The sequence below is a fragment of the Nicotiana tabacum genome, chromosome 10 (assembly GCF_000715075.1).
Source record: "Nicotiana tabacum cultivar K326 chromosome 10, ASM71507v2, whole genome shotgun sequence".
Lineage (NCBI taxonomy): Eukaryota > Viridiplantae > Streptophyta > Magnoliopsida > Solanales > Solanaceae > Nicotiana > Nicotiana tabacum.
In genome coordinates, this window is record NC_134089.1 from 89284554 (window position 1) to 89356642 (window position 72089).

At 38.0% G+C, this 72089-nt stretch overlaps 3 protein-coding genes across 3 annotated transcripts; 1 reads left to right on the forward strand and 2 right to left on the reverse strand.

The window, feature by feature from the left end:
* The first annotated feature begins 18072 nt into the window (after positions 1 to 18072).
* On the forward strand, positions 18073 to 28831 carry LOC107803670 (cellulose synthase-like protein E1). Its single transcript, XM_016627439.2, has 12 exons — positions 18073 to 18633; positions 19151 to 19463; positions 20996 to 21136; positions 21335 to 21466; positions 21562 to 21771; positions 21886 to 22110; positions 22232 to 22579; positions 23185 to 23688; positions 26361 to 26570; positions 27358 to 27544; positions 27630 to 27737; positions 28450 to 28831. The coding sequence occupies exons 1-12, from the start codon at positions 18362 to 18364 to the stop codon at positions 28581 to 28583; spliced, it is 2784 nt and encodes a 927-aa protein (XP_016482925.2). The 5' UTR covers positions 18073 to 18361; the 3' UTR covers positions 28584 to 28831.
* A 676-nt stretch (positions 28832 to 29507) lies between these two features.
* LOC107803671 (protein NOI4-like) lies at positions 29508 to 34377 on the reverse strand. The gene is made up of 3 exons (XM_016627440.2): positions 34186 to 34377; positions 32317 to 32499; positions 29508 to 29846 (listed from the first exon to the last, which is right to left on the reverse strand). Exons 1-3 carry the CDS (start codon positions 34189 to 34191, stop codon positions 29802 to 29804), a joined length of 234 nt encoding a protein of 77 aa, XP_016482926.1. The 5' UTR covers positions 34192 to 34377; the 3' UTR covers positions 29508 to 29801.
* Positions 34378 to 39636: 5259 nt separating this feature from the next.
* LOC107803669 (E3 ubiquitin-protein ligase UPL1) lies at positions 39637 to 56719 on the reverse strand. The gene is given in 17 exon segments (XM_016627438.2): positions 39637 to 40134; positions 40890 to 41062; positions 41184 to 41290; positions 41816 to 41955; positions 42042 to 42267; positions 42376 to 42456; positions 42545 to 42691; positions 42799 to 43927; positions 44103 to 44392; positions 44496 to 44779; positions 44859 to 45060; positions 45232 to 45549; positions 45628 to 52356; positions 52358 to 53572; positions 54934 to 55140; positions 55241 to 55336; positions 56552 to 56719. Coding segments are annotated over 16 exon segments (11307 nt in total). The 5' UTR covers positions 56585 to 56719; the 3' UTR covers positions 39637 to 40134; positions 40890 to 40959.
* Positions 56720 to 72089: the final 15370 nt, after the last annotated feature.

A 72089-nucleotide genomic window follows, 5' to 3' on the forward strand; every position in this document is an offset into this window, starting at 1 on the left:
GTTGCTTATTTGTTAAAACTCTAATCACTAACAAGTTTGGTTGTTGTTCCAGAATTCAAGCAGTTAGTTCACCTAAGCATACTGGCAACCCACCCATACCAAACCAGATCCAAAGGAGAAATAATCATGTCTATCCTAGATGTAGACACCAGTGTCATCGAAGGAAAAGAGTTGGACATTAATGCCATGAAAGAAGAGATGTACAAATTGAAACAACAAAAAACCGAAATGTATCAGGCCTGGGCTAAAGGACAACCGCCATCTGCTTACCCGGCTAACCCTACCTTCACTCCACCAACGGCTCAAACTCAGGATCATCATGCTGCCGATCTATCCCCAAGCTTTCCCATTTACCAACACTACCAGGGCACCACTTCTCATACACCACAATCTTCACCCCCTAAACCAATTCCATACCTTTCTCCACCAGTAACTCCTGTCTTCGTAGCACCTCCACCAGCTACACTCCACAAATCTCCTAGCGAGCCTATGTTCCAGGCCCAGGACAACCAATACTACCCCTTGGAGCCCACTTTCAAAGCTCCAGAAACCCATTCCTATACTCCTCGCTTTGACCTCCCGATAGAAGCTGATAAACCAGTCAAAAATACCGAATAGGAGGAGATGTTTAGGAGAGTTAAAAGCTTAGAACAATCATTCAGAGATATGCGGGGGTTGGGAGGGCAAGTAAGCGTGGCCTACAAGGACCTATGTCTGTTGCCGAATGTGCAATTACCGGCAGGTTTCAAGATGCCCAAGTTCGATCTATACAACGGGCACGGTGATCCAGTAGCCCACTTGAGGGATTTTTGCAGCAAGATGAGGGGAGCGGGAGGAAAAGATGAATTGTTAATGGCTTACTTCAGTCAGAGTTTGAGTGGATCAGCATTGGAATGGTATACCCGCCAAGACCATGGAAGATGGTACACATGGGATGATCTGGCGCAAGCATTTGCTTGTCACTTCCAATACAATCTTGAGATCATTCCAGATCGACTGTCCTTGACTAAACTGTAGAAGAAGCACAGTGAAAGCTTCAGAGAATATGGTTTCCGATGGAGGGAGCAAGCAGTAAGAGTAGATCCCCCAATGAAGGAAAGTGAGATGGTCGATTACTTTCTACAGGCTTTGGAACCTACTTACTATGGCCATTTGGTCTCAGCCATGGGAAAGTCATTCAATGAAGTGGTAAAGATGGGGGGTATGGTATAAGAGGGCCTCAAGTCGAATAAAATCATGAGATATTCGGCTATCAAAGCGACTACTCAGGCTATTCAGGGCGGCATAGGAGGGATTGGGAAGAAGAAGAGAGAGGAAGCAGCAATGGTTAATTCAGGAACTTGGTCCGGATCCAGAGGTTCACCTTACCACTACAATCGACCTCGACCCCACCAATAAACTTATCACCACAATCCACCTCAACACTACTATCCCCCACCAGAACCTCATTTTTCCATCCACCATGCACAAACATACAACCAACCTCCTGTCCACACGCAATGGCGTGCTCCTATTCCACAAAATACTTACCCACATCCACGAGCCTACCAAAACACTCCCGGACCAAGTTTCCGGCCTAGTCAAGCATTCAAGGGTGAAAGGTTGGAGAAAAAGAAAACCTTTACTCCATTGGGAGAATCATACACTTGTCTGTTCCACAGGCTAAAACAGCTGGACATGTTGAGGCCGATACAGTCCAAACTGCCAAATCCTCCTCCAAAAAACCTTGATTATACTATCAGCTGTGAATATTGTTCTGGTACTCCAGGTCATGACACAGAGAAGTGTTGGCACTTAAAAAGTGCGATACAGGAACTCATTGATACCAATAGAATTGAAGTTCAAGCTCCCGAGGTACCCAATATCAATAGGAATCCAATGCCAGCCCATCAGGAAGCAAATATGATTGAAATAGTGCATGAGAAGGGGGAATCCAAGAAGCCATCACAGACTATCATGATGATTCAGTCCAGTGGAGTCAAGACAATTGAACAATCAGCAGGTGAGGAGTCTATGCTCAAGTCGAGCAAAAAGAGTGTTGGGCCATCTGTAGCAATTGAGAAGGGATATTCAAGAAAGGTTGCAACGAAGCAGGAAGGGGTGAAGGTGGTTGTACCCGGAGCGGCCAACAAACCCGTCATAATTGTGGAAGGTGCCCGCGAAGATCGGGTTATTATCAAGTCAGTAACCCAGTTACCAATAATCAACAGCAAGGCTATTCCATGGAATTAAGAAACGGGTAATAGTGATGTACAAAGGGAAGGAAGTCAAAGAAGAAATATGTAAAGTACAGGGTTTGACTCGCTCGGGAAGGTGTTTTACTCCCGAGGAGTTAAGAAGAGCTAAAGATAATCCAGCGCTAGTAAAGAAAGTTGTAACTGAAGAAGAAGCAGAAGAATTCTTGAGGAAGATGAAGCTACAGGACTACTCTATCGTGGAACAATTAAGAAAGACGCCTGCTCAAATTTCCATATTATCATTATTGATCCATTCGGATGAGCACCGTCAAGCTTTAATGAAGATCTTGAATGAGGTGCACGTTCCTGGTAGATCTCCGTGAATCACTTGGAAAAAATAGCCAACAAAATCTTTGAAATAAACAGAGTCACGTTTTCCAATGATGAATTTCCTGTAGAAGGTACTGAGCACAACAAAGCTCTTTACCTCACAGTAAAATGTGAGAACTCTATGGTGACCCGGGTATTGGTTGACAATGGGTCAAGCGCAAACATTTGTCCTCTCTCCACTCTAAGCAAGTTGAAAATAGAAGATGAGAGGATCCATAAGAACAGTATTTGCATGCGGGGATTTGACGACGGAGGTAAAGATTCAGTTGGGGACATAGTGTTGGAGCTGACGATAGGGCTAGTTGAGTTTACAATGGAGTTTCAGGTGATGGATATAGATGTTTCCTATAATTTATTGTTGGGTCGACCATGGATCCACGCCGCTAAAGCAGTCCCATCAACACTACACCAGGTAGTCAAATTTGAATGGGATAGACAAGAAATAGTTGTGCATGGGGAAGACAGTTTATGCGCTCGCAACAATGCCATTGTACCGGTCATTGAAGTGGAAGATGGCCAGGGACCATGGGTCTACCGGGTTTCTGACACGATGTTGGTAGAGAAAGTTCCGGAGGGGAAATACATTCCAAATCCAAAGATAACCATCGCATCAGTCATGGTAGCCTATGAGATGTTGAAGAATGGTTTTGTACTCGGTAAAGGTTTGGGCTCATCTTTGCAAGGGATCATACATCCGATGTCCCTTCCTGAAAACTTGGGAACATTTGGTCTGGGATTCAAGCCCACTGCCACAGACACAAGAAAGGCCAAAAAGCTAAAACAGAAGGCATGGGTCCTTCCAAAGCCAGTCCCATGTCTTTCCAAATCATTTGTCAAGTCCGGTACCAGAAGTCGCCCAGTAACGGCAATTCCCAGTTCTGTGATTGATCCTGACAAGGAGTTAATTGAAAGATTTGAGAAGTTGTTCGACAGTGTAAACATGCTGGAAATTGGAGAGGGTTCTAGCAACGCGAAAGTGCAATTTTTCTGGCCAAAAACAAAGCTTAACAATTGGAAGGCTACTCCTCTCCCCCACTTAGAAGGAGTCTTGGTAGTTTATTTTGAGTTTCCTTCAGTTTGTCTGGGTTATTCCAGGGTTGTAATCCAGATTTTTTTTATCTTTCAGTCTGTTTGAAGTGTGCAAACCTTGTTATCTTTCATCATTCAATGAAATGCAGTTTCCCTTTCTTTATCATTCCTGATAATTTTTCTTTTGTTTTTCTTTTCTTTTCTATACAGTTCTTTTTACGCTGGTTCTAATGACATGGCATGCATGAGGAATCCTCAGCCCAGTCTTAAAAATCAATCTGATTCTGAAATAATAGTTCAAGAAGTAGATTGTGACTACGAATCAGAATACGATGAAAATGAAGCCTTCAAAGATATTAGTAAGGAGTTAATTCACTTCGAAGAAAAACCCAAACCTAACCTGAATGAAACAGAAGCCGTCAATTTAGGGGACACAGATAATATCTGAGAGACTAAAATAAGTGTTCATTTCGAGCCAAAGATCCGGGAAGAGTTAATCAAAGCACTCATCGAATACAAAGATATTTTTGTATGGTCATATGACGACATGCCAGGTTTGAGCACTGATTTAGTGGTCCACAAATTGCCCATTAATCCAGCGTTTCCTCCCATCAAACAAAAGTTGAGGAAATTCAAAACTGATATGAGTGTGAAGATTAAAGAAGAAATCACCAAGCAGTTGGATGCAAAGGTTATTCGGGTCACTCGATATCCTGTTTGGTTGGCTAATGTTGTGCATGTGCCAAATAAGGACGGCAAGATCAGAGTATGCGCCGATTACCACAATCTCAACAAAGCAAGTCCGAAGGATAACTTCCCATTACCCAATATCCACATTTTGATCGATAATTGTGCCAAGCGTGAGATTGGATCTTTTGTGGATTGCTATGCAATGTATCATCAGATTCTAATGGATGAAGAAGATGCAGAAAAGACGGCATTCATCACACCATGGGGGACTTACTACTACCGGGTAATGCCAATTGGTTTGAAGAACGTCGGGGCAACTTACATGAGGGCGATGACTACTGTGTTTCATGATATTATACACAAAGAGATTGAGGTATACGTAGATGATGTGATCATAAAATCAAAGCATTATGCCGACCACATTGGGGATTTGAGGAAATTCTTCCAGAGGCTTCGTAGATACAATCTCAAGCTTAACCCTGCCAAGTGTGCATTTGGTGTTCCATCCGGAAAGCTGTTGGGGTTCATAGTCAGCTGGCGAGGCATCGAGTTGGACCCATCAAAGATCAAAGCCATCCAAGAATTGCCACCCCCGAGGAACAAGACTAAAGTGATGAGTCTGTTAGGGAGGTTGAACTACATCAGCAGGTTTATTGCTCAGCTCACGACAACTTGTGAGCCGATTTTCAAGTTGCTGAAGAAGGATGTTGCGGTCAAGTGGACTGATGAGTGTCAAGAAGCATTTGATAAGATAAAAGGATACTTGTCAAACCCACCCGTGCTGGTTCCGCCAGAACCAGGGAGACCTTTGATTCTTTACTTGACAGTCTTGGAAAATTCATTTGGATGTGTACTGGGGCAGCATGACATCACCAGCAGAAAGGAACAGGCCATCTACTATCTTAGCAAGAAGTTCACGGCTTATGAGGTTAAGTACACTCACTGGACATGTTGCGCCCTAACTTGGGTAGCACAGGAATTGAAACATTATTTGTCGTCCTACACTACTTACCTCATTTCGCGCTTGGATCCGTTGAAGTATATCTTTCAAAAGCCTATGCCGATAGGAAGACTTGCAAAGTGGCAGATTTTGCTCATGGAATTTGACATCATCCATGTGACTCAGACTACGATGAAAGCCCAAGCATTGGCCGATCATTTGGTTGAGAACCCGGTCGATAATGAGTACGAGCCATTGAAAACTTACTTTCTCGATGAAGAGATGATGCATATCGATGAACTGGAGCAAATTGAAAAACCAGGCTGGAAACTTTTCTTTGATGGGGCTGCTAACATGAAAGGAGTCAGAATAGGAGTTGTGCTTATTTCTAAAATAGGGCGTCACTATCCTATTACGGCTCAGCTTCGATTTTATTGCACCAACAATATGGCTGAGTATGAGGCATGTATTTTGGGTCTAAGGCTAGATACAGACATGGATATCCAGGAAGTCTTGGTCTTGGGAGACTCGGATCTTCTGGTACATCAAATTCAAGGAGAATGGGAAACGCGAGATTTGAAGCTCATACCGTACCGACAATGTTTGCATGATCTTTGTCAACGGTTTGATCAGTGGAGTTCCGGCATATTCCAAGGGTTCATAATGAGGTCGCCGATGCTTTGGCTACCCTGGCGTCGATGTTGCACCATCCGGACAAAGCTTATGTCGATCCTCTGCATATTCAAGTCCGAGACCAGCATGCTTATTGTAACATGATTGAAGAAGAACTTAATGGTGAACCATGGTTCCATGATATCAAGGAGTACATCAGAATGGGGATATATCCAGTGCAAGACACGGGGGATCAAAAAAGAACAATTCGACGGTTGGCAAGTGGATTCTTCTTAAGTGGAGGAGTTTTGTATAAAAGAACACCAGACCTTGGATTATTAAGATGCATAGATGCTAGACAAGCTACGGCTGTCATGTCTGAATTACATTCGGGAGTCTGCGGACCATATATGAGCGGATATGTGTTGGCGAAGAAAATTCTCCGAGCAGATTATTATTGGCTCACCGTGGAGCTAGATTGTATCAGTTTTGTGCGCAAATGTCATCAGTGCCAAGTACATGGAGATTTGATTCATTTTCCACCTTCGGAATTGCACACAATGTTAGAACCATGGCCTTTTGTTGCTTGGGGCATGGATGTCATTGGACCAATTGAGCCAGCAGCATCCAATGGGCACAGATTCATTCTGGTAGCCATTGATTATTTTACCAAGTGGGTTGAGGCCAAAACTCTCAAATCGGTGACCAAGAAAGCAGTGGTCGATTTTGTTCACTCAAATATCATCTATCGATTTAGAATCCCAAAGGTGATCATCACGGATAATGGTGCTAATCTTAATAGTAATTTGATGGAAAAGGTATGTCAACAGTTTAAGATTACACATTGCAATTCTACCCCATATCATCCCAAGGCGAATGGAGCAGTCGAGGCAGCCAACAAAAACATAAAGAAGATACTTCAGAAAATGGTAGAAGGTTCGAGGCAATGGCACGAAAAATTACCATTTGCGTTGTTGGGTTATCGCACTACTATCCGTGCTTCGGTAGATGCAATTCCTTATTTGTTGGTATATGGCACTGAAGTAGTAATACCTGCAAAAGTTGAAATCCCTTCCCTTCGGATTGTTGCTGGGGCTGAGATTGATGATGATGAGTGGGTCAAAATCCATTTGGAGCAGTTGAACTTGATTGATGAAAAAAGATTGGCAGCAATGTGTCATGGCCAGTTATATCAAAAGAGAATGGCAAGAGCATACAACAAGAAGGTGCGTCCTCGGAAGTTTGAAGTAGGTCAGCAAGTGTTGAAGCGTATTCTTCCACATCAGGCTGAAGCAAAAGGCAAGTTCGCCCCGAATTGGCAAGGGTCATTCATTGTGACCAGAGTATTGTCCAATGGTGCTTTATGTTTAACAAATTTCGAAGAAAAATGCATAGACATGGCTATAAATTCTGATGCAGTCAAGAGATATTATGTATGATTTCTTTGTTATAATTGTTGATTGTTTGCACTTGGCATTGTTTCGAAAAATGAAATGACGAAGGCAATTTGTTCTGCTATCTAAACACTCTACCCTTTGTTCCCCCCTTTTTGAGCCTTATTTATTTCTTTCATACCCCTCTTTTGGAATCAATAACGGAAAAAAAAGTGAAAAGAGAAAGTACAAGAAAACAAAGAAATTCATGTGTGAACTACGTTTGACCTGATTCCTATTAAGGATACGTAGGCAGCCTCACGGCTCGGTCATAGTAAAATAAAAGTCAAAAGATCTACAAGCAAGAAACTAGGGCAGAAGTTGTGATTGTAATAAGAAATGTGATTCCAAAAGTTGTAATTCTAACCCATTTTGAAGTTGTTTTGTGCCCATTTTATACCCTTTTCTTTCCAAACATATTCCAAGAACCCACATTGTTGTCCAAAGAAAGACCTCCCGATCAGTCTTCGAGAGATGCCAAGTCAAGCAATGAAAAGAGAATTCATATCAGGGGCAACACTTCGGTTTAAGTAAGAGAAATCAAAAAATGAGAGAGTCGTATTGGTGAAACCCCTCATGGGCACCATGAGGCGACGAAAGCCGAGAGAAAATAAAAATGAGAGAGTCTTATTGGTGAAAACCATCACGGGCATCATAAGGCGACAAGGAATTGAGGAACAAACAAATGAGAGAGGTTTGTCGGTGAAAACCCTTCAGGGCATTGCAAGTCGAACAAGGTTCGTAAGTTGGCGAAAAGTAAAATTGGGTAGTGGAAATCTTGGAGAACAAAGTAAAACAATTGGAAAGGAGATTGGTTAAATATACTGGGCTGATTAATCCAAAATGTATACCATGATTATTGGTGCCAGTGAATCCACTCAGATAAGTTTCTTTTCTTATCTCCAACAGTCATCCAAATTTGGATTTTCCTCTTTATTCTTAATTCTCAAAATCGTTGCATTTCATTACTGTTAATTTTACTCCTCTAAAGCTCTTCCAAGGTTATCCTTGTTTCAAAAAATAAGAAGGAATGTCAGAGTGTACTACCAGATTCAAAATTGCACAAAGCAAAATGCGGCTAGAACATGCCGGAGATAATATGATAAAAAGTGGGACATAGGGTGTAAGCAAAGGTTATATCGGTGGAATGGTTCAGTAATGTCGTGGGAGATGTACGGGTTCAGGCAGAAAGGTCAGGAGGGGAGAATAACAGTTGGGGGATCCTGCAGTCAAGGATCAGTCAGAAGGTCAAAACAATCTTTTCGACCAGTTCAAGGTAGTCGGACGAAGCAAAGCATGGCAAAGAGAAAACTACCCCTAGCAAGAATTCCACAACTAACTGTCACGTTTTAAACTGACAAGATTTTCTTTGATTTGAAACAGGGGCAAATATGGCATCTGTTTCAGGAAGCACCCTGTAAGGAAAACAAGTACCATGCAGGTTTGATCGCAGAATTCTCAGGACCCTCCTGGAAAATGGGACCTAGGTTAAAATCCAAAACAAACATAAGTAGTGAATACCGGACAAATGTGCACCAAAAGGAATAAGTTGTCTTCAAAGTTCGCATAAGAGTTTTCAGGACCCACCTGAATAATGAGACGTAACTTTAAGCATTCCATTAGATAAGTAAATGTTGTTATAATAGAGTACAATTTAGCGTTGAAATTGTCATTCGTACTTTAAATTGAAATTTCAGGACCCTCCTGGATAATGGGAAGTAGTTTAAGACCTTCTTAGATAATAAGATTAAGCGGAAGCCATACCTTTAAAAGATATAGCTTAGATTTAAAATTGTCATTTAGTTAAGAGTTGTCAGGACCCCCTGGATAATGGGACCTAGCTTTCAAATTCTTAGTAATATTTGGTAATATGGTTTAGTTTAACACTCACAGATGCGCCCAGCTACCAAACTGAGGCAGAAAAATTTCTTTTGTTTTGTCTATTTTATTGAAGTCAGGTGCCCATCTGAAGAACAAGGAGAACAACACGGATGTTAAAGATAAGAGTGTGACCAAGTACTAGTAATAAGGCGTCCACCTGAAGAACAAGGAACAACAATTGAAGTATTAGCAATCAGGCGTCCACCTGGAGAACAAGGAACAACAGTTGAAGTATCAGCAATCAGGCGTCCACCTGGAGAACAAGGAAGAACAGTTGAAGTATCAGCAATCAGGCGTCCACCTGGAGAACAAGGAAGAACAATTGAACTATCAGCAATCAGGCGTCCACCTGGAGAACAAGGAACAACAGTTGAAGTATCAGTAATCAGGCGTCCACCTGGAGAACAAGGAACAACAGTTTAAGTTTCAACAATCAGGTGCCCACCTGGAGAGCAAGGGAGTACAGTTCAAGTTTCAGCTTTCAAGTTCTTACTGATATTTGGTAACATAATTTAGTTTATACTCACATATGTGTCCAGCTACCAAACTGGGGCAGAAAATTTTCTTTGTTTTGTCTATTTTGTTGAAATCAGGAGCCCACCTGGAGAACAAGTAAATACATTTCAAGTTCAGCAATCAGGATCCCACCTGGAGAACAAGGGAATACATTTCGAGTTTCAGCAATCAGGAGCCCACCTGGAGAACAAGGGAATAAAATTCAAATTTCAAGTAGTCAGGAGCCCGCCTGGAGAACAAAGAGAAGAAGCAATTCAAGTTCGAGTAATCAGGAGCTCGCCTGTAGAACAGAGGATAGGCAACAATTGGTCAAAGGAAGACGTTTAAAGGTTCAGCGATGAGGTGCCCGCCTGGAGGAAAGAGAAAGCATCTCAAAAAATACAATTCAAGTCAGCAGCAAAGGAACTTCCGTTAGAAAACATGAGTCAATGAGGCAACAAGAATCACAAATTCAAGCTTGAGAAGTATAGAGTAGATATTTGTAATGCATAGATCATATTTAAGTCTAGCTTCTTTATTTTTGTCATGGTGTAATAAGGAGGTCAGTAAGCGGTAGTAGCAGCAACAACAACAGTAAAATCACAGCTTCATGGTAGTCCCAGCTACCGAAAACTTCCCGAACTACATTGACCTAATTCCTTTATAGCCAAGGATATGTAGGAAACCTTTGAAGCAAAGGTTCGGTCAAATCTTGCAAAAAATGGTTCCCACGGAGTATTCAAACGGGAAAAAATCGCTCGTATCCGCTCACTTTATCTTTGCACGAAAACTCTTCATGTTTCTGGGCAAAGAGGGGCAGCTGTGAGCACGTGATTTTTGCCTCACACGAATTACTCCAAAAGAATTCCCAAAATTTGGTCTTTTCTTTAATTATGTGTTATTCTAGGAATTACTATATGATTTTCCTGATTGTTTGCATATTTTTTGTGTGCATATTTAATTTATTAATGCATTAAAAAATACAAAAAATATAGCATCTGCACTTAGGATTTGATTTTACATTTTTTGGTTAGTTTAGTAAAATGTTGTTTTACAAAAATAAAAAAATTCACAAAAAATAACGTATTTTTGCATTTTAGTGTTTAATGTCAAATTTTGCAATTTTCTTTTAATTTGGTATTAATTATTCATGTTAATTATAATTTAGAGTGAACTAGTATTTTTAAGATTAATTTTGGTTTTATAACTTAATTTAGGATTTTAATTTTTGAAAAAATAAAACAAGAAAAGAAGGAATTAATTTTAAAAGTAAAGAAATGAAAAATCAAAGTTTAGGTTGTTCTTTAAACCCAAATCTCTAGGCCCAAAAAACACGCCCCATACCCGGTCCAAACTTTCAGGTCTCTAAGACAGGCGAAACGACGTAGTATAGGGACAGAACTACGTCGTTTCGATTTCAACAGATCTCAACCGTCCATTCATCTACATCCAACGACCAGAACTTCACCCCATCGCCCGTATCCGACCCTGACCCGCCCCTGAACCGGTCTTTCCACATGAAACCAAAACGACCCGTTTCCCATTTACGATTTAATCAGAGCCGTTGGATTCCAATCATCCAACGGCCCTAATTAAATCAAACATTTAATATATCAAACCCCCCAAACCCGACCCTTCCCATTTCATCCCCGCCATCTCTTATCAAAGAGACCAAATGTAACGCCACCATGAACCGCCACCTTCCGCCCACCGAAAATCGTCTCACGGCAGTTCTGGTGGCCCAAATCACCCCATCTTTACACCATAGAATCCCCTCACTCCCCTCTTTCCGAATCCACAAACCTTATCCCTCAAATATCCGTGGAATCCCTTGAATTTCAGATCAAAGATCGGACCCGAACCCTAGTTTACCCAATCGACCCCAAACTGACACCCCATAACCTCCACAACCCTCTCATGCCCAATATATCATTAGTTGCCCTCGAATGTATCCAAAACTCCTCAAATATCGAATCTGAGTTTGAGCCTTAGAACCCTAAAATTCTTACCAGTGCATGAAGGATCATTTGGCTGGATTTCTGGGCTTATTCAAGCTTGTTTCATCACAAAATAATAACGCTCATTTGTTCTGCACCAAGAACAAATGTTTGGTATTATTTTGGGTTGATTCAGAGAGCCAAATCCAAGTTCGAGCCTGTCCGATGAGTTCTTTCCTAGTTTTTGTTTATTTTCATTAGTATTATTCTATTGTTCATCTTTCCCCATCTCTTTTTCTTTTCTCTGGTCGATTTCAATTGAAAACACGACCAATCTTTTGGTATAAACTATCTTCTGTTCGTTGTTTTGTTTTTCAGAATGTTTGGTGAATTTGTTCTCGATTTCATAAGTTCGTGTGGTCAGTTTGTTTAGAATTTGGAAATCATATCTCGTTTAATAATTTAGTCAGTTAAATTAAGGATTAGCTTGAGTTTGGTTAAATGTGTATAATAATCGACTGATTAATGTAAGTTTAATTCAAGTGTTTACCTAATTAAAGAAGTTTCTAGTGGATAATAGGGTTAGGATTGCACTAATTGAGTGTATACTTGAGTAGACAATTGAGTGGATGATTAAAGAAATAAAAAGCTGAAATTGATAATGGGAATGGAACTAATTGATTAATTTAAAGAAAACAAGTTAGTGGGGATAATTAAAATAAGAGAAGGGCACTCGTAATGGGGATTGCATTTAATTGAATGCCCATAAAAAGGCTGAAAAATACAAACCTAAAAGGGCAGAACATTCTGAGAGAGAGAGAGAGATAGGCACTGAGTTCATATACACAGCAGTCTGGTACTCTGAAACACATAGAAGAGAGATTCTAAAAATACTGAGAATGGAGAAGAACATTCTGGGATTCTGAATACTGTACTGTTTTTTACTGTTCCTTTGAAACTTCTTCTTCTCTTTATGATTTCTGAAGTTTTCAAGCCCTGAAACATTTTCTAATTCAAATGTGGGTTGAAAGGGTTTGATTTTGTTTGGTTTAAGAGTTTGGCCTGAAGTTCTGGTTGATCTTTGTTATTATTACACATTATTTTCTGGAATTGAGCTGGTTTTTAGCTGGGAAATGTTGCTCTTTCCTGCTGTTTTCTGATGTCTTTGCTTGACTGTAGCTACTGCTTCTTCACATTTGTTTCTTCTGTCAATTTTCAGGTATTTCCTCATACCATTGTTAGCAAATAAGGGGCTACAAGTTAGAACCAGACTGAATCTGTGTATAGAGTTGAGAATTTAAGCTGGAATTTGAACATAAGCATTGGTTAATGTTGAACTTCTATTAGCTCATGCTGTGTTTATGTCCTTAATTTCCCCTGTTCTGAAATAATTCAGTATTTTTCTTTCAAATATGTTTAGTCTGTTTACTCATGCTCAATAATTTAAGGTCGTTTGGTCATTTGGAATGAACTATTGGATTCTTGGCCCTGTAATTGTAAATGGAAGCTCATGTATGAATGGACTGTTAAACATGCTGCAGATTGCTTGAGGGTGCCATTTGGTTTTCTGTAGCTCGAAATTGGGGGCTGTTATGATGAAGTATTGTTTATTCTGCAATTTGGATTTGCATTGTTATACTTAATTAGAAGTACCATTTAAATGGTCTGTATGAGTTTGAATTCCTGGTGTTGTTTACGTGTGAAAGTTAGCTCAGAAATTAAAGTGCAAGTAAGATCTGTTCCGATGTTAAAGATGAGAGTCATGCTAAAATATGTGAAAATCGATTTTTGAAATTGTTAATTGGATAATTGGTTGAATCAGAAATTATGTAAGTGGCTGGTATATGATAGTTAGGGAACTGACCATTTTAAAAATAGAAACAAAAGTTTCTTTTTGTTAAATTAATCTAAACGATTCCAGTGTGGTATCAGTTGATGAATATTCTGAGTTGGCATTAATGTGAAACCTAACTTCTATGTGAGTTGATATGGACTCACAAGGATTCGATCCTGAGTCTCTGTTTTTCCGCTGAAATGTTCACGAATTGAGCCTACTATCGAGGACTGGCACAAATCATTTTTAAAATCACTAGTTCATTTGTTACTGCAAGTTCTTGGGCTCAGGTTCTAAAAGAAACGGACCCTTTGTTTATTTATTTCGTTTTTTAGGATTAAGCTTTAACACAAAATACCCTTTTGAATTTCATTAAACCTTTCTTTATTTAAGTTAGACTGTCACAAAAAAGATTGGAGGTGCACCGTATTAGACAATAAAATAGTTTATGTCCCTCTTAAATCTAATACCCTTTAAAACTAGACTTGAGGTGTGCCATACCAAAAAAATGACAATTGCATGACCCTCGCTTAACTATTTCTTTTAAAATTCTTAGAACTCGAGGCGCGCCATTTAGCGAATTTTCCATGGCCCTCGCAAAGTTAAAAATGCGTAGTTACTTTAGGCACGTTATTTCAATAATTAATTTCTTTAAACTAGGGTGTGCATTTCATGTGACCCAAATCCAAATCTCAACAACATTGGATAAAATGTGTCAGGCACCGCGGGTGCATTTATGTGACGTGGTTCAAGACCTGGCTATATTAGTAGGACTTGGACTTACATGTGCATAGGCCTTTTCCCCATGTTCGATTGGGGAAGAACAAAACCGTGAGGGCGAAGCCCAAAGCGGACAATATATGCACAGTGTAGGCCGGGTCGTGACAGTTGGTATCAGAGCCGACTCTCATGAAGTACGATGGGTGGGTACCCACAACGAGGTCGTTGTGTTCCTGTTGGTGGGGTGAGTACAGTACAGGTGCTGTAGCACTCATGTAGCTCGCAGGAATCCCACATCGGAAAAGAGAGGGGGAGTCCTAGGCTATATTAGTAGGACTTGGACCTACATGTGCATAGGCTTTTTCCCCATGTTCGATTGGGGGAGAACAAAACCGTCAGGGCGAAGCCCAAAGCGGACAATATATGCACAGTATGGGCCGGGTCGTGACAGCTCAGGTTCTAAAAGAAACGGACCCTTTGTTTATTTATTCCGTTTTCTAGGATTAAGCTTTAACACAAAACACCCTTTTGAATTCCATTAGGCCTTTCTTTATTTAAGTTAGACTATCACAAAGTAGATTGGAGGTACGCCGTATTAGACAATAAAATAGTTTATGGCCCTCTTAAATCTAATACCTTTTAAAATTAGACTTGAGGCGTATCATACCAAAAAAAATGACAATTGCATGACCCTCACTTAACTATTTCTTTTAAAATTCTTAGAACTCGAGGCGCGCCATTTAGCGAATTTTCCATGGCCCTCGCAAAGTTAAAAACGCGTAGTTACTTTAGGCGCGTTATTTTAATAATTAATTTCTTTAAACTCGGATGTACATTTCATGTGATCCAAATCCAAATCTCAACAACGTTGGATAAAATGTGTCGGGGACCGCGGGTGCATTTATGTGACGTGGTTCAAGACGTATTTTAAATGACATTGCAATCTTCCTTAAAAATGATCAAAAGCGGTTATAAAGTTAAAATTGCACATAGGTTCGAAATGTTTTAAAATCAGAGGGTTAAACCGAATATAACAGTTGAGCGATCGTGCTAGAACCACGGAACTCGGGAATGCCTAACACCTTCTCCCGGATTAACAGAATTCCTTACCCGAATTTCTGTATTTGCGGACTATAATACAGAGTCAATCTTTTCCTCGATTCGGAATTCGAACCGGTGACTTGGGACACCATAAAATATCCCAAGTGGCGACTCTGAATTTAATAAATAAATAATCTCGTTTCGATTGTCCTTTAATTGGAAAAATTCTTTTACTACCCTTTTCGGGGGTGTAGTGTAAAAAGGAGGTGTGACACATAGTTACAAAATTACCAGAAATAAGACAAACTAATGAACAGAGAAAAAATCGTAAAAGTTAAAATACAACAAATATTTAAAACCTAATGGTACGGAAATCAAAATTAAACCTAAAGAACCATTAATAACAACGAAAATTCAAACACATTATCGTAAAAAACAAAATTCACCCATAATTTTGAAGAAAATTGGACCTAACCCAGACAAGATTCGAAGAAAAGTGCTCTCTCAGAAAGCAAAATCCGTACAACTGCTGTAAAAACAAAGAGAAAGGCGATAAAAAGTAACTAAACAGTATGTTAAAAGGGTCAAGGGCAATTATGTCATTTACCAATATATTTTAACTTAAAATGACTAGAAATCGATTACATTTAGATCGCTGGCTATTTTTCGATAGCCAGCCGTAAAACTGGCTACGCCATACAATTTTATCTATATTTGCGTGTTCAATTTGTTGGGCCCGTGGCACGGGCCAACGCCTATCTAGTACTACCTATAAAAACGGAAGAAATTTAAAAATAGCCAGTTGTAAAACCGGTCATTTAAAAATAGCTCAGTTTCAAAACTAATCGAAATTTAGCCACTTTTCATGTAAAGATAAATCTGAGCGAAAACACTGTTCAAAACCCGAAAAATACACCCGTATATTATACTGGAGTTCCAGCATAAGTATGCTTGAACTCCAGCATATTATACGGGAGTTCCAGGATAACTATGCTGGAACTCCAGCATAATATGTTGGAGTTCCAGCATAAGTACACTAGAACTCCAGCATAATATACTGGAGTTCCAGCAAGTATAAATGTCCAGTATAATATACTGGAGTTTGGAGCACTGGTGCTCCAGTCTCCCGTATATTATACAGGAGTCAGCAAAGTATACCGGTCCAGCATAATATGCTGGAGTCATACACAAATGCACCGAACTCCCGTATATTATGCGGGACCGATCTCTGTTGCAGCAAAATAGTGACTATTTTTCATTGACTTCGTAAATGGTGACTATTTTTGAATGACCAGTCCAAAAACTGATTATACCGTGCTATTTTAACTATAAAAACAAAGTCATTAATAAGCCACATCATGACCTGAAACTAGGACACACCGACACATATTGAAATGGAATAAGCATTGCCTATTCGGTCTCTTCACTGCAAAAATAAAAAATGTATCTTTTCCTCCTCAAAGTAATAAGTCACGTGCCAAGATTTCAAATCATCACAGCACATGAACTCATGATCTTCTCACCTTTTTATATGATGTATTATACAATTGTGCATTCACCCAAATGACCTCCGGTCAATTGGTTTTATGATTCTTTACAAATTTAACTTTTATTTTATAATTATTTTTTTTATATGTGAAAAATTTATTTTTACACTTAAAAATTTTGTCTTTTATACATAAGAGATCTAAAAAGGTTATTTTTTTAATTTTAAAATTGTTAAGGAGCATAATGTACAAATAGCACCTTGTGTATCCTTCATATAATGAATAATTATATTATATTTTATATTTTTAATATCCAAGAGGCTTCCCATTTTTTCATCTTCTGCTTCCTGTCGTAGCAGCAACAATATTGGTTTGCATGTGTCAAGCTAACGTGATCACATAACTTGTTTACTTCACGATATTTACAGATTTTAAAGCTGAATCTCCTCAACTCTCTCCAATCCAAACTACCGCAACCAGAAACGGATCCAGGATTTGAGGCTTATGTTTTCCTACCGCAATTTCAGATTAATATGCAATAATAACTGGGTTCGCAGTCAGATATTGATAACCAATATTTAGTGAATTTCTTAATATAAATACAAAATCTACGCAAGAGTTACTGAATTTCCGGAAACCCGTAATCTATGCACTAGGTACGCCCCTTCTGAAATTATTTGAATCATCAATTGTCAAGAACGTTGACAATTGAAAGAGTGTCGAGTGAAAGAGTAATTGTCCCATCAAAGGGCTTTATAAGGTATTGAGTTACTTTACAAAATGCAGCTTCACATGCCCTTTTCTGGAAATAGACGTTCAACTTATATGACATGTATATGACATGTTTTTCTTATTAAAAGTTCGTCTAAAAATAAATATATTCAGATATTTAAAAAATAATTTAACTTCAAATTATTTATTTTACTTTAATGAGAATTTTCTCTTCTGTTGAGCCGAGAGTCTCCCGGAAACAGTTTTTTTATAATTTTCGGGGTAGGGGCAAGGTCTGTGTACACTCTACTCTCCTCAGACCTTACTAGTGAGATTTTACTAGATATATTGTTGTTATTTTAATAAAAAGTTTTTATAACCACACAAATATTATAAGATATTTAATTTAATATTTTTTAGAGATCACAAATTTCAAATGTTATACAGCCAATAATATTATGATATGTTTAAGAATAAATTGAAAAAAATTCTATTTTTTAATTCCTTTTTTAGTCAAACTACGTGATGTAAATTTAAATCGAAGGAGTACTACTTTGGTAAATTTGACGCACTTGTTAGTCCACCACCACCAACGTGGGGTCACATGGAGGCCCCAACCAGATAAGTAGTATATTATATCTTAAAAAATAATAATTTTTAATTTCAAGTTGCCACATTTCTTGAAAGATTTTTTAGCAAACTATTGGCTAACATCGACAGAGCTCCTACTCCCCTCCTCCTTTCATGATTTATTATCTTTTTAGGATATAATAATAATAATAATAATAAACAAATGTTTCATCTTCAGCTGCCATAGTTGAATTCCTGTAGTAAATCGTCACTACAAACGCAATAGTTCTCTTTGTCTTTGTTAGAGACAAAATTACATATATATACACAAGTAAGAAACACAAGCACACGGAGAAACTAGTAGCAGTATATATAGAGAAGAAGAGAATCATAAAAATATCTAGAGAAAGGTATATGGGAAAGGCAAAATATGAGGCTTTGTTCGAGACCAAGAAGGCAAAGGGCAGGATACTATATAGGCTATTTGCCACTTCTCTGCTTTGTGGGATCATCTTGATTTGGAGTTACAGATTATATAACATACCAAAACCAGGCGAAAATGGCAGATTGGGTTGGATTGGAATGTTTGGTGCTGAACTATGGTTCGGTTTTTACTGGCTCCTCACTCAATCTCTTCGTTGGAACAGAACTCATCGTCACACATTTAGAGACAGGCTCTTACAAAGGTACGGATCATTTTTGTACCAGTCCAGTACGCTAGTAATATTGTCCGCCTTGAGACTAGCTCCTCACGGATTTAAAACACGTCACTAAGGTCAGCATCTCTATCGTGTTTTATTGATGTGGATTCGCCTAGTGTGTCACATACACCAGCTAAGATTTGCCACCACCGTTCAAGATTGCACGCGGAGTGGCTCTTATACCAGCTAGAATCTAAGACTTGTCTATTTATATACCCAGCATCTAACCCGTATTTTGTCGATGTGCATTAGCCTAGGGTGACACAATTTTATGCAAATGTTTTAACCATTGGAAAGCACACACTTTTATTGACCACTTAATTATAATATGGGCTACACATGTAGAACTTTGTTTCGATGAAGAGTGACAATGAGATTTGAGCTCAGTGCCTGCTTTGACAATATGTTAAATTATGTAATCTATATCATCTAAAAATTTAAATTGTTACATAAAGCATGATTTTATTTAGTTAGTTAATTACTACTATTGTCCATGAAACAGGTATGAGAATGAGTTGCCAAGAGTAGATGTATTTGTGTGCACAGCTGATCCTGCAATAGAGCCACCAATTATGGTGATCAATACAGTTTTATCAGTCATGTCATACAATTATCCACCACAAAAACTAAGTGTTTATCTCTCAGATGATGCTGGCTCTGTGATTACCTTTTATGCTTTGCTAGAGGCTTCTCGCTTCTCAAAACATTGGCTTCCCTATTGTAAGAAATTCAATGTTGAGCCAAGATCACCAGCTGCCTATTTTACGTCTTTGTCCATGTCAGATCAATCTGATGCAGATTTTTCCGAAATAAAGGTGTACTCAAACATTTCTATTCAACTTGACATTGTTTTCTTTTTTAGTCTATTACAAAAATATTGACATTTTTTTATATCCGGAAACTCTTAGGACCCGTTTGGCCATAGATTTTGCCGAGTGATTCTATGGTGTGCCTCATACAACCGACATTAGTTGTGTGAGGACTCTTTTTATCTCCACACAATTGTGGACACATATCTTACACATTTGGATCCACAAAATTCTGGGACCACAAAGTTGTGAGACAAAAAAGAGGCTTCAGTGTGTTGTGTGAGGCACAAAATAAAATTTTTGCCAATATTTGGGATTTTTTGGCAAATACATGTTTGGCCATAGATTTTATTTACATTTTGAAAAATTCTCAAAACCCAAGAGCTGGTTTTGGCCCAAACTATTACTATTACATTTTTTAAATTGCCCCAAACTTATTATTTTATAAAAGAGCCCACCATTTATTATTTTGTAACAATGCTGCTTCGTCTTCTCGGTCATCTGATAATGTATTATGTAGTTCATTATAAAAATGATAATTTTGTACCAAATTTATTTATGTTCAGGACTATGGTTTGCGATAATATAATAAATGTTATTGATAAATGTACTGTTGGGTATTTGAGATATTTTTTAGAACTTGTGGATATAAGTCATGTTTCATGTTATATATATTTTGAAAACTTATGTCCAAACACATTTTCATCTTCAAACCAAACTTCACCCGAATCAGATTTTTCAAAATAAATTTGGGAATCTATAGCTAAACGCTAGCTTAGACTTTAAACTTCTCATTTTATCCTCGATAATATGGTCTTGTAGCCATAGATATGACATCAAATGTTTAAAACCACAAGTTCTAAAGGTACTTTTGGTATGTGTCAAAAGTATTTCTTTCTTAAATTCCGTGCTTAGTCGAACACTACCATAAAACAGCTGGAGTAGTTTTTATCCTATTTTTAGCTGGAATAGCAGTTCAGGCTTTGCCTGTTCTGCATTATCCTGGAGATGAAAGTGTTTTAAACTTTAAAGCATTGTTTTGTTTCATTGGAAGTTATTGAACCAAATGATGAAGTTGTTAAACTTTCAATTATTAAAGTAACATATGCAACAACGTAGGTGAATGATTCTCCCAACCACCTTAGGGGATCTGTATAATTGTTTTTTTTTTCTTTCTTTTGCTCGTTTTATTCCTTTACCTACTACTTGATGATGAATTGCATCTGAAAAGTTGAGAATTTAGTGCCCTCTCTGTAAGAAGCATTATATCTAGTTTCATCAATTAAATAACTGGCCATCATGTGCAAAATTACTATAGGAGTGACATTTTGTTAATTTCATGCTTCTGATTTTGTATGTAGTAAGCACCATTGATTATTTTTAATAATCTGTCTCAGTTATTACTTAGGAGAAAGTTGTTCTAATCGTCAAAAAAGTCCAAGCATATATCTTACTACTAGCCAGTTAGTAGGTGAAATGATTAAAATGCTGTGGAATATATACAGTTTGATAGCCAGTTTTTGTTCTTAATGCTTCAGAGATTATATGACGACATGGCAAACAGAATTGAAGGTGTATGCAGAGCTGGAGTAATCCCAGATAAAGCAATATTAGAGCATACAGGATTTTCCAAATGGGATTCGTATTCATCCAAGGGAAACCATGCTTCCATCTTGCAGGTAGGAAAGGAAAGGAGCAAATTATCAAAATTAGTGTTGCAAGCCAAGACTTGTTCTCGGTTCTTTTCATCCGAGCTGATTTATCATCTTAGCTGATGCTAGGCTACATGTTAACAAGCTGAACTATCACCTACTGGCTTGAATTCATGTAGCTTTAGTTATCTGGTTTTATTTATTTCTCTTTCGTTCTCGAACCAGGTATTAAGTGACAGCAGAGATGAAGAGACAAAGGACGTTGACGGAGTAATACTGCCAACGTTGGTCTACTTGGCTCGGGAGAAGCGTCCCCAGCACTTCCATAATTTCAAAGCTGGGGCGATGAATGCATTGGTATGTTTAATACCAATTTCTCCTCACATAAGTGAGCAAGATGTTTTTATTTCTTCATGAAATCTTGGAGAATAATTTCGTACTAAAACTTTCAGATCAGGGTGTCCTCAGAGATCAGCAATGGGCCAATAATTCTAAATGTAGATTGTGATATGTACTCAAACAACTCAAACTCAATTCAAGATACTCTTTGCTTCTTTATGGATGAAGAAAAAAGTCATGAAATTGCATTTGTGCAGTTTCCACAATCTTTCGAAAATACCACTAAAAATGAACTTTATGGTTCTCTAAGAGTAATCGATGGGGTCAGTACATCTCACATTTTTGTTCATCTCCTGAATCATTCAATGTGTGTTGAAAATACTCATGCTAGTGTCGTTAAATGAATTTTTCTTCTCCATTATTTACATCAAATTAAGGTGGAATTCCATGGTATGGATGGTAATGGAGGCCCTTTGTATACTGGAACTGGCTGCTTTCATAGGAGAGACACCCTTTGTGGTAGAGAGTTTAGCAAGGATGCTCGGATTGATTTGAAGAGTGCACGCCCTGGAAAAATGGAAGAAAATGTGCACGAGTTGGAAGAAAGACTAGAAATTTTAGCAAGTTGCACGTATGAGGAAAATACTCAATGGGGAAACGAGGTATGAAGTTGAAGACATGATTACGCAAATAATAGTATGCTATCTCTAAAAGCTTAAAATTTAGGTTAGATGGTCACACACTTCAACAACTGACTCATTGTGAACTTTATTAACATGGCAGATTGGTTTGAAGTACGGGTGCCCCGTTGAAGATGTATTGACCGGGTTGACAATTCAGTGCAAAGGTTGGAAATCTGTTTATTATAAACCAGAAAGGAAGGGATTTTTAGGGGTTACTGCAACTACTTTGGATCAGACATTAGTGCAACACAAGAGATGGTCCGAGGGCGATCTAATGATTCTGTTTTCAAAGTACAGCCCAGTTTGGTATGGACTTGGAAAGCTCAATCCTGGCCTTTTGCTGGGGTATCTCACTTACTGCCTCTGGTCTCCTAATTGCGTGGCGACACTCTACTACTCCATCGTCCCTTCCCTTTATCTACTCAAAGGAATTTCCTTGTTTCCACAGGTATTTGTGTCCCTTAATCATCACATTTTTCTGACAATATCATACATAATCTTTCATGTCAGTCTTGTGTAATATCTCACTGCACCAGTAGTGGTTATGAGCCACATTCAGCGTAGAGTTTCTGGTCTTTCTCCCTATAATGCATTTTAAATTGGAGGGAAAATGGAAAAAAGACATTGAATCCTATTGGTTTAGCTAAGACGATTCTGGAAATTAGAAACTTATTCTGTTTCTCCTTGGTGTGAATCCATATTACTTTAGAGCTAATGTAGAGTCATCAGTAGTTCCAGTCTTGGATTTCTCTACAAGTTGAGTGAATAAGAATATCAGAATTCCACTTTAAAAACCTTACTTCAAATGTGTCGAAATTGAAGTAATCTCATTAGAGGTAATGATACTGTTAACAAAATACACATACAATAGCTGATCTCATTCTATTAAAATTCACTATCTGTTATGGTTTGATACAAACAAATAAGGAACAAAATGCGAATTTTTAGTAATAACTGGCACAAAGGGGTTATAACTGGCACTAAAAGCACATGGTAAGCAAAAGTACTGGCCTTCAAAAGAAATTGACAAATTCTCCTTCTGACCTTATGAAGGTTTCCAGCAAATGGTTTTTGCCATTTGCTTATGTGATAATCGCGGAACTAATATGCAGTTCTGCTGAATTTCTGTGGAGTGGTGGAACGATTTTGGGATGGTGGAATGAACTAAGAATGTGGCTTTATAAGAGAACAAGCTCTTACATCTTTGCCTTTCTTGATGTCATGTTGAAGTTATTTGGTTCTTCTAATTCAACATTCATTGTCACTCCAAAAGTTTCTGATGAGGATGTTTTGTTGAGATACAAGCAAGAAAAAATGGAATTTGGAAATGCTTCACCTATGCTTACCATTTTGTCAACACTGGCAATGCTCAATCTGTTTTGCCTTGTGGGGTTAGTGAAAGAACTGATCATAACCAGAGAAGTGGGATTGAAATATGCATTTGATACTATGGCTTTGCAAATTTTGTTGTGTGGGTTTCTGGTTTTGATTAACTTGCCTTTGTACAATGGTCTCTTCTTTAGGCAAGACAAGGGCAAGATTCCTAGCTCCACTGTAGTTCAGTCAGTTATTTTTGCACTTTCATGTGTTGCATATGTGTATTATTAGTACAGTACCTTTTGGATCTTGATAGCAACAATGTTCTCTAATTATGGAATCATGAGATGAAATGTTCCTGTTTTATTTAGCAGAAAAGAAGGAAATAGAAATGAGAGAAGAAACAAAACAAAAAACAAAAGGATTGGATATTTTGTCATTTATATGTCAGGCAAGATGTTTTTTGTTCTTTTATTCTTTTTGTAACATCTGAATATAACGAAGCAATGTAGTCAAAGCTATGTTGCTCGAACTCTCCGAAAATATTCACGGAATATGTGTCTTGGAAGGTCGACACGCTCACGATAACATTTTCGAAAGAGTCCGTGTAACATAGAGTCAATGATTTCTTATTTCGAAAAAAAAGGAGGAATTCAGTGGAGCATAATTTTTTGAATAGTGCTCAAAATAAAGGATGTAGTAATGCATGTAATGAGAAAAGATAGAATAAGATTTTTTTGTTAGGAAAATTGTCCTCAAATACCAAAAGAAAAAAGGAAGGAGAACTGAATAATTTGACTAGATGATTAGATACAAGTCTTTCTATTGAAAAAAGGGATTAATTTGATATGCCACATCTTACTGCTACATTAGATACTAATACTTAAATTTAACAGCTTGATATTAGTCTGTAAAGTGTATCATGTACTCCAAAAATAATTGCCGTCTATGACTAAAAATACTAGAGTAGTAATACTAGAATTATATTAGGGATAATGCATAAAATTCTTCCCTGGACTATTTTGGGGTCCTATTACCCCTTTTTTCCCTGAACTATTTTAAATGTAATAAACATCACCCTTATTGCTGACTTGGCATAGAGAGTGTGCACACTCTCTTAAGGGCAAGTGGAAGTTACAAAATAATTTTAAAATTGATTAACAAGTACAAGTATCATCTTTTGATTGGACATTACATAGTTAATTACATCTAATTAATTAGTCTCTTTTGTCTTCTAAACCTCTTTTCGCACAGACAAGGGGGACATCGTTTCAACGGCAAAATGTCAGAGCGAAAATCCAATACAACACAAAATCAACTCAGAAATCAAAAACAGATATGTTTAATAACAGAAACAGAGCTACAACTAGAGGGAGCAACGATCATGATTCAGTAAGAACCTACGAACAGTCAAAACGGTAAACAACAACGGAGTTTCGCCGGAGCAAGGGTCTTCGTCGGAGTTTCGTTCTCCGACCAGATCTGACAATATCAAACAAGTATTATATAAAACCCATCAAATGAGGCTTTTGCCTTTTGGCTGGATATGGTAATGAAAATCTATAAATTGGAAAATAAGTAAGAAGGAGAAAACGGTAAAAAAAGTTTTTAAGTAAGAAATACACATTTTAGGTGTATGTATTTTCACCACTTTGCACGCATTTGGTTGTAGCTTTTTAATAGGTAAATAATTTTAATTTAAAATAGTTCGAAGGGATAATAGGACCCCTGAAAAAAAGGTGTGTAGTCGGTAATATGATCATAGGTCGAGGAGGATTTATGCATTATCCCATTATATTACGTAAAAGATTAGATTTACTAAATTTCCTTATAGGAGCACTTGTTTTCACTAGACTTAAACGAGTTTACATGATCAATTTTGAGTTATTAGTTTTTTGACATAAACTAGATAATAGAGTATCAAAGATATCAATTTTAATCCTTACAAAAAAGTAAAGAAAGAATTGTAATTCGTTTCTTCTAATTGTTTGGATGGTTGCTATGTATCATTTCGTAATGTATCATATAGTATTGTATTGTATTGTATTTATATCATTTTAATATATACAATGTTTGGTTAGATTGTATTGTTTGTCGTCGTTTCACGATGTCATGCACCAATAATATGAAGAATAAATTTGCAATATTATAAAGAAAAAGTAAGGTACGAGGTAATATTATTATATAAAAGGTAGGATAAAAGGATAAATAGGATTATTTAATAATAATAAAAGGCAAGATGAGAGAAAAAATGACGCGACCACACCAAATCGGTCGTTCCATAAAGTGACACTTTTAACGGCGGATTTAAACGATACGATACAATAAAATTTAAGTAACAATCAAAATAAATATTATATTTAAAGTAACAATACGAAACAATACAACATATAACAACTATCCAAACAAGCTGTAAAGGGTTATTAGAAAGATTAAAGAAACATTATATTTGAACTTGTAATATTATAGTTTATATTGTGAAGTTTTTTTTTATAAACTAGTAATTTATTAAAACTCCTATTTTGTTGCATCAAGTCAATTCGATTGTGGCACTTATCATCAGAAGAAGAGTGTGAAGTGTGAACTCATTCTCAACCCGTTAAGACTTCCCAATTTCCAAATTCCAACTAATTATGGGATTTTCAAAAGAAAATAAATAAATACGGGTCTTCGGATACGATTACCCGAATACAACAAGTACGGGATTAGTTGATCGAAGTTTTAAGACACGGAAAGTCGTGTATACCTTAACTTCGTCAAAGACAAAACATAGTTTTCAACTCTTTCACCACTTCGCTGTCCAAATTCCTAATTCTTTCCAAGAAACGGTAAACCCTAATTCCCAAAATTCTTTTTTGATATTTATTAATTTGGATTGTTTTTGTGAAATTAAATTTGATAGTTGATCGCAGATGAGAATTGGGTCATCAGAAGTTTGGATCTTGATTGCGCTATTGGTGGTGGCATGGAGTTCCAGAGGGGCTTTAGGGATTAGATTTGTGATAGACAGAGAAGAATGTTTTTCCCATAAGGTTGAAATGGGGGAAACTGTTCATTTTTCATTTGTTGTTATCAAATCAGAGGGTTCTTGGCATTACAGTGAAGAGGGTGTTGATCTTGTGGTATATATTACTCAATTCTCTCTTTTTTTGTGTTTTTTTTCTCTCTCTTCGTTAGTCTGTATACTTATGTAATTTTATGTTTACGTTCTTCTTTTTTGTGATTTTTCGTTGATTGTAATTAAAAAAAAATTAGCCTGTGTTTTAGGTATAAAAGGGGTTATAGACTTATAGTAGTCATCAGATTAATTATTCTATGATTCTGAACTGTTAATAATGCAATTGTGGTTTGAAATTCTAGCTTTGTTGTTTTGCTTTATCAAATTTGTGTTGACTTTGATTTTAAGCTTCATTAGAAGCTTGAATTGTCCGTGAGAAACTGGCATTGTCTTTTCTTTGCTTTTATTTTCCTCTCTTGTTGTGTTATTTGCAGCTTCAATCCTTTTCTCATGCACAAACACTGGACACCATCACTTGTAATTTGGTTTTGGTGGTGGTTAGGAGGAAGGGGAGTCGCTTTTTTTTTTTTTTACCTTTTTTTCTTGTGGGGTGGGGGGGTCTGAGTCGCAACTATGAGAATTAGAATTCCAAGGGTTCATATTCAAGAAAGTTTGAATCTTGGAGCTGTAAATTCATGAACCTTTTTTTAATCCACGTAAGGATTACTTCAGTCAGCTTTTCTTGTCAATTCGTTTTAGTTTTTTACTTTTTCGTGATGGGTTCTTCGTGTTATCTAGAGGAGAGGCTTACATAGCCATGTTTTAAATTCTCTTGTAGAGAAAAAGTCTTCTTTTATCATCCATTATCTGATGGATTATTCAATTGATGTCACTATGTTGGTGGAAATTAGGTGAAGGGGCCTTCTGGGGAACAGATTCATGATTTTCGTGACAAAATTAGTGAGAAGACTGAGTTTGTGGCCCACCACGAAGGAGTTTATCGTTTCTGTTTCACCAACAAATCACCCTATCATGAAACGATAGACTTTGACCTACATGCGGCCCACTTCGTATACCATGATGAGCATGCAAAAGACGGTTAGCGTGTTACTTTGCGTCATCTTACTTTGTCGTTCTGGAGTACTTTGCACTAGAGATCTTACCTTTTAGTATGACGCTGCAGAGCATTTCAAGCCATTGTTTGAGCACATTGGGAAACTAGAGGAAGCTTTATACAACATTCAATTTGAGCAGCATTGGCTAGAGGCCCAGACAGACCGGCAAGCAATAGGTATAAATAAAGCTTTTGCATATTTCTTATATGATTCTCCTACAATTCAGTAAATACCAATTTTATCGATCACTTACTGTTTTTTCTAGTTGAAAAGAATCGTCTTTTCCCTTCAGCATATATTCCTGTTAGATAATTCTCCTCTCCCATCTTCCTCACTTTATTTTCACAGTGTTAGTTTTTAGATCCAGGGAAATCACAGTTATCGTTTCAGTTTGGATTTTCTATCTAATTTTCAGTTTTTTGTTGATCAATTTTACAAGCTTGAGGATGTGTACCTCCTTCATCTTGAATGTGTGAATGGTCATGACTATTAGCACATGATCACTTAAGCTCAAAATCTTGGTATTAATGGTAAAGAAGTGCGAGGTTGCTCTTTCATTTTGCTAAACTACCTCCCGCATTATGAATTAATGTAGGTGTGATTTGCTCATGTTGTAACATTTGAACCAATTAGGCATTTCTGAGATCATGCTCTTTGGTTTAAGGACCTATACATCCACGACTTAGTAGTTCGGATATTCACATGCATAAGTGTCACTTTTCTGTTAACTAATGAAAAGAGAACATCATTTCTTTCGGTATATTATGTGTTTCTCTTGGAACCTCAAGTTTAATGTAATGACATATGCAATTCTGTCAGAATCATGATAGTCTTACATAATCCAAAGCTGTTCTTCTAACACGGTGATATATCTCCTATTTTATGCAGTGAACGAGGGAATGAGCAAAAGAGCAGTCTACAAAGCTTTGTTCGAGTCCTCTGCTCTCATTTGTGTTAGCATCCTGCAAGTTTTCCTCCTAAAGCATCTTTTTGAAAGAAAGCTGGGTCAGTCCAGAGTTTAGCTTTCGAGAGAGCAGAGGATATTTCAACTGCAGAATCCTTCAATTTTAAATGTATTGGCTTTCTGGTTCCGTTTCACAAGACAGGTGGTGTAAAAACTAGAATGAACAATTTTCTCCAGAAATTAAGTTATTACAAGTCCTTTTTTTTCGAATTTAGTTGGGCAGTTGGTGTTGACGACTCAATAACTTTAAATGAAAGAACAAAGCATAAAAAGATTATTTATCCTGACTTTGGAGATTTTTCCAAATGCTGTCAAATTATCTTTTTTTTTATTGCATGTCACATCGTTACATTGAGCACGCTTGATCCTGAATTTACATTCCTGCTGCAATTTGCCGATCAGCTTTATGGGTCTCAGTACATCATTTATTTCCGTTGTTTCGTGAATATTATGTCGTCCTATGCACAAATTGTAGTATTCTGAAATAAGACATACGCGATCGTTTACCTGTGCTAGTTCAAATGCGCACAAACTAGTCCAGATATCACCGTTATAAAAATAATATTCAGGGAAATTTGTATTAACATACGAATGTAGTGCTTGTAGCGTAGCGAAGAAAGAAGGGAAAATTAAGAGCAAGTGGGTTGTAGAATTGGACATGAAAAGATTATCGAGTTAAATGGATATACCTATTTATTTATTACAGAGCAAATTTGACCAAGGATCATCAACTTTTATGCAAATTACGCCATCCCAAATAGATCCCTAAATTTTATCAAATAAATAAACAATCAAACTCCCTTAGACATCGTCGAATTCTTGTTTGAGCAAGCATTTTCAAGGACCAAAACTGCTATTTTCCCTTGACTAAAAGCAAACAGGCATCATAATTTAGAATGCAGCTCCTCGTGTCCAAACAAACCTCCATGATTTTCTAAGCATTTTCAACTTATCAGGCAAAAACAGAAGGAAAAAAAAAAAGAAAACCAAAATAATCTGATGAAATTAACAGAAAAAATTACGGTTGAAAGTTGCTTTACAAACCACACGTATATGAAAGCAAGCAGACTGCTCGTCTGTCAATGGTACAATAAAAGATACAACATTATAGATACATCAAACATTTTGTCTTTCACATTTTTGTCCCCACAATAACCACAAGTTTACAAGACAAAAGGGACTTAAGCGGCATCTCAGTCTCCAGCAGCAAGCCAAAAGAAGTTGCGGGGTTCATTATGAATATGCATCCTATATTCAACTTTTACAGATAACCTTGTCAAGATTCTGCGTGGGGGCTCTGCATACAGCAAAACCATTTTTTCTGCAAAACAACATATTGGTGAAATTCTAAGAAACAAGAATGCTTCAAGGATCAATGAGACAAGTAGCATTTATAAGATATTCAGATGGGTCACTGGACCAGTTTGTCCAACATTAACATCAGAAAGCAGTCACCGATTTGTACTACGTACATCTAGTCACATTAGCAAAGACACAAGAATCTAGCTTGCCAATTCCAAGACTAAGCTTGACAATAGAGGACAGCTCTCCCAAACATAGCCAAGCAGGTCAACTACTCTTACTCATTTAAGAAAAACACAAAAGAAAAGAAAATGCAGCTGATCAACTACTCAAATAATCTGTGCAGTATTTTCTTTTTCCCCATAACAAGTATGAAAAGAAAAACCATTCCAACAATAAAATAATTACCCTTTTTTGAGAAGCAATAACATAATTACCCTTGCTCTCACCTTCCTTCAATATTAAGTAACTACTTCATAGCAGTGGCACAACCAGAATTTCACGAAGGCGAGTCAAAATATAAAGAATTAAACACATGAAAAAGCCAAGGCGATTCAACATATAGTATATACATAAATAAATAAAAAATTACCTAACTACACAGTGTATTCACGGTGATTGGACTAAGGTGGCTCTACCACTGCTTCATAGCAACTATAAAAGTTCACTTAGATGAGAGCGTAGAAATCAAAAGGCTGAATATCACTCTTTTTTCGATTACCCTAGTACCAGAGCAAACTTGCGAGCATCTCACCTAGTTCATCGGGTAGTATGCTACAGACCACAAGCATAGGTGCCTGGTAAACCTATCCACCAAGGCTAAAGCAAATGGGCTCACAATAAGTTTTGTAACTCAAATTCAGAACCAGGATCTCTAGGTTGTTAATTCTTGTCTCAACCTCTCAACTTTCCCATTGGGGACAACTCAACCATCCCCGGTAAGAAAGCTAGGTCATTGTATCCAATGTTCTAAAACTAGAGGCATAGGCAGGGTCTAAGCCCCTTAACTTTTTTATTTTGATATTGTGAAAAATACATTAAGAATTTTATAAAATTCAAAACTAAAGAATACACAAAAGCAAATAAACATCTCATCATAACAATAAATGTTAAAAAGTCTTATATGTAAAAAGAAATATACTACGACATCAAATTCTAAACAATAGAGCAAACAGATTACTAATAAAAGTTATAGTCAAACATTCAAAAGAAAATCTAAGCTAATGTTTTAGTATATACAAGAAGAACAATCAAAGTCGTAAAGAGTCCACTTGACATTCTGGGCGGACAACCCATGAGTATGGTATGCACGGGATGAAAGCCCCATCTATCAAAGTATTAGCCCTATAAGACTTTTGCTCTTCATGATTGCCTTGGTGTGTTTAAAGCCTACAATGCAGCCAGTGAATCCTAGAAGATCCTAATTTTGCCTTTAAATATTGCCTCACAACCTTTTTCCCACTTTATCGATGGCTAGAAGGGAACTGATTATAGCAAAGCAAGTAATGAGCTCCCTAATCATGGTTTTAAACCTATGCTTACAAGGAAAGTTCCACTTAGAGTTAAGTTTGACCTGACAATTGGCTGAGAGTAAGTAATCATGGGTTTGTACATACTAGTTTCTCTAATCTTTTTGATCAAGTACTAGTTTCCCTAATTATGTGTGCTCTGGTTCCAATACACTTTTCCCTTTTACCCAAAAGAAAAAAGAGAGACATAACTCCAGGAACCCTTCCAATATAACCAGAACATATGATCTGACCACAGTCAAGCAAGAACTACAGATGCTCACAACTGGAGGGAAGTTCTCAATCCTACTTCTAAGAACTGCAAAAGGATTTTTGAATTTATTAGGTCACCTTAGATTAAAGAGAAGGCAATAATAAGTGAAATAATTAATTGTATGGTATGACGAATCAATAAGATTTGCACCACCTTAGCTTATCTTTACTCTTTCTCCGGTCATCAAAATTGAAGGGGACCCACATGGCTGGGTGTTAACCAACAGAAACCCAATTTTCTGTGTATCAAGAGATGAGCTGTGGATCTTCAACTAATTAAGCTCAACCTTTTGCATTGATCAATCAAATTATTCTTAAGAGATAATTATACCATGTGACGGAAATTTTATTTGATAAAACTTGCATGTACAATTCACTAAATCACAACCACAATACTCTAAACATATGAGACAACTGAAGATAGCCAGAGATGGCTTAGTTGGTGGAGATAATATATCAATTAGGCCAACTTAAGTCCTTCAACTGTTTGAGAGGGCCGTAGAGTGGGATGGGATTTCACCTATTTGTAGTTGAATTATCCTCTGAATGGAAAAAACTCTCTGTAAAGATGCAGATTCACACAGCTAATGTATTTCACGTTAAATGTGTAAAGAAAAGCAAGACGCAGAATTATTTAACATTTAAACCAACGGAAGAGTAAATAGGTAATAGAATCTACACATTTCCAAAACTATTGAAATAACGTACAGTTTGAGGCTTTAATGGTTCTTCTCCTTGCTTTGTGTTACCATCAGCCTTTGAAGGTGACTCTGGCTTGCCACCAGTTTTTTTCTCATCCCTGGCCTTGTTGAAAATCACAGTAAATCCCTCTGCTGACGCTGGGTCATTGACATCCCATTCACCAAACTTAGGCAGTGGTCGACCCTTCTCCTGCTCGTAGGTAGATTGAAAGCCAAACAGGAAAAATAAATAATTGGACAAAAAAGAAAAATACTCATGAACAATATATGAACAAAAAAAATTGCAGAGAAAGCAGCTAAAATATCAGTATGCCACATAATTTTGTTAAAACCATAGTGCTGAAAATCTATGACTCCATTCCGCAATCACCAAAGGACACGAGAAGAACGCGAAAACTCTCCAAAAGTATAATAGCTACAACATGACAATTTGAACTTAGATGCATTAGGAAGCATGCACAATGTAATTCCTGAAGGACAATTCTGGAGTTCCTTTGACCTCACTAAAGGCTCATAATTGTGCGAACTAGAAAAGGAAGTGGTCGAGGTCCCAAAAGCTTGTGAATTTAAAAAACACCTGCTTGAAATCCATGCCCAAGTATGCGGAAGTCAAAATTATCAGGTTTTCCAACATTTAACAAACTACATTATGCATCTACCAAATGTCAATTACGTTCTCCTTATATGAACTAGACTTCATATAAAAGCCGATTTCAGTAATTGTACCCTGATATTGCTGGCATGTTTTCTCTAGAATGTTCTTAAACCAATATGAACGAAATCCTCAATACCAATAAAAGGGCTTCGATATCTCCAGGAAGGTCATAGGCCCTAATGGTCACAACAAAACCAACATAGCAACCACTACCTTTCTAGCAACCACTCAACTTAACTCCAACGGGACCCTCAATTAATGCATGCCCATAGCAGATCTAAGAATTAAAAGGAGAACAAAGCAGAAATTTATTATGAAATCCACACAAGAGGCATTGCAAGCATTAAATTTAAGCTATTCAGAATTTTTGAGGGAAAAAAAAAACAAGCAAATCAACTTAACAAAATCAAACACTGAATATTGAATGCAAAAACTTACTACTATTGTTGGAAGTAGTATATCTAATTAATGCATCCAAAAGATTCTACATGTGAATATCTCTATATGGTCTTAGCAATTGTAGACAGGAACTCCCACTTGGAACACCATTATGCTTAGGCATAGGATTTGGATGAGCAACTGAGCTTTGTAATTTGCAAAAAGCAGAGTGCCCCTTAAAAAAGTTAGAGTGGCACAATTCATTTGGGGGGTCAATTATAGAGGTGTCAGTACCAGCTTGTGCACACCTCGACTACTCCACGGGGTACTGCTACCTATGGATACCGGGTAACTCTGGTCACCAACGCCTAGGCAGATGGCTGTTTCTTTGCGTCTACTGGCTCATGACACTACATTCCAGTTGTATAGTCTATTGGCCCTTGAGCTGTCCCCCAAGAACCCGGGGGGGGCCCAAGAACCGGGGGGATTTTAACTTGGCTTAAGCATCGAAAGTCATACGAGAATTAAAAATTAATTTCGAGCTCAGCAGAGTATCAAAATGCAACAAAACCATACACTATAAAGGATCTGCTTGGAAGTCAAATTTTTGATCCAAAAAAAAAAATCAAGTGTAAATTTAGAACAGATAAAGCGATCAATGAAAACCCAGGTAACATAAAACCCCAATAAAATCAAAACAAACATAACTAAAAGCCTTGTACAGGTATAGATAAATAATCAATACATATAACATCATATAACGTACTGTAATATGAAATTAAGTGAAAATAAACCAGTAACCGAAAGGATTTAAATATCGAATTAGGGCATATATATACATACCGACATGAATCCCAAAAACAATAAGAAGATTTCTTCACTGGAACGGAGCGAGAGAGAGAAGAAATTTTTGTGAGAAAAAGTATGAAAATGTTAAAATTGTGCAATTTGGTATTAGGTGTATTGAGGTGTATTTTGGGAATGGAAGATATATATGGAAATTGGTACATACTATTATTATATTCGCTCATGTTCTTTTCACACTCATAATTACTACAAATAATTATTATTTTAGAAAGTCTAGAAAGTATTAATTAATTTTTTTTATAAATATAATAAAAGCAAGAGTACGTAACAAATTTAGATTAAAGAACAAATAAAAACGATTCAGTTAAATTATCTTTTTGATTAATATTTCTTTAAAAACATGCAAAAGAAAACATGACAAGTAAAAGGGATCGGAGAAAAAATGAATTCAAGTATTGATTTTTAAGCCCTTGATGTAAAATATATTTTTATAATTAAGCCGTTGGAAGTAATTGTATGTAATTATATCTAATAGTGTTGATTAGATGAAACTATTATTACATGGTTTTTTAAAAAATTATTATACTGTAAATATATATAAATTAGTTATATTATATTATTATGAGAATAAAAGAGAAATTAGGGAATGGAATGTGTGGGTCGCTTACTTTTTGTGGACCAACCCATGTGAATTTGAAAACACTAATTTGCATCCCAAACTGCGTCAACTTTGCATTAAAAATGTAAGACCGTCACTATATATGGAGGGGTTTCCGAGCTGAGGACATGAGTTCACGTGACTCTTCCTAAATCATATATAAAAATATTATATTTCTTTAAAATTATTTAAATATATATATGTGAACTCATACTCAAAGACTATTATGATGCAATTGTTATTGGATACACCTCTACAAGTGAAATTATCAGTTCAAATCCACTCGGAACGGTCTTGTTTTCAGCATGACGTCTAAATATATATGTGCAAATTACTAAAATTTCAAAAAGAATATAATTTTGAACCTACAATTTTAAAAGTATGGTGGATCATGGTAAGAAACTAAAATTAAACCAGTCAAATATAAATTAAGATCCACATCTTCACAATATTGCACTCATCCTCTTGAAGTTCTTTCTCTTACTTCTTACTATAGTCTCCATTTTTTCTTTCTAGTGTGTACTAATAGATAAATTTGCTTGTACGAAATTTGACAACTGAATCATAAAATAATTTAACTTTAGTGAATCTTCTGAACACTATTTTGTTGAGATGTGTCCATCCAGACTAGTTTGGTTGGCTTAAATGTTTTGGAAAATATTTTCCTCATGAACTCATTTTTCTCCAATTTTTTTCTCCAATTGGAGGAAAATGTTTTCCTTATCAAGAGAAGGGAAAACATTTTCCAAAACTCCTTCTCAACCTTCCACAACCTCACCAACCCACCCCACCCCTTCTCTCAAAAAAGGTTTTTTTTTTCTAAATTTCAGTTTCCGTTACCACCCACCCTACTAAATTTCAGTTTTTTCGTTTTTCTGCACCACCCAACCCAACCTCCCCCCCTCCCCCCGGTCAAAATTTTACAAGTTCCAAAATTATGAGTTCGGAGGTTTATGTGTTTGAAATTTTACGGGTTTAGAAATTATAAAGTTTACGAGTTCGAAATTTCGCGGTTTTGAAAGTTTAACAGTTCGAAAGTTTATGAAATTTGTGGGTTCGGAAGGTTGTTGATTTGAAAGTTTATGGCTTCACGTTTATTATATCTAAATTATTTATGAATACTCTTGAGAAATCATTTTCCTTAATTTGCATACCAAACACTGAAAAATGAATAAGATTACTACTTGTTTTTCAAGAAAATATTTTCCACGGAAAACATTTTCCTTTATACCAAACACACCCTAAGTGGATCCAACTTATTCATATAGCTTATCTCATGAATTAAATTGTAGCTCCCCGTTTTAACATGGTCAAGAATATGATGTCGATGAAACAAATTTGACCCATGCAGCAGTAATTATTACTTGAGATCTTATTACTTTGTCTTACTTTTGTGCTTACAAGATTTAATCGCATAAGCAAAAAAGGATTAAGGAAATCATGGTTTTTTATTTATTAATCGGAAAAGGGTCATATATACGAGTGAACTATGTGAATTAGGGCAAATATGCCCGTAGTTAATAGTTTGGCACAGATATGCCCAATTCGTCCAATACTTGCTCATTCGTGCCCTTAATTTATCAGAACCACTATTTTGTCTTTCTTAAATAATTAATAACCGGATCCAACCAAAATCTGCTGACCCCATCCGTTAGGACCCGACCCACCCTTATTTCAAAGATATTTTTTGATATATTAATTTTGTTTGATTGAGAAATTGTGTGATAGTCATATTTATTTATTTGAGTAATTAGATAATTAATTTTTTTTTGGTATACATCATTTCGAGAAGTAATCCTACTAAAAGTAGTAATTGATATTTATTATTATTTTAATAATATAATATTCAAATTAGTTTGTACTTTCTTCAATCATTTTACCATCTATTTATTTTTCGCATTTTTCACAGTGCTGCTTGTTATAAATTAATTAATAAAAATGGAAAAGAAACACATTGTTTTAATAGCGGTGCTTGTTATGAAATAATTAATTAATAAAAATAGAAAAGAAGCACCACTATTTTAACAATTTATTATTATTTCATAATAAATTTGTAATGCGGAAAATAATTCAATAAACTAATAATCAATCATATAATGATCACTTATCTAAATAACAAAAACAGATTCATCACGTTAAGTTATAGTAACATGGAGTTATTTGTATTTGTATTGGTGAAAAATACAAATAGATTGTGAGAAAAACAAAAATAGATAATAAAATGATTGAAGAAAGCACAAATTAGTTCGAATATTATATTATTAAAATAATAAATAAATATCAATTATTAGTAGGATTACTTCCCGAAATGATGTATAACAAAAAAAAAATCGATTATCAAATTACTCAAATAAATAAATATGATTATCAAACAATTTCTCAATTAAAAAAAATAATATATCAAAAAATATCTTTGAAATAAGGGTGAGTCGGGTCCTAATAGATCGGATCAGCAGATTTTGGTTGGGTCAGGTTATTAATTATTTAAGAAAGACAAAATAGTGGCTACATTAAACTAAGGGCATGAATGAGCAAGTATTGGACGGATTAGGCATATTTATGCCAAACTATTAACAACGAGCATATATATCCTAATTCGCATAGTTCACCAGCATATATATCACTTTTCCGTTTATTAATTTGGGGTGTTGAATGAGTTTGCTTTCTCCAATATTCCCATTATATCCATTACTCAATTATTAGTCCTCACTTATTTTGTCGGGTTATGAAAGCCAAGATTTGACTTTTACGTTAATTATACTTTTATTTGATTGGTAGAGCAAAACACTTACACATAATTAAACTATGGATCATAAATCAGCAGAATCAAAACTGCAATCACCAACCCCACTGCTATAATTTGCCTGCTTAATATATTCGATTTCCAACAACTGTATTAGTTCATAACATTACTCAACTAACAAATCATTTTTTGATTTAATAATTGGTAATATCATAAGCAACTCTCACCACACAAAATGCCCTTTTGTTTCTATCAATTTACCCATACTTAAAATCTGTTTTTTTACCGACGCGTATAGCTTAGAAATGAAACTCTTCCACAGAAGCGCGGATCCAAAATTTTTATTAAGGGAAGTTAAAATATAAAGTAATAAATTTACGTTCAAGTCAAAAAGATTCAATATATATATATGTATATATATATATATATATATATATATATATATATAGTGGAACATTTCGGGCGAAGGAGATTTGGTTAAACCTCCTTGCACCCCTAGCTCCGCCCATGTCTCTTCCCATTCATCTTATGTTATGGAAAAAAGTTTTAAAAAAAAAATAAGAGAAATCGCTCGTATTAATCACAAACCATAGTGTTAGAGTAAAATTAGAGGCGGCTCAAGAACATTGGGGGGCTAAGGTCTATTAAGAGCCTTGAACATAAAAAAAATATTAAATAACCTAATTCATGCTTTATAGTTGCCAACTTGCCATAGTAGAATTCTGATAAATAACAAAGGAATATTACTACTATAAGGTAGAAATAGAAAAAAAAAATAGTAGAAATTGATAACTTGATATTAGAATAAATTTTATTTTTAGAAAGAAAATTACCATAAAATGAACCTATTATTAATTTTGAAAATGGGGCCTTAAAATTTTGGAGGCCTAACGCCATTGCTTTACTAGCTTTACCCTTGAGCCGGCACTAAGTAAAATGATATGGAAATCCTTGACTTTTTCCCAACAAGTCGACCAAGTTTATTATTATCTCTTTAAGTTGTTATGTTATGTCTGCTACGTGAAGAAAAATAAATCGTTTTTCTGAATTATAAGATGAACTTCTCAGACAGGCTACTCCAGCTGCAGAAATACATCACTCCTTAGCTAGTATGTCCATATATGTGGAAGTTGTTGAGGATTCCTACACCTAAGGTGCTGGTGAACCATACAGTTTTAGATAAGAAAAAGAAATAAACAAGGTTTACGTTACCCGTCGTATCTTGTTGGGCGAAACTGATAATTAGATAAGTAGGCGAAAGTGATGAAATTGCTTTAACTGTCGCCTCTCTGTCAGAGCAAAATTAGATAGATTATTGGATCAAAAATTAACATCGGATTTCGCGCTGTGTGTTTTCTCCTGCTCTTTCATTTGCTTTCAAACTGAATCCTTTGTCACACAAGCAATCATTTAAGATATTAAAAACGTAAGTCAAATAAACCTCTGACGTCTTCCATTACGTACATGGAAACGCAGGACTACCAGATTCCCCCTGCCCTGCCCTGCCCTGCCTTAGTATGTATAATATAAGAGATACAACTCGACTCAAAAGTTGTTAGCAAATTGCAAATATCCACTCAAATCGCCTTTTAATTTATACTGTTTTGATGATAAAAATGCCAACCCAGTGCCACCATCCAATACCACTCGGAGCCATTTATGATCACTCCTTAATAACTATTTTGATCAGAATATGTTAACAAAATGCCGACCACCGAGAGCATTATTTATGAGGTCTTCTAATTTTACAACATAATATCACACCACCTCAGTTCACATTGATACAACGGGCGGATCTTAATTGCCGATACAGTTAATGTCGGAACATAAGGTACTCCAAGTTGCATTAGCTAATTGAAATGTACTTGCGACCTTGTACACCGCACCCCCCCCCCCCCCATCAACCCCCCCCCCCCCCCCAAAAAAAAAAAACCGTTGATTGGGGTACCTAACATTATTAGTTCAGGCTAATGGAAAGGTTCATGTAGTAAGTCCCCAGATTTCATGAACTCGCACATGATTCAAAACAGATGTTAAGGAAGGAATTCTAGTCAAATAGGAGAAATAAATAGTGGTAGGACAAAAATTTGAATGGCGACCAAGTTCTCCATTTTCAAAATAAATTATCAGATCAAGTATAGCATTATAAGCTGATTAAAGTGTTGATCTGATGCCAACCGGTAACCATAGGTAATTAATCAAATTCTAAAGCATGAATGAATTAGCACCTACCCCAGACCCAAAATAAATGTAGACCTCCCACACCGAGTCCCCTTCCAAACAGAAAATGGAAAATGAAATATGTTACTTATCTACACAGGGACCGAACTTTGTTGGAGTGACTTCTGAATCTGTTGGAATGGAAGGAACAACAAAATCGGAGCTCCTCGCCACTGTGCAAGAAGATTACCACTCGTAATGCATAACCCCCTACCTGAAGATACTAAACTGCCATGTACATGACCGAAGCATAGCAATTACCCAGTCATCCTTCCATCATCCTTAAGATAGGCTGTATATAGACTCAAATCTGTAAGCAACACACTCCCAATCTGTGTTGTTCAGTTGATGTCGATCAGCCAGTCTGCAACGGGAAAAAGAGATCACAATACAGGTAAGCCATATCCAAGTTCATTTCTGAATTTATCAACTGACCAGTAAATCAACTAAAGCACGAAACCTCTTTAAGTTTTAAACTTGACCGCTTGAACCATCCAGTTTTTGTAAATTAGGCATGATGCATGATGATGGTTCTCCAGAATTAAATGTTTGATTTTAACTTGAGTGGAGCAGCTCTAGGACAGGAAGTGCAACTAGAACACCCCAAACTAGGGAATTAGAAAAATGAGAAAACAGATATTCAAGGCAGACAAGCACCGAAAGTTTCAGTGGTAAAAGTGCAAATATTTGAGCATGACACAAACCAAAATCACCTATATATTTTTGTCCATCAATTTGTTAACAATCTATGGAAACTTTTACAGCATTCCTGAAACATTGAAGACATGCTTACCATAGGACATTCAGAGGAAACTGCAGACAAGAGCACAAAAGTGCAAAACATGTGTACCATCAAATAGTAAGCTTTAAGCAACTCAGCAAATTTAGACAGAACTATGCTATCCTAGAACCTTTCCAGCAACCTCATCTGAAGGAAACAAATTTCGACAGATCAAAGAACACAATTCTCATAACTAGAAAAAGCCGTGAATAAGTGAGCAATTTCAGTTGTCATCTTAGCAGTTCCGATTTTACCCTACACAAGCAAAGACAAACAGGCCCCCCAAGACAAGGCCAAAGAAGAGAAGAAAAAGAAAAAAAATAGTCGGGAATACTTACATTTACATGGAAATCACAGGATGATCAAATATAAGCAATTTTCGGGGAAGCTGCAAAAGGGAAGCTTGTCTCAACCAAAACCAAATCCTTCACTAGCCTCATGGATAGCCAAAAGCAAACGTTCTTGAAGCTGTTCCTTGGAAGTATACTCCGGTAGGTCAAGTTGGTTGAAGCTGGAGGGAAAAAAGAAAAGTGACGGTAAGAGCCAGTATTGCTAGCTGAACTATCACCCGGATGCATCTACTTGATTATGAATGAACTACTAATAAGAACATAATAAGTAAAAGCACCAACCAGGTATGTGCAGATGGAAGCCGCTCAGGAGCTCCATAAGCCTTGTGAATCTGAAATCTCTGAGGGCCAGAAATCCCTTGCAATGCCTTGAAACCTTCCAAAGGAACCTAAGGCCAACAGCATCACAATTAATCTCAAAGAAGAAATTCACAGACATTTGCAGGGAATGCACTCCTTAAAACATTCAAAAGGGCATGCAGAATTCCAAACCACCATACAAGGGGGGAAAGTTTTTTTGTGTGAGTGGGGGGGGGGGGGGGGAAGGAAGAATAAGGAGCAGACACAGGTAGGAAAGAGATACAGAATCAAAATTACCAGAATTCAGGAGCACGTGTAACAGAATTCATAAGCACCTGAATATTGGTTTGAAAAAAAATGGGGCTTTTCTCAAGAAAGACTGACTTTTGCTACAAGATTAGCCCGTACTAGGGATGGCTAGGAGAGAAGGAAGTAGAATGCGTGTCCATGGGGTTCTGTGGGATTGGATCCACACATCAGTAGAAACAAATTGTATCACACTATCACCTCTTAGCAGATTCTATATGTGACGGAAAGAAACCTCGGCTAATAAAGAAGTGGACATCAAGAAGCAAGAGGTACCAATAATGAATATGATAATGGTATCCACTAACCTTGGATGTACCAGTCACAAATTGCAGAAATCTTGCCATGTCTTCCTTGCTAAAACCTTTAACTACCTCCCAAAACCACTGAACAACAGTAGATGCTGCTGTATATCCAGTATATTCAGAGTTGGCCTTCAGATCTTCCACTGCATACAGAATCGTGATAAGAAGCTTCATAGGAAACAAATGTAGTGTATACACAAAGTAATGGTGGAGAAGCATGTCAACTTACTATCAATTTCTGGAAGACCACTTATCAAAAGTTCAAGCTCTTTATCATTGAAAATGGAGATAAGTTCGCGCGGTACCAATTCATTGAAACCTTCAAGGAATGCATTTATTTGAGGGCGAATAGCATTTGTCAGAATATGGTCAGCAACGAGATCAACATACTCGTGCTTTGTCTCTTCTGTGACCCTTATATTTCTTCCTCCAGGTTTAAGTTCATAATCAGTAACCTTACTCATGCAAAAAATAAAAAAATACTTTAGATATTACCTCAACAGAGTAATCTGACTTGCACATTTAAACTTTTAAGGGAGAACCAAAACTTTCTGCATTAGTACCTCTGTTTTCTCATAAAGAATGAGTTTTTCCTCATCTGCATCCATGCTAAAAGTCAAATCTGGTATATCACTCACATCATTCTGGTAAAGGAAACCCAGATACCGTCAGAAGTTTCTGGATGAAATTCTAGGTCAGTTAACAAATTATTGCAAGTTTATGATATCTCACCTCCAGCATCCACTTCAAGTTCTTAAAGTAATCAGGATCGACAGCCTCTATATCATGATATGTGACCTTTACACCGAGGATATGTTTGTAGAACGACCGGGTAAAATAAACATCCAGCAACTGCCCATCAAGTAGTGCTTTGGCAACCTACAAAGTGTATCACGTCAAAGGCTTGAGATTAAGATGTGAAAGTATATATGCTACAAGGATAAAGTCATAGCTTTGGATTTGAAAAGGAGTTCCTTAAGTCCTACCACGCGGCCTACAAATTTGAAATATGAAAGATGTTCAGTTTGATAAACTGAATTCGGATTTGGTTGGAAAGTCGCATTATTCCCGACAGTTGTAAACAGCAAAGCTCCTTTGTCAAATATGACCCTAGATAGCAATTGATACCACTCTCTAGTCAAACCACCAGCATCAATACCCTCTTCACCTTGAAAATGCACATTTAACCGTCCTTTCAGGTCTTGACTGGGTCGCATACGCAACTGATTATAAGAATCCTCCAACACATAAGCCCGCCGAATACTAATTCGCAGAGGACCTGAGAGGTGCTGTTCATGCTGCTGCCTTATTCTGGAGCGAAAATAAGCTCTTTTATTGTCAAAATCAATGAGCCGCGGGGCTTTCAGCATCACACAAAGTGATTTCTCCAGTAAGCCAGGGTTCTGCCTGACAAAAGCATTAAGCAAGCGTCGGTGCTTTTCCGCAAATCTTACAAATGTTAAAGCGCCATCTACTCTTTTATGTGAATCCCCAGTAGACTTGGAGGACAACTTGACTGAAGTACCAGCTAATTCTTTCACCTCTCTTGCAGTTGCATTGATATGATCTTGCTGCATAATAGAGATATTTGCCTGAAGCTTCTCACACAAAACAAAGAAAGCCTCAATAAAAGGTAACAGTCGCTGAGTTCCAGGAGGTAATGGAGAAGATACAGATGAAGCACCATGTGTATTCTCCCCGGTATTAGAACTTGACATAACTGACGAAGTGCTCTGTGTGAGCTCTAACTCCATGGTGCCAATGCATTCACTCAGCTCTACCCATAATGGTTCCAGTGAAACATTTAACTTCCACATGATATTATGCTCATCATGTTCCTCCTCCATAGATGTGTCCACATTGCCAAGAGCGCAAGCTGTACTTAGTGAACTAAGTGTTTGTAGTACACGAAGAACTGCAGCTCCAGCCATGGATCCAGCACTCAGTCCAAGCATGTGCGTACTCTTAAGTGTGATAAGCTCCTCTACAGCTGACTTGCTCAGCCTTTGAGTCAACTCTGAAAGTTCTGAAATGAACAACTTGCGATGGGGAGCAGCAACTATGGCTAGCTTCTTCAACACCTCGCCAGCAAGCATGTAAACTTTGTCTGATAGCCTAGAAGATATACATTATATGTCAAATAGTTGCAACACAACATTTATCTTTCAGGAGTGAAAAGGAGAGATAAATTAAAAGGAAGACAAAATGAAAGATCACAAATCACGAACAGATAGAAATGTAAAATATTTAGGGCAAATCAAAGTGCAGAAATTTTAAACACAATAAGTACCCTTCATGACCAAGAAGACAGCAAAGATTGTGCAAATCAGACTGTGGCAACTGCAAGAAGATGTCACGAATGTTTAGGCTTCCGTTGCCATCAGATGCAGGGTTGGCAGAACCAGTGCTGCTATCATCTTGATGGGACTTTATGTCTGGCAATCCAGGATCTTTCTGTAGATCACTCATAGTTTCATTGCCAGCAGGATTATGAGAATGGTCTACTGTTTCTTCAGAATGAGACTGACACTCCATCTTGGAAGCTGCAGTATAGACAACTACTTGAAGAAGGCCCATGACCTGCACAGTACATGCAAGGAAACAATAAATGTATCTGAGCTAACTGTCTCAAAAGCCCTAGATTTCAGTAGTATGAAACGAAAGATGCTTGACTATAACCTACCTGTTCAAGATGTGCAATGCTGCGCAAGAAAAGTGGTCGATTCAAGAGCTTGAGAAACAAAACCAATGGAACATCCCCCTTGTGAGAGCTTCCAAAAGGATTTAAGGAATCTCCTCCAACAATTTTCTCCTTGCCTTTGTCCCTCTTTTCCGAACACTTTACATCTGACCACTCTGGAATAATCGAGAGCTCAAAGTAGAAAAGAAGACTGGCAACCGCAGAGTGGTTGGTAGCGAGGTAAGTTAAGATCTCCAGAATCCGACGCAATACCAGTGGAGGAAGTCCTGGGAAATAACTTAATTGGTTAGTGAAAGACCACACATAAACACAGACCTCCAATGTCACTTTAGAAGAGACAGATACCATCAAACAGTTGTGATCGGCCATAAACAATATTCGACTGACAGCCATAAAGTCTCTGTGAATTAATGGTTGCTAAACCACCAACTGCCCCTCCAGTCTCAGGCTTGATAGCTTCAAGAAGAAGGTGGACTAGAACTGCTCTTGTACTACTATGAGCACACAAATTCAACAAGAGTCTCTGCAAGAGACCTTTCCCAAGAGGCTGAAAACAAAGATGGAATGGGTCAGTTAAATACGTTCAACACTTGATGTAAAATAAATAGACCAAACAATTACAACACCAACTACAACTCTACAGAAGCAAGCCAATTGTCCAACGATAGAAGCATCTTCATTAAAAAACCAGTTGTCCCATTAACGCGAAGAAATTTACCTGTGCTAATCTCAAGAGGCGGATCAATGCTTTCAACCCGTTAGCATCTAAAAGTGGCTCGCCTTCAAGTTCCTTCAATTTCAAACTCTCTGAAAAAGAAGATGAAGCCCTCCGGCCGATTGTAACACCCACGCCCCTGTCCATAACTGTCTGTCTGTCAAATCCCAGACCATTTCTCCGGCCGTGAAGCCTGTGGCTGCCTCCAAACAAGCTGCGTGCTTGGTAGTGACTCATAGCTCTGTCCCGAAGCATTTGCGCTTCAGCGAGTAATGGAGAAGGCAATGCTGACAAAACAGCTTCTGATGATGTTAACAGCACCTGACAAACACCCAAAATAAGCATAAATAAAATGTTAAAATATTCAGAGGAACAGGAGAAAACACTCCAATCACAGACCTCTTCACGCAGGTCAGCTGGAAAGGTGGCTATGATTGAAGCATTATCCATTTCCACAGGCTGACCTTCAGCCTGCTGTATGACTCTCTGAGCACGTTGTTGGGCAAGAACTTCTGCTTGAATATCTGGAGGAAGAGCAGCTAAAAACTCTGGATCAATATCTTCAGCTGCCGGTGCTGTATAAGTTGGAGGTTGGGCCTGAGCCTGCTGCGATGCAAGAACCTCTGCCCGAAGATCTTCCGGAAGTGCTTCTAAAAAGGTCGGATCTATAGCATTTGCAGTAGAAGCTTCATTATTCAAACTAGTTTCATCAGTTTGAATAGCATCTTGAACTTCCTGAAGGTTCTGAGGCGCTGATGGGTCCTCAGGCAGAACAGGTAATGGTTGGTCATTCCCCCTTTCCGGTTCTGCACCATGCATATGTGTATCAGCATCCTGAACTAAGGAAACATGGTGAACACTGGAGTCCAGCATTGCTTCCCCAGAAATCAGCAGTGGCTCATCACTGGCATGACTATCTGTTACTGGGGTTGTGTCATTGCCCACATCAGTCGAGGTCACATTGCATATGTTCACAACCCCATCAGTGGTCCTATCATACATCGCACCGCCTTCACCTTGTATAGATGACACAGCATAACCTGTAGTTCCCTCTATGTTGTCACTTGGATTTGCATTTCCTTCCCCAATCACCATGCTGCCATGACCATTGCTTGTCCTGTCTGAAAGTACATTTTCCATAGGATCAATAGCTTCGGGGAATTCACCAACCTGATCAGCAACAACCTCCTGATTGTTTTCCCTTTCACAAGACTGAACCTCAACTAGTTGATTGGATTCCTGCGCACTATTGTTATGGGGATCATCATTCTGTTGACCAGCGGTGCTATCCCCCTCAATCTGCTGTCGACTCTCACCAACTACAGGTATGTCCTGCTCTCTATCCAATAATCCAAAAGCATGTGACAGCCTTTCAGGAGGATTAGTAGCTGGAGCAATTCTGTTTAGTTGACAAATGAACTGCTCTTCGACCATCTGTGCAATAGCAGCAGACTGACCACCTGCTTGTGGTTGACCATCATCAGTCCACCTACCATCACCAGGCCTACGACCTGGAACATGTAGAGACTCCAAACCAACAGAAAAGTCAGCCAAAGGTGGGGCTGCTGCACCACTGTGTCTGTCACTGAAAAGGCTGGACGGCGCACTATCAAACGAGAGTACTGGAGAATCAAAAGTGTAGAAACGAGCTACATCCAGCCTACCAGCAGATATTGCTTCTGAATCCCTGGACGAGTTCCCAAGAGATGACCAGACAGAAGCAGAGTCACCAGACTGTGATGGCCTCAAGAGGAGAGGATGTTGTAGACCAGTAACTTCAGTAGCAGAGTGTTCTAAGGAATTCCTAGTTGGCTGGCGGCGACGCTCAAAGCCAAAGGTTCTACGTAGACCAAAAAGGTCATCAACATTCCACCCTTCAATTGTCTCACCTCCAACATTAATAAGCCCACCTCCTGTTCCAGGTTGACCTAAAACTTGCAAATGGTCAAGGCCGTCCAATGCTTCCCTCCACCTAACCTCAATGACTCGATTTTCATGAAACTCATCATCCTCTTCATCAACCATGTCATCATTATATTCACCTCCCATGCCAGCATCATCATGCTCTTCCCCATCTGTATCAGCCAGAGACATCAAGCCGGTGCCATCTTCCGCTATATCTTCATCCTCATCCTCACCTTCGTCATCATCCTCGTCATCCTCGCCGTCATCTCCCATATCATCATCTTCTTCTCGCATTTCATGATGTGCCCTATTCTCAACGTGGAAACCCATCCCAATTTGCTCTGTGTCATTCAGAACACCATTGTCTTCCATTTCATCACGCATGTAATCCAACCCAAGCTCGAGAGGAGGATTGCCTGCAGTTGCTTCTTCTTGCTCAGTTCTCATTTCTTGCTCCATGGACGGATTTGCAGTCACATTCTCATTGCTGTGATTCTGAGAAGCACTAGCCGGCAGTTGCCCTGCACTTGAATTAGGGACCCCCTGCTGGCTGTTTCCAGTTCCACTGACCTCTACGTTCGGAATGGGTGATGTTGTATTCACTTGATTATCCGACCCACCATTAAGGGCATTTAATTTTTTCTTGTTCACAGAATCAGTTTTAAAAAGTTGCTCACTAGCATTGGCAGCCCTTGTTAGGCTTTCCAATGTTTTAAGAATCAGATTCACAACTTTCGGAGCATCAGGGTGATCCAAGTCAATTGCTTGAAGGACCCCGGACAAGCACTGTACCAATCCTCCATCTATCATGCTCTTGGCTATATCTGGAGAACAGCCAGAACCAGGTAAGTCGCCTGCTGATGAATTCTTGGACAAAATGGAATACGCAAGATCAACAAAGGCAAGGACTTTTTTATCTGGCAATAAACTGCCACAGGCAGAGTTGCTTTCAGACTTCACAAATGAAGACAAGGCTTTCACAAGTTCATTAATAACCCTCCTACGACCTTCACTAGATCGACCGGACAAAACTACCAGAAACCATGAAGCTTTTTCAGACAGCTTGTCTCTCCATTCATCAGGGCCTGCAGATTTATCCATAGAAAGAGGAAGAAGCCGTTGCAACACATGATGGATAATACCACCATGACCAGGATTCTCCGGCTGATGGGATCCCCGAAGTTGACACATCTCCAGATCCCTTCTCAGGATAACCCCAAGAGCATGTACATACATCATAAGAATGTCACTCAATAATTTGAGTACGAAAGTCACCTTAGCAAGCCCTGCTGATTTCTCCGACACCCTGTCAGACTGAACCTCCCGCAACTCATCCACCTTTAATTTCCCCTTTACTTTGACTGTAGGCTCATCAATATCCATAGCACAGGCGTTTTCCACGCAATCTTCTCGCATTCTCTGTGTAGGAAATGTTGCTACTATTTCAAGAAGATGATCAATAACCTGAGAAATATTTGCAGGGATCTTTTTGTGGCCTTTCGTACACTTCCCTGATCCATCCTGGGCCTTATTTTCAGAAATTCGTAGACACTCATTAGAAGCTCCAAACTCAACAGATGTTTTACCTTTCTCTCTCTCCTTGTCTTTTTCTTTTGATAAGACAATGATAGATCTCCCTCCAGATGATTCCAACTGGCAAACTGCAGCTGCAGCTTTCACAAATACTCCAGGGTCTCGACATATTACAGGTGCCATGGATGTTAAAAATGTTTTAACAGAAGTACGACCAGCATGACGACTTCCACTAAGAGTCTGCCGTATCTCCATCTCCATGGCTGTTTGCAGGGTCTGAGGATCTTCAAGAAGATGTCTAACAATGGCAGATGCCAAGGTGTCATATCCAGGGAAGTAACAAGATCTTGGAAGACCAAAAAGAGAAGTCATTCCACCATTTTCAAGAAACTGAATGGCAAGAGAATGTGTCTTTGTCAAGCGTGCACACAGCTGAAGGGAAGCCTGCATAACCATGGGTGGTGCATGTCGTTTAACCAAGTCATAAGCTATATCAAGCACCCGACAACTGTCCTCTATACTCAGATAACCTGTAGGTTTCCCAAATATTTTCTCAAAACCAGTGGATGATTCATCATCCTGGGAGACTAGAGTTGACTTCTTCTCAATAACTGCTTCATGAACTTGGGATGGGAGATGCTCTTCTAAAGATTCTGGTAAAGATGCAGCTATGACTCTTTCAGTGTCATCACTGGAGATTTTAGGCCTGGTTTGCAACAAATTAAATAAGATTAGAAGCAATGCGCTGATGCATCTAGGAGCCATAATCTCATTTTCGGCTCTAGCCTTGAACTTCATCAATATTTCAAGAACTACAGAGACAATATCATTCTTTGCCGCAATTTCCCGTATACTTGCATCTTCAGAGAGAAGCAATGCTAAAGTATGTGATATCATACATAAGACACCAGTGTCTCTTGAAAAATCCAGCTGGCAATCTTTCAATTGTTGAATAAGACATGAAATCACTTTTGCACGATCTTCTCCTTTGTTCCGATTGCAAAGAGTCACAAGTAAATCCATTAAGGGAAAAGCCATGGAGTCGGTGCTCTGAAACAGCTTAATTGTTGCAGCGAGGACATCTTCAACAGGTGGTGGCTTAGTTTGTTGCTCTTCAGAAAGAACATCCGCCGATCTATCAACATTGTCGGCTTTAGAAGTCTCTGATGAATTCCCAAGTGACAAAGCTAGTGCACGAGCCAACTCATCATCTTCTTGAGCAGGATCTTCAGCATGACTGAACAACCACTCCATGGCCATCTCTACACTGTTTGTTTCTACTCGTCTTAATGCCTCCTCAGCTCTTGCTCGTGAAAAGCCCATTTCAATAATTGTACCAATAGTAGCCTCATCAGGTGGAGGAGCCATAGCACGTGGGTTTGCAGAACCTGATGACCCATTGCGATTTCGTTTCACATCCCCAGCACCACAGTAGATGTAATTTATAAGCATAATAATAGAAGTAATAAACCCTGGATTGCAACTGGGTAACATCTGATGGTTCCAAATGGGAAGTATAACATCCAGAACCTGAGACTGCAGCATACGGACAAACACTTCTGGGTCTCTTGGAACAGGAAATAACCCAATAGACAAACCGACTGCAACTGGCTGAACAAGGAGCTGTGCTTGGGATGTTGAGGTTGGAGACAACAGCAAAGTCGAATTGACAAAATATTCAAGCAAACGGCAATAACTCTGCAGTGTATCAAGAAGCCACGAACAGTGAGATAACTTGTTCTCCTCCCCACTATTTTCAGGAACCATTCCAGATGTCGGTACAGAATAGGGAAGTGTCCACAACAACTGACTGGTTGCTTCGAATGTTGTCAGAAGCTCCTTAAAGGTTCCTTGTGCATAGAAATTATTGATCATGGATGCATAACAGGTACGCCGCCTGGCATCAAATGTTAGAGATACCATATCAACCACAACCTTACCAAGATATCGACACTTGACAGAAGGTGGTATATCAAGCACATCAGTGTCTGGATATCCTGAGAAACCAAGAGCCTCGAGAAAAACTTTAGCTAAGGCAGTTCCTATGCTCTTTGAAGCTGCACTTAGAGATCCAGTTTCAGTTCTCCGGCGATTTGGAGATGTAAATCCTTTAACAAGAGCCACAAAGAAAGAACGCATGCTAGAAGCAAGCTTGTTCAGATTTTCTAAAACCAGAACATCGGGAGTTTTTTTCTTCATCTCCTGGATGCTACTCTCCACTACACTGGGAGCAACTTCAGAATCAGCTTGTAAACTTTCCAAATGCCTACTGGTCCTTCCACCACGAATCCGTGCTATACCATGTCTACTACGACGATTAAAACCTTCACTTGAACGAATTACAGAAAGAAACTCACGTTCTACACCCCATTGAGAGTGAGAACTATTCCTGATAGAAACAGGATTCATGTATCTAACTGAAGGAATATTAGTCTCCTCATCACTATCTCTACCTCCCATATTGGAAGAACCTGCTTCTACATTTTGAGGCTCTACTTCCACGTTCTGTTTCTCATCCACCTTAGAATCACAGCATAAGGAGATTTGCCAAAGTACTTCCTTATACGCTCTCCCAAGATCCTTTAAGACATCAGCATCCGCAGTTCCTAACTCAGAAACCACAGTAGTACTTCCCTTCAATAAAGAATTGGAGAGAGATAAAATACCTTCAAGACTTGAAAGGTTCTTCAACACAGTTATCCTCTTAGCAGACTCCACCTTTACAAGCTGTGATCCTCGAACTTCAACTATAAGTTCATTCGTTAACTTCAAATGTTCTCTTAAAAACAAACAGACTGCACGAGCAAGAGTAGCAGAATGCTGTGGAGAGAAATTCTTAAATGCAACAGATAAGGTCTGACCAACAGAAACAGAAAGTGGCAGGGCAGGCAAAGTGAATAGCTGCAGAACAGCTTCAATTCCTTTCTTCTCAACAAAAATACGGCATGTATCCGAATTCTGAAGAATTGTTTCAAGGAGACGAGCAGCATTGCTTATACATTCAGGAAGAAAAGACTCGATGTTTGGTACCAAAGAATCAGAAGATGGTTCGACGTGCTCCAAACTTTTGGCCTTTTGTGAGTCTTTCTCAGTCAAAACCACACCTTTATCCTCACCTTCTGTTTCCATGGGAACAGGGTTAGAAGAGCTAGCACTTTCAGCTGAGGGTGAAATAGCTTCTGGAACAGATCCAAGTTTTGCAATCTCCTTGAAGATCTCGATCATCATTTCCACTCCAGGTCCACGCAGTGATGAGGTATGCCGCATTAGTTCATCAAGGCCACTAGACAAAGATCCAGTGGTATCTCCACTAAGGGCTCTGACATATGTTTTTGAAGTGAATATTTGTACAAAACACCTCAAAGCATTGCGATCTCTCACAGCCTGAAGACCATAGCTATTCAAGCACAAAGCATCTAAACACTGAGGTATGCAAGTTATTGCTTCGGCAGAGCAAACAACTCCATCAATAATAGCATCAATGAAGGCAGAAGGAAGACCAGCTGCTTGCAATACAGGGAAGCAGGTGGGATCTTTGTGAATAAGATCACTCATCACTGTTGCGGCAAGATGAAACACCCCTCCACCAAAATCCTTAGCTCTTCTGAAGATTATGCTCAAGCATTGAGGCAACAAACTCTCCTCTGAACCATAAATACGAGCAGTGGTTCCAGGAGCATAGGTTCCCAGAAGATATGGCACGTAGTAAAGCTTTCATCAGTAACCGCCGATGATAAGCAACCAACACATCAGAATAAAGAGCCTGCCTGCTGTCTAGATCAGAAGAAGTACCAGCAACTATCTGAGAACCACTGAAGTCAGAACTGTCAAGATCAATACTAGCACTAGGCATCTTTATACCATTTTCAACACAGGAAACTTCTATGTTAAGGCGGGCTATGGTATCATCCAAACCTCCCAAATCTCTGAATAGCGCAGCAGCTGGATTACTATAATCCATGAATGCCTCTAGAACATGAACAGCCATGCTAACTAAATGCAAGTGTTGAGGATCCGTATCTTTAAGTAAAGGTAGAAGAGTAGGAATGAACCCTGCTTCTCGCATGGCTGAGCAACCAGATGAAGATGAGACCAAAATTGTAACAAGAGATAGCAGAGCTTCAGCAAAAAGAACAGACCATTTTGAGGAATTACTAACAATAGAATCAATGGCCTTTTGCATAAGGCTGGAGAGAATACCACGATGCCCGCCAGATGTTACAGCTGTCAACACACTTGGCTGGCGTGACCGATCTTGACAGAGAGCAACCAAGGAAACAAGAGCCAAAATTCTAATCTTCTCAGGAACTATGTCTTCATAGCTTAATAAGGTAACCAACTCGTTAATAAACTCTGGTTCAGTGTTGAAGAACGAAACCAAATCATCTGAATCACTGCATGCTTGAACAAGAACTATAAATGCATAGAGGCGTATGCAAGTGTACTGTTGTCGAGAAGCTGGAGAACTGAATGCCCTAGCGTACCGCAATCTTGTCAAAAGAGGAAATCTCAAACTAGGAGGGACTTTGTACTGTAAGACTAAATTGTTTAAAAGTTCCAAATCTGATTCTTGTATGCTGTCAATGCTGGGCAAATGGATGGTCTGTAAACCAGCGGGGGCAGTAGGCTCATCTAAAGATTCAGTCACTGCATAGAATTCAAAATGCAAGGTGCAACCTAACTCATTAGCACTTGAATCAGAGCGGTCCTTCAGAGCACACGCAATTAACCCAAGGCCTTCTTCCTTTCCTCCCCAACCCTGTGCAAGGGCGAACAGCTTTGAATTAAGAGAAGCATCTCTAATGACGTATTTCCCTATTGTTTTCTTCAAAAAGGCAGCCAAAGTTTGCAAGCACGCCTCAACCACATCCGCGTCGGTGGAAGCAAGCAAAGCTGACAAGTGATGCTGCAGCACCAGGGAAAAGAAAACAAAAATTCAAAATACCATAAAATATCATAATGTGTGTTACATTATTTTATTCAGAATAGATAGCAACTTCCTGCATCTTAAAGTCAGGTTACAAACTAAACCATACCCCCCCCCCCTTATGCATATAAGTTTATCAAGAATACAGCTCAAAATGTGCCACTTCTAACCCATGTAAAGCCACTTTACCCTTTTATTTTAAACACGGTGATGTGCGAGTCAGCTTGTGTGCACCTCAATTATTCCACTGGTCCCTGCTACCTCTCACCAGTGCAGGTACCGGGTAACTCTATCCACCAAGGCATGGGCAGAGTAAAGCCACTTTACTTTGCTAAGCATAAGGTGAGAATCTTTACAACCCCTTATCTTTGCACACACTGTTCTCATGGTATGCGTTAAGGAAAAGACTGATAATTAACTCAAAGAAACTTAAAGATAGGAAAGAAAACTGTCCTCAAACAGAAACCAAAATATAACAAGGCATCCACTTTCAAGGAAATAGAGCAGGGAAACATTACCTTCTGTTGTTTATTCCCATCGATGACAAGAAAAGACTAACCGGCTCGCTAATGTCTTTAAACTTCACAGCTTATTTTCGATAAAGTAAACAATTTTAAACTTCACCTTTTTTTTTTATAAAAATTTCACTGCTAAAATCCTTGTATGATGCCATTCCATGATTTAACTCCATTTTTTATTTACTAAAACCATATATTTGTTATTGCCATGAAAGTCCCCAGAGACTCCATATTTGCTGTTCAACAAAAGCACCTTCCTCTAATCCAACTTTTTTCCATTTCAATAGTGAAATATGAGTATTCTTAATTTGTAAAGTATAAATATTTAACGACAGATGTATTAAATTATTTTGTTTTATATCGTTAGAAGAATGCTGTTGTGCTTATAGCATTTAACACTAGGGGAGGAAATAAAGATTCAGCGGTACACAAGCTCCGGCAGGAGAACGTCCAAGCTTCTTCTTCTTCTTCAGAGAGAGAGAGAGAGAGCAGAAGAAACTAAATCATATGATTTAATTCAAAAGGATGACCAGAATTGACAATTTGAAAATCAAGCTCAGTACAACCACCATCACCTCCCCACTAGCCCTTTATTCTATTTACCCTTTTTTTTATCTATCTCTTAAATACTACATAGAATAAACGCCTTTATGCCCAGAGGTCCCTACCAATTAAAACTAGCCTCTGGTACTAAGGAAGCACGCTAACTTCGGATGCTGACACACAAATAGCTAATTATATGCCAATACATATATTCTTTTTGCAGATTAAAATCTGGAGCAACAAAACAAAAAGAGTGGCTTTAAGTATATCTTCAGGTACCTCATATGAGCTGTAGAAATGCTTATTTGTGCAGTTCTCCAAGATTATCCTTATAACACGAAGGACCTGGAGAACAGCTTCCCTTGGGAATTGAGGATCGGATTCCAAAAAGTGGTCATCAAGTTGCAAATCCTTCCTAGTCTTAATGTATTTCTCAAAAAATGTATCAAAGTGAATAAAGAGATCAACCCAATGATAAAAATCTCCCTGCATATACATGAATAAGAAAAGGGGAAAATAGATTAAGAAAGGAGAAGAGGTGCAAAAGGGGGAATAGTAACAGCTTCAAATGAAACCTCTATAGTACCTTATCAAACTCCCAAACAAAACTTTTCAGGGGTTCTTCTATATTCTCTAATGGAGTAGCAGTTACGCTACCGATAAATGATCGGATCTTTGGAGGCTGAAAAAAGAAAGGCAAACCAAACGTGATCAGCACATAATTAAACTTCTTTTAAGCAGTATATGTTAAACATAACGCTAGCAACTTTCAAACAAATATCACGAAACCAACCATGAAATAATGTGCTTCAAGAGGGTGTCTTTCCCTAAATTACTCAACAAAATTTTAAAACTTCTATAAGTGAAGCCTGACCGAAGCACCTTAATGAGCAAATAGCAATAAACTGTACTTTGGAAATATATTTTTTTTAAAGGAGCTTGAAGATACAAGTATCAGAAGATTTTGAGATTTAAGTCCAAAATTCCACAGATCAAGCTTGACAGACCTGGCTTTGCAACTTCTATGATTAGTAAATTGCTCTAGTCATTTTGGAAGTTTAAAATGCAGGTATCTAAATTCATACAAGCAATCGCACAAAATGTGTCTCCTACAAAAAAAAAATATGGTCTTCAACCTTGATTAACCACCATCCAAGTATCCGAGATGCATGCCTAACAGAAAACACTTTAAAAATCTTAACTTTTACCAGAATATACACTAACAAACACGACTAAATTTTCTTCCCTGGGGTCCTAGATTATACTAACACAAACTAGATTAATCTCGGTGGTGGACAAAACATTCCCCTTTGCCAGTGAAAGAAACAGTTGACATGAAAAACAAATTTCTGCCAATTACCACCAGTGGTGGAGCCACAGCCAAGAACAGGGTTCAATTGAATCTTCTTCTACTGCGCAAATAGGGTAAACATTTTTTTCCATATGTATATAAAATTTTGAAATCCCTTGACATATTTTAGGTTTCAAGTTTGAAACTTTGAATCCCCTTGTTAAAATTTCTGGCTCCGCCACTGAATTTAGGGCGGTATTGACCCGGTCACAACACCTGTGTCTGTAGCAAGATAGAAAAACCCCTCGGGCTCCAACCACTTGTGAGTGTCAGCTCCGTAAAACCATAAACTTTATGACATATCAATCAATCAACTGCTCCTAACTAAATGAAATGTCTATATCTATTTAAAGCTTATAACATATAATAAAAAATTTCTAACATGTACTGCTTAGATTAAATAGATTTTTAGCAATAAAAATCTAACTCTTGATGTCTAAAAAGCATCGATTTTATATAAGCATGCTCGATAACTTCAAGCAATTTACGTCGAATCGGTATTGATCAGAAAATTAACACACAGACACACACACATATATGACTAACCACTTCTACGGCCCTCCTTCGCTTTAACTTCATCTTATTATCAACCAATTGATTAAACCATTGGACAATAATCGATCCAATAAATCAGTAAATTGAAGAAGCTGACGGTTTGAAACGATCAAAATTAGTATATCCTAAAAGAGATTGAATTTGAAATGAGGCAATGAGGTTTTAAGGAAGATCGTGCGATTTCTAGGGTTTTCGGGAAAGGGTTTTTGGTTAAAACGATTGGTGAGTGAGGATCGCGGAGAGATAGAGGAGAATAGAGAGAAATTGAAGAAAGATAGGAGAGCAATTTTATTTTATTTTTACACAAATAAGAGCTGTGGAGTGTTTGCCACTTGCATCTATATATATAGGAATGCCAAGGATTTTGAGAATAAATAGGGGAAGAATTTTTTTTTCAGGTGAACGTGGATAGAAGGTGGGGAATATTAAAGTAAATCTAAATCTAATTCTAAATCTATATTTATATCTATATCTATTCTAAACTATATTAAAAGCACGAAGCCCCTGTCAAAATATTATTCGTTTTTTTTACCCTTCGCAAGTGTATTTTACACCGGATATAATTGTAATTATAATCATTAATATTTTTTTATGCCAAAAACAAAAATTGTCGTTTATTTCCATTTTTATCGGCTACACAATTTCTTTTGTTTAGGTTTAAGATTCTTTAGGCTTTTCTTTGTTTAGGATTAGGTTTCTTCATTGCCGTTGGCTTTCCTTTAGGTTTAAGTTTCTTTAGGTTTTTCTTTGTTTATTTATTATTGACGTGGGGCTTTCCTTGTATTTATGATTTTTTTTATTGCCAATGTTATTTACTGTCGCAAGTTAAGTTGAATTGCTTTTGAAGGTATAAAATTCTTTTATGTCGTGTCTTTTCTTTGTTTATGTTTAGAATTCACTTTAAGACCAAAATATTTTTCATACTCTATATTCTCTCACAAAAACTCTTGATAGTATCAACAACTTGCGTGTAATTTGAGGTAAACTTTCTAACCTATAGTCTGTTACAACGCTTATGCATTCTTGAAAGATTGTCAATTGTGATTTTTTTTACAATATCTTAGGTACGGTCGTCAGTTTAAAACTAACTTATTTACAAATTTTGCACAGTGCTAGAATTCTAGGACCAAAACAATTTTCATACTTTATATGCTTTATAAAAAACTATTGATATTATCGACAAATTGCTTGTAATTTGAGGTAAACTTTCTAATTAATAGTTTTGTTCTTGAAGTTATATAATAATAAACGTTTGTGTATTCTTGAACATAATTACAAATTGAAAGGCTGTCAATTGTGATTTTTGTTAACAATATCTTATTTACAATCATCACTTTAAAATTGACTTCTTTACTAATTTTGCAAAAGTTGTTTGGGTTATTGCATTTGTAACTTAAAATTTCGAACATTATCCTTTTAGTTTTTACTCTGTTTCCTTGAACACAAAGAATTTATATTAGTAATAGTTTTACCCTTATTTTCTATAATTCACGTATGTAAGTATCAAAAGTATCGCCAAGGATTCAACAGGGGGTTTCCATGTCTTTGTTTTATTCCTATCGGCACTGCCTATCATAGACTTTTTAATGATAAATACTTTAATAAAAATAAGTAGGCATTTCTAATGAACTTAAGAGGTATTTACATGAGAAATTAATTCTGCATTGCATCATTTAAATATCCAATTTTATGAATTCAAATGGTTAGTGGTATTATAAAATAATTTGGGTATGAGAAGTGTTAAAATCATATAGTCATCGGTCGTGTCAAACCACATATACAAATAGTAACTTTCTGAGGGAAATTGGTAGAAGTTAAACTTCATATTATTTAGTTATTTTTATACTATTATGTTCTGATGACATCTTAAGTAAAGTTAGATTAACAATAGGTATCATGTTTTGCATAAAAAAGAATATCGAAGAATGCTCTTAGTTAAGATACGTAATAAATTGGATTCGTCATTTAGTTATTTCTATATATGCAGGACTTGTTGCACTTGGTATTTATACACTTGGCAGTCCTTACATGTATGACTGTGTGCATGGATAGAAAGAAAGCTCTTCAAGAGGAAAATAAAAGTAGAAATAATTCATCTAATGTTAATTATTGACCGGAGAAATAGAACGATATGACATTTTGCTCGTGGGAAAAAATTAAGTTTAAGTGGAACATATTGAAAGATGATTGAAGACTTTTATGTTACAAAGTTTCTTCTTTTATTGAGTTAGCCATGTAGAATCAACATTAATAAATATTATAAGCTTAAAATTTTATTCTACACCTTAAACACAAACACATTTTTAATATATATAATATCATCTGATTTCGTTTTATAAAAGAATTATTCATCGAGATGGGTACACGCGCAACGCGCGTAAACTAAGACTAGTTCAATATATATATATAATATCATGTGATTTTGTTTTATAAAAGAACTATTCATCGAGATGGGTACACGCGCAACGCGCGTACACTAAGACTAGTTCATATAAATAGGGGTAGAAAATTTAGTTTGAAAATAAGTGATGTTTAAATGTTTAGATAATAATTTAGCATTTTTTTCGACCATAATAATTTAGTACAATTTCGACAAAATCTTTGCATTTTATGAGTTTTTTGCTTGAATAATAATAAAATTATAAAATTCAATAAGTTTCTTAAGCGACTTTTAATTCAATATAAAAGATTTTAAATGCTATAGTTGTAAAACTTATAGGACGGTAAACAAATTTATAATTTGCTTGTATTGTCTAATTAAAATTATTTACTCAATCACAAATAGAAAATATAATTACAAAACTGTTTAATGGATAATAATTTGGTCAATAAATCACTACTAATTTCGAAACCTAAAGACTTTGGTGAAGCAAAGCAGTTTTATTTTTCCATTAAATTGTAGCAAAGTTTATATTTAGATAAAATCATATTATCGCACATGTAATTAGTAATGCATGATTCACTACTATTGAGTAATATGATGGGATAGTATAATTCCTTACTTCTAAATAGAAGTTTTAATGTTCAAAGTCATGAGAGTATATAACCTTTTGGTTGGAAAATTCTTTAACCCTTTTAATAAGTCTATCCGATGCAAATTTCAGATATCGGATACTTCAATTAAATAAATAAATAAAAAAAAGACACAATAACTCCTAGATTCATTTAGCATAAAATAGTAAACTAAAAATAAAAGTACGCGGGAAAATATTAATATAAGTTTGAAAAATTGAGTACATTTGATACTTGTCAATGTTTTACCGTTAATATCTATTTGTTCTTTAATGAATATGGTTTTGACATGTTTAAGTAAGTATGGACGAGGATGACGCAAGTATGAGATGGTGGTGACAACAAAAACATATAAACCAACAAAATAGAAAAAATAACAATATGAGAGTTATCTAGGTGCTCCTACTATTTATTAAGTTAATTTTCTTGGATTATACATAATTACTGTCCCAGATTATCATCAACTGCTAACTACAAACTTAAACTTTACAGAGGTATTTCTTTTTCTTTTTTTTTTTGTCTTTGTCCACAATACACTTATTATCTCCCTAAAATGTTATGTGGCATAGAGAATGTATTGACTTCGAAGTTTATAACCTACCATTCTTGAAATTTAATATAAAAAGATTAAGTTGGATAAGAAATTTCAATAAAAACATTTCAAGTTTTATAATCGTAAAACTTATCATCGTCATATACTATATTATAAGCGGGAAGCTTCAAAGTGAAGATTGAATTACTAAAATATCATTCAAAAATTGAGTGACCATTCTGTCCCTAAGTAAAAGAAAAAAAAGACCTTCTATTAACCTTTCTATCTTTTCATGATTTATTATTGTTTTGATATTGATATTCAATAATGTAAAATCATTTTATAACAATTGATACTAGATGTCACAAAAATTAATGTCTCTATTCTTTAATAGAAAAACCAATCAACAAAACGACTATTCTTTTTCCACAATTTTTTAATTTTCTAATGTCACTACTAACAATTACTTAGCTATTTGTCATAACCTCTATGTACACATAAATTTTTGTAAACGGTATCGTAATTTATAGAAGAATGGGAATAATAACTTTAATATCATACTTCTAAATAAGAAATAACTCTAGTCTATTGATTTTGTTGAATCTTAAGTTAGAAAAGCTCTATATGCTAGTTGAAGTTTGAACCTTTGACCTACACCAAGAGACGATTCATGTCAAGTGGTGTTATTTTTTCCTACTTATCTATTTCCTCACCAGTAGTAAATTTTTTGACGAAGCGGCTGTTAGATTTGGTTTTAATGATGAAAAAAAAATTACTCTTATTCCAAGCAACCACAATCAAGGAGAAGAATAGGATCTCTAAGAAATGGACGTTGCGAAGCAGAAGGATCAAGAAAGCCAATCTGAATCAACTTAGGATCATGAAAGCCAATCTTAATCAACTTAGGATCCGAAAAATTTTCCAAAGAATGAAGGTTAAGGTAGCAGAATCAATCCAGACAAAAAATATACTCCTGATTATCAATCACGGACGTCAAGGAAAAACATATCAAGTAAAAGATATGGGAGATTTGCAAAGCCAATCAGTTATGCCATTCAAGGGAAGCATGTCAATCATATCGAGCTTCAAGGATCAATTATAGGACAACTCTAGTCTTATTCTTGGAAGGAGCCAATTAAGGTTCACTCCAAGGATCAATTCTTTTGGGTTGTCTATCTCTCAAAGATCTGTTCCATCCAAGACCCCTTTTAACAGATCGTCCCTCAAGATGTATATATATAGTCAAAGAACCAGCATAAGAAACATGCTTTGATCGAACCAACCTCAAGCTTTTTGTTCTACTCCAAATAAGTATCATAGTCTATTCTAGATTTATTGTATAACTAGTGGACAGAAAAAAGAGAAAAAAATTATTGGTGAGGCATTATATCAAAAACATAGAGAGTTACTTGCATTATGAGAGTCAGTTGGTGTATGCTTGACAACATCAACTCACTTGTACCGAAAAAATTTAAGTAGCTTTAAAGAGATAACCCTCTTGAAAGCCAAGAGGACTGGACTAGGATTCACATTGAACCGAACGAGTATAAAAATATGTGGTATCATTTACTTTATGTTTTTACATTCTATCTTTACTATTTACTTCGCATCAAATTCTAGGCAACTAATTAGTAAACCAGTCAACTATTTAGTCATAAAAAGAAAAAGACGATAATTCATCATCCCTCTTGTATCATAGCAGGTCTCACACTTTCATTTTTGCTTTACAACTAGTGAGAAAAGACCATGTCAAATCAAGTAACTATTAGAGCACTGTTTCAAGAAGGTACATCACAGGCGAGACCGCCATAATTCAATGGACAATATTTCTCACATTGGAAGGTTCGCATGAAAATTTATGCAAAATCTTATAACGTCAAAGTATGGTGTGTAAAAGGGAGATTATCCAATTCCAACTGCAAAGTATGACAAAAAACAGATGGCCAAACATCTACTAATTCAATGGATATAGATGACTACTCTGATGAGCAAATGATAGTAATACAAGTTAATGCCAAGGCACAAAATCTTCTATACAGCGCTATAAGAGGAGAAGAATATGAGAAGATCTCAAGTTATGATATGGCTAAAGAAATATGGGATAAGCTGGAAGTTACTTATGAAGGGACGAGCGAAGTCAAGGAAACAAGGATAAATTTGCTGATCCATGACTATGAACTTTTTTCAAATAAAAGAGGGTAAATCCATTGAAGAAATGTTTGCCCAATTTAGTAAAATCATTAAAGATCTGAAAGTTTTTGGAAGACCATACTCGAGTGGCGAACAAGTTCGAAAAATCCTAAGAAGCCTGCCTACTACATGGCAAACAAAAGTATTTGCACTTGAATCTCAAAATCTAGGTAAGTTTTCCTATGATGAACTGCGTGGAGACCCCATTGCCTTAGAGAAACACATCTGAAAAATGAGGATAAGAGAAAAGAAGAAAACAGGCACTTTCAAAACCTCGATTGAAGGATCTGAAGATGATAATGACAATGAAACTGAGGCTTTAGAAGAGGAAATCACTATGGTTTCAAAACTAATGAATGGACTAATGAGAAGATATAGGAACACCAAAAAGGGAAGAATGTTTTTCAGAATAACCAGACAATACAATGAACAAGATAAGAACGATGAAAAATATTTTAAATGTGGCAAATATGGTCATGTACAAGCTAAATGCCCAGACCACAAAATAAAAGCTTCTAGAGGATTTCACAAAAATAAATCTTTTGGAAGTTTGAGTGATGAAGATAGCTAAAAAACATGAAGAAATCGTTAATCTTTCTTCATGACTACAACAACAATAGCATACCCAGTCTTATCCCACGTAAGCCTATCAACGGGTCGGGTTGACCCGTTTTCAGACCGGCCCGAACCAGTAGTTAGGGGGCCGTGTGGGCTGGGTTAGGGGGTTTGTCAGTTCACCAAAATAGATCCGGTTAACCGGATCGATCAAACCCGGTCAATAAAAATTACTATTAAATCGGTTAACCAGCCTGGACCTGACCGGACCGATTTAACGGATAGAAATCTGAATTTTTTTGTGTTAAGGTGTTATGACCGTTGGCAATGGTCAGCTGCATTTTGGCCGTTGCCCAACAGCTGGATTGCATAAATAGCCCTTTTTGGGCAATTTTTTTAAAAAATAATATTTTTTTATAATTACTAATTTAACCCTTTGAAAAACTATAAATACACCCCCCTCTTCTTCATTTCTCCACTCATCTCTCATTTCTCAAACTCATATTCTCAATTATCATTTCTCCGGGGTTAGGTTGGATACTTACTGGTTACGCGTTGATTTACATACCGATGCTACACTTCTACACTAAATGTACAGGATCTGACAGGTTCATTTGGTGGTCATCTTGGCGCATTGGCACATAGGCGCACAGGATCTTACTTGTTCATTCTCATTAGCATCCACTGAAAGTCCAGCCATACGTTCCAAACTTGAAATCAGGTTGCACCCAACAAAACGATAAGCAAACATTTCACACCCCTCCTCCTTTCAAGCAAACTCCTCTCTGTCATGTTCAATCTTTCTCAGTACAAAAGCCACCGTCCCAAATGAAATTTATAAACTTAATCATTGATCACCATGATCCCCAAATCGCTCTAAACTTCCTCAAAGTATGTGTCTATCTTACCACAAAATCTATATGTTACTCTGCCACTCCCACTTTGGTTAAACCATCTCCTTTAGGCAACTTCTCGACCTCTTTTTTTCATACTTGACCTGCTAGCAATTCAACCACCTCAAGACACCTCCCACCACGTCAATATCTGTAGCACCTGAACTAATAAATTTCTACCAACTCTAAGACTCCTCGAAGATCATATTTCTCGAGCCATCAATATTAGAATACCGATTCGATTCTGAAATCACTACACACCGCCATCTTTGACAACCGCTTCTCAAGCACCATTTTACAACACCCTACCCCGAAGGCAAATCAAATAAGACCATAACACCGACGAGCCTTAATGTGTTCGCACAAGGACGGCGACACCACATCACAAATGAGAATTTCACCACGCTAAAAAATATCAAGTCTCGTTTGTGACGACCCGGCCGGTCGTCTTAAGAATTTAATGCCCTGATCCCTTATTAACTACTTCCCCTGAGTTTATTTCTGCTATTTTGATTTGTCGGAATGTTCGGTTTTGAGTTTCGGAGAGTTTTGGGACACTTAGTACCTAAATGAAAGCTTAAGTGTTGGAAAGTTGACCGTAGTCGGAACAGTGTGAAGACGATCTCAGAATGGAAATATGATGGTTTAGTTAGCTCTATTGGGTGAGTTCAGGATTAGGGGCATGTTCGGATTGTGTTTTGGAGGTCCGTAGCTAATTTAGGCTTGAAATGTCGAAAGGTCGAATTTTAAAGTTTTCAGTTCGATAGTGAGATTTTGATCTGAGGGTCGTAATAGAATTTTAGAAGTTGGAGTAGCTTCGTAGTATTGAATGTGATGTGTGTGCAAAATTTCAGGTCATTCGGATGAGGTTTGATAGACTTTTTGATCGAAAGCGTATTTTGAGAAATTTGGAGTTATTAGGCTTAAATCCATAGTTAATTCGAGGTTCCAATGTTGTTTTAGGTGTTTTAAGGATTGGTACAAGTTTGGGGAGTGGTTTGTGACTTGTTGGTGCCTTTGGTTGAGGTTCTGTGGGCCTCGGGATGATTTCGGATGGTTGACGGAAAGATTGTTGGAATTGGAGTTGCAGCCTGAGCTATTCTTCTATCATAACTGCACCTGCGAGTGTGGGACCGTAGGTGCGGAGCGGAGCCGCAGAAGCGGTGGATTAACCGCAGAAGCGGAAATGAGGAAGGGGGCCAGAAACTGCAGAAGCGACATAAGGAACCGCACATGCGGGACCACAGATGCGAAATTTGAGGTCGCAGGTGCGAGATTGAACTTTTAAGTGAGAACCGCAGAAACAGTATCGCAGATGCGGTTTTTGGACCGCAGATGCGGAAATCGCTAGGCAGAACATATAAATTCTTGTCTTCGCAAAATTTAGCCATTTTTCATCTTTTTCAAACGGGAAGAAGCTTGGGAAGCACTTTTCAAGAGAGATTTTCAGAGGAGTTCATTGGGGTAAGGTCTTTGGTCCCTAAACTCTTTTATTTGAATGATTTTTATCAATTTAAGCATGAAAAATTAAGGAAAATTAGTGGTAATTGGGGGGGGGGGGGTAGGGCTTGTCTAATTTGAGACATATGAGTGATGATTTGAGGGAAAAATTGAGGTGTGATTTTGGTACTTTTGATATTACTGAACTCGTGAGAGTGCGAGATTTCTGGAAATATAAATTTTACCCGATTTCGAGACATGGGCCCGAGGGGCATTTTGGTCATTTTACCTAATTTCGCGTATTAGCTTAGAATTTAGTTGTAGAATCAGTTACTTGAAGTGTTATTTATATTATAAAATTGAATTGAATAGATTTGGGCCATTTGGAGTCGAGTACTCATGGCAAGAACGTGGTCTCGGGTTGATTTTGAGCCGGTTCGAGGTAAGTGGCTTGTCTAACCTTGTGTGGGGGACCTTCCCCTTAGGATATTATATATTTGATAATTGAAATGCCTTGTGCATGAGGTGGTGAGTACTTGAGCTAATTGTTGAAAATCCAGTTTTTCTTTAAGTATTTCAATTGAGTTCATTTTTCCTGTTTTACTCTACTTGCGAATTTAGCCTGTTGTTAGTTTAGAAAAGTATGTTTAGTTGACTTAATTGTCTATTTGCTTAAACTACCTTAATTGCACTACATGAAGCATGTTAGGCTAGAATTAACTATTTACTTGGTACGATATTGAGCTTAATTGAGTATTCCTGTGTTATTGTTGTGTGCCTTTACTTTGGGACTACGGGACGACATCCCGGGAGATCCCCCATACGTATTTATGGATTGAACTGAGGTGTGGGATACCAAGATATCCCTGGCACGTATATTGAGGATATCAAGAGATCCTCGAGATACCAAGAGATCTCTAGCATATATTGAGGATACCAAGAGATCCTCGAGATACCAAGAGATCCCTCGTATACATTGAGGATACCAAGAGATCCCTGACATATATATTGAGGATAATGAGATATCCCCAGTTATCATCCTTGTTATGAGTAGTATTTCCTTGTGTTTTGTCTTTATCTCTGTTTCAGTTATTAAATTCCTTATTATCTTGTATTAGATTCTTGCTGTAGATTCTAAATTGAACTGTTTATCTTATGCTGTCATTTTTATACTTATTTAATCTCAGTAGGGCCTTGACCTTCCTCCTCACTACCCGACCGAGGTTAGGCTTGGCACTTACTGAGTACCGTTGTGGTGTACTCATGCCCTTTTTGTGCGTGTTTTTCATGTGCAGATCCATGTACTTCTACACAGTCCTATCACCCCTAAGGCGAGGCGACTACCCTAGCGACTTCGAGGTATATCTGCCACGTACGCAAACCGAGGAGTCCTTTTCTATTCATGTTTTTAGTATTTAGCCATTCTGTATTTTCTGTTCTTGTTAGACATTCCAGAGTTAGAACTATGTAGTATTTCTTAGCTTGTGATTTGTGGGTTTCCGGGTCTTGGATATATGTATTGATTTTGAGAGATTAAATGTCGTGTATCCCGAGCGGCACTTTTAAAACGCTTTTTATTACTTTATTTCTATTTTAAATTGTTTTACTTCCACAAATTTGGTTTTTCTTCTGCGATTTAGGCTTACCTAGTCATAGAGACAAGATGTTGTCATGATGGTTTACGGAGGGCGAACCGGGGTCATGACAAGTTGATATCAGAGCTCTAGGTACATAGGAGTCATAGATCACAAACCGGTTTATTAGAGTCTCGCTAATCGGTACAGAGATGTCTGTACTTATCTACGAGAGGCTATGTAACTGTTAGGAAAATTTTCATTTCATTTGATTTCCTTGTCGTGCGATATTTTGACATCACAATTCTAAACTTCTGTCTTCTACTCTCTCACAGATGGTGAGGACACGTGCTACCTGAGATGATCAGGCACCCGCGCCCCTACTGTAGCCTTCAGAGGTCGGGGTCGAGGTAGAGGCCGAGGACGCGCACGTGGTATAGCTAGAGCACCTACGCTAGCTGCCGCAGAGGTACCACCAGCAGATCCAACCGGATTCCAGGCACCTGATACGCCTACTGCTACTACTACTCCAGCTGTACAGGAGACTCTGGCACAATTCATGAGCATGTACACCACTTTGGCTTAGGCAGGGTTGCTTCCCCTTGCTGCAGCTACGTCTCAGGCTGGGGGAGGAGCACAGACTCCCGCCACCCACACTCTTGAGTAGCGAGTGCATGTTGAGCAGGTCCTTGAGATTATTCCTTTACCACCTACAGTGCCAGTTCAGCCCGAGGGCAGGGCAGCAACAACGGCTTCCGAGTAGGAGCAGTTGAGGCTTGAGAGGTTCAAGAGGTACAAGCCTCCTGTGTTCAGTGGTCTAGCATCGGAGGATGCTCTAGGATTTCTTGATGCGTGTTACCGAAATCTTCGTACCATGGGTATCTCAGGATCGAGCGGGATTTCTTTCACTATCTTCCAGCTTTGAGGAGTTGCCTAAGAGTGGTGGCGCACCTATGAGTTAGACAGTCCAGATGAGGCTGCTTCATTGACTTGGACTCAGTTTTTAGATCTGTTCCTGAGGGAGTATGTTCCTCAGAGCCTCAGGGACGCATGACGCGCAGAGTTTGAGCATTTGCGCCAGGGTGCTATAACTGCTTCAGAGTATGCTGTCCGTTACACTAGTTTGGCTAGGTATGCACCAGCCTTGGTTTCTATTGTTCGCGAGAGGGTTCACCGGTTTATTGAGGGGCTAATTCCCAGCATCAGGTCTAGCATGGCTCGTGAGTTAGATATAGATATTTCTTATTAGTAGGTGGTGAGCATTGCTAGGATGATTAAGGCTATGCATGCTAGGGAGAGAGAGGAGAGGGAGGCTAAGAGGTCTCGAGAGTCGGGCCATTATTCTGGTGCCCGTGCCCCAGCTGCATGTCGTCATGGTAGGGGTTATATGAGTCGCCCTGTTCATTTATCTCTTCTAGAAGCCAGTAGTGCTCTATCTCCTCCTAGATCTCAAGAGCCTTATTATATACCATCGGTATCTAGCGCGCCTCCTGCGCGGGGTGCTTTTAGAGGTCAGTCCAGCAGACCTGACCCGAGCCAGTCACAACTGCCACATCCTCCCAGAGCTTGTTTTGAGTGTGGTGACACACTCCATGTGGTGAGGGATTGCCTAGACTTGGGAGGAGTGCACCTCCACAGACTTCTCAGCCACAACATGCCCCGCAAAGTTCTCGGGCTATGGTTACAGCTCCAGTTGCTACCCCACCTGCTCAGCCAGCTAGAGGTGGAGGCCGGGGAGGTAGTGGTTGCCCTAAAGGGGGAGGCCAGGTAGATATTATGCCCTTCCTGCTCGTACCGAGACTATTGCCTCCGATTATGTCTTCCTTATTTGATCGTATCAGGAAGCGGCAATATGATGACCCTCATTTGCTTGTCCTCAAGGACAAGGTTCAGCATAGTGATGCCAGAGATGTGACTATTAGCGATGACGTTGTATTGAGGATGCAGGGTCGGGTCTGTGTACCTAATGTTGATGGGCTTTGGGAGTTGATTCTAGAGGAGGCCCATAGTTTGCGGTATTCCATTCATCCGGGCCTCGCGAAGATGTACCAGGATTTGAGGCAGCACTATTGGTGGAGGTAGATGAAGAAAGATATAGTTGGGTTTGTAGCTCGGTGCCTCAACTGTCAGCAGGTGAAGTATGAGCACCAGAGGCCGGGTGGATTGCTTCAGCAGATAAAGATTTTGGGGTGGAAGTGGGAGCGGATCACCATGGACTTTGTATTTGGGCTCCCGCGGACTTTGAGAAAGTTCGATGTTGTTTGGGTGATTGTGGATCAACTGACCAAGTCCGCTCACTTTATTCCTGTGTGTACTACTTATTCTTTGGAGCGGTTGGCGGAGATTTATATCGGGGTGATTGTTCGTCTGCATGGTATTCCAGTTTCCATCATTTTAGATAGAGTTACTCAGTTCACATCACGATTCTAGATAGCCGTTTAGCATGAGTTGGGTACTTGGGTGGAATTGAGTACAACATTTCACCCTCAGACGGACGGACAGTCCGAGGCACTATTCAGATTCTTTAGGATATGCTCTGTGCGTGTGTGATTGAGTTTGGAGGTCTTGGGATCAGTTCTTGCCATTGGCGGAGTTTGCTTACAACAACAGCTATCAGTCCTGCATTTAGATGGCACCGTATGAGGCTTTATATGGTAGGCGGTGTGGATCCTCGGTGGGCTGGTTTGAGTCGGGCGAGGCTAGATTATTAGGTACGGACTTAGTTCATGATGCTTTGGAGAATGTTAAGGTGATTCAGGACAGACTCCGTACAACCCAATCCAGATAGAAGAGTTATGCGGACCGGAAGGTTCGTGATGTTTCCTATATGGTTGGAGAGCGAGTTCTGCTTGGGGTTTTGCCTATGAAGGGCGTTATGAGATTTGGGAAGAAAGGAAAGTTGAGTCTGAGGTTTATTGGCCCTTTTGAGATATTGAGGCGTGTTGGGGAGGTTGCTTATTAGCTTGTCTTACCTCCCATCTTGGCAGGAGTTCATCCGGTATTTCATATTTCGATACTCCAGAGGTATCACGGTGATCCGTCACACGTGTTGGATTTCAGTTCGGTCCAGTTGGACAAGGATCTATCCTATGTTGAGGAGCCAGTAGCAATATTGGACAGGCAGCTCAGAAAGTTGAGGTCAAAGAACATTGCTTCGGTAAAATTTTAGTGGCGAGGTCAGCCAGTCAAGAAGGCGACCTAGGAGACCGAGCAGGATATGCGCAGCTGTTACCCTCATCTTTTCACTACTTCAGATATGTCTTTGTGCTCGTTCGAGGAGGAACGAATGTTTAAGTGTAGGAGGATGTGACGACCCGGCCGGTCGTCTTAAGAATTTAACGCCCTGATCCCTTATTAACTGCTTCACATGAGTTTATTTCTGCTATTTTGATTTGTCGGGACGTTTGGTTTTGAGTTTCGGAGTGTTTGGGACACTTAGTCCCTAAATGGGAGCTTAAGTGTTGGAAAGTTGACCGTAGTCGGAACAGTGTGAAAACGGCCTCAAAATGAAAATCTGATAGTTCTGTTAGCTCTGTTTGGTGATTTCAGGATTAGGGGCATGTTCGGATTGTGTTTTGGAGGTCCGTAGCTAATTTAGGCTTGAAATGCCGAAAGGTCGAATTTTAAAGTTTCCGGTTCGATAGTGAGATTTTGATCTGAAGGTCATAATGGAATTCCGGAAGTTTGAGTAGCTCCGTAGTGTTGAATTTGACGTGTATGCAAAATTTCAGGTCATTCCGACGAGGTTTGATAGACTTTTTGATCAAAAGCGTATTTTGAGAAATTTGGAGTTCTTAGGCTTAAATCCATGGTTAATTCGAGGTTCCGATGTTGTTTTAGGTGATTTAAGGATTGGTACAAGTTTTGGAAGTGGTTTGTGACTTGTTGATGCCTTTGGTTGAGGTTCCAGGGGCCTCGGGATGATTTCGGATGGTTGACAGAAAGATTTTTGGAATTGGAGTTGCAGCCTGAGCTATTCTTCTATCATAACTGCACTTGCGAGTGTGGGACCACAGGTGCAGAGCGGCAGAAGTGACATATTAACCGCAAAAGTGAAAATGAGGAAGGGGGCCAGAAACCGCAGAAGCGGCATAAGGAACCGCACATGTAGGGCCGCAGATGCGGAATCTCAGGTCGCATGGGCGAGATTGAACTTTTAAGTGAGAACCACAGAAGCGGTATCGCAGATGCGATTTTTGGACCGCAGATGCGGAAATCACTGGGCAGGACATATAAATTCTTGTCTTCGCGAAATTTAGTCATTTTTCATCTTTTTCAAATGGGGAGAAGCTTGGGAAGCACTTTTCAAGAGATATTTTCAGAGGAGTTCATTGGGGTAAGGTCTTTGGTCCCTAAACTCGTTATTGGAATGATTTTTATCAATTAAATCATGAAAAATTAAGGAAAATCAGTGGTAATTGGGGGGTTAGGGCTTGTCTAATCTGAGACCTATGAGTGATGATTTGAGGGACAAATTAAGGTCCGATTTTGGTACTTTTGATATGACTGAACTCGTGAGAGTGTGAGGTTTCTGGAAATATAAATTTTACCTGATTTTGAGACGTGGGCCCGAGGGCGTTTTGGTCATTTTACCTAATTTCGCGTATTAGCTTAGAATTTAATTGTAGAATCAGTTACTTGAAGTGTTATTTATATTATGAAATTGAATTGAATAGATTTGGGCTATTTGAAGTCGAGTACTCATGGCAATAACATGGTCTCGGGTTGATTTTGAGCCGGTTCGAGGTAGGTGGCTTGTCTAACCTTGTGTGGGGGATCTTTCCCTTAGGATATGATATATTTGATAATTGAAATGCCATGTATGTGAGGTGACGAGTGCGTACTTGAGCTAATTGTTGAAAATTCAATTTTTCTTTAAGTATTTCAATTGAGTTCCTTTTTCCTGTTTTACTCTACTTGCGAATTTAGCCTGTTGTTAGTTTAGAAAAGTATGTTTAGTTGACTTAATTGCCTATTTGCTTAAACTGCCTTAATTGCATTACATGAAGCATGTTAGGCTAGAATTAAATGTTTACTTGGTACGATATTGAGCTTAATTGAGTATTCCTGTGTTGCTGCCGTGTGCTTTACTTTGGGACTATGGGACGGCATCCCGGGAGATCCCCCTACGTATTTATGGATTGAACTGAGGTGCGGGATACCAAGAGATCCCTGACACGTATATTGAGGATACCAAGAGATCCTCGGGATACCAAGAGATCCCTAGCATATATTGAGGATACCAAGAGATCTTCGGGATACCAAGAGATCCCCCGTATACATTGAGGATACCAAGAGATCCTCAGGATACCAAGAGATCCCTGGCATATATA

Excerpts from the sequence above, each read along its gene's own strand:
- LOC107803670 (XM_016627439.2), top strand. The coding sequence starts at position 18,362 with ATGGGAAAGGCAAAATATGAGGCTTTGTTCGAGACCAAGAAGGCAAAG. Across the intron at positions 21,137-21,334 it reads ACCATGCTTCCATCTTGCAG|GTATTAAGTGACAGCAGAGA; the intron begins GTAGGAAAGGAA and ends TTCTCGAACCAG. Across the intron at positions 23,689-26,360 it reads AGATTCCTAGCTCCACTGTA|ATGAGAATTGGGTCATCAGA; the intron begins GTTCAGTCAGTT and ends AGTTGATCGCAG.
- LOC107803671 (XM_016627440.2), bottom strand. Across the intron at positions 29,847-32,316 it reads AACCATTAAAGCCTCAAACT|AAAAAATGGTTTTGCTGTAT; the intron begins GTACGTTATTTC and ends GTTGTTTTGCAG.